Source organism: Lycium ferocissimum, chromosome 9 (assembly GCF_029784015.1).
Source record: "Lycium ferocissimum isolate CSIRO_LF1 chromosome 9, AGI_CSIRO_Lferr_CH_V1, whole genome shotgun sequence".
NCBI classification, from domain to species: Eukaryota; Viridiplantae; Streptophyta; class Magnoliopsida; order Solanales; family Solanaceae; genus Lycium; species Lycium ferocissimum.
Window position 1 is genome coordinate 45,629,524 of NC_081350.1, and position 72,089 is coordinate 45,701,612.

At 34.6% G+C, this 72,089-nt stretch overlaps 4 protein-coding genes, 2 long non-coding RNA genes and 2 pseudogenes across 7 annotated transcripts in view; 1 reads left to right on the plus strand and 7 right to left on the minus strand.

The window, feature by feature from the left end:
• Positions 1–1,044: 1,044 nt before the first annotated feature.
• LOC132029273 (uncharacterized) lies at positions 1,045–3,278 on the minus strand. Of its 2 annotated transcripts, none has more exons than XR_009407761.1 (3): positions 3,164–3,278; positions 2,886–2,999; positions 1,045–1,151 (listed from the first exon to the last, which is right to left on the minus strand). It is a non-coding gene; the product is annotated as an uncharacterized LOC132029273 (long non-coding RNA). The 2 variants fall into 2 exon arrangements; XR_009407760.1 differs by having other exon boundaries at positions 1,049–1,093.
• An 8,097-nt stretch (positions 3,279–11,375) lies between these two features.
• LOC132031063 (VQ motif-containing protein 22-like) lies at positions 11,376–12,922 on the minus strand. Its single transcript, XM_059420913.1, has one exon. It carries the CDS (start codon positions 12,734–12,736, stop codon positions 12,152–12,154), a length of 585 nt encoding a protein of 194 aa, XP_059276896.1. The 5' UTR covers positions 12,737–12,922; the 3' UTR covers positions 11,376–12,151.
• A 17,275-nt stretch (positions 12,923–30,197) lies between these two features.
• On the minus strand, positions 30,198–33,110 carry LOC132031065 (UDP-glucose flavonoid 3-O-glucosyltransferase 6-like). The gene is made up of 3 exons (XM_059420915.1): positions 32,692–33,110; positions 31,358–32,052; positions 30,198–30,726 (listed from the first exon to the last, which is right to left on the minus strand). The coding sequence occupies exons 1-3, from the start codon at positions 33,032–33,034 to the stop codon at positions 30,316–30,318; spliced, it is 1,449 nt and encodes a 482-aa protein (XP_059276898.1). The 5' UTR covers positions 33,035–33,110; the 3' UTR covers positions 30,198–30,315.
• A 4,819-nt stretch (positions 33,111–37,929) lies between these two features.
• Positions 37,930–38,974, minus strand: LOC132031955 (UDP-glucose flavonoid 3-O-glucosyltransferase 6-like; annotated as a pseudogene).
• A 1,384-nt stretch (positions 38,975–40,358) lies between these two features.
• On the minus strand, positions 40,359–43,534 carry LOC132031064 (UDP-glucose flavonoid 3-O-glucosyltransferase 6-like). The gene is made up of 3 exons (XM_059420914.1): positions 43,053–43,534; positions 41,647–42,338; positions 40,359–40,991 (listed from the first exon to the last, which is right to left on the minus strand). Exons 1-3 carry the CDS (start codon positions 43,393–43,395, stop codon positions 40,578–40,580), a joined length of 1,449 nt encoding a protein of 482 aa, XP_059276897.1. The 5' UTR covers positions 43,396–43,534; the 3' UTR covers positions 40,359–40,577.
• Positions 43,535–49,870: 6,336 nt separating this feature from the next.
• On the plus strand, positions 49,871–50,553 carry LOC132029274 (uncharacterized). Its single transcript, XR_009407762.1, has 2 exons — positions 49,871–50,034; positions 50,243–50,553. It is a non-coding gene; the product is annotated as an uncharacterized LOC132029274 (long non-coding RNA).
• Positions 50,554–60,520: 9,967 nt separating this feature from the next.
• LOC132031066 (UDP-glucose flavonoid 3-O-glucosyltransferase 6-like) lies at positions 60,521–66,899 on the minus strand (annotated as a pseudogene).
• Positions 66,900–70,652: 3,753 nt separating this feature from the next.
• The window catches only part of LOC132031068 (vanillin aminotransferase), an 8,215-nt gene continuing 6,778 nt past the window's right edge, over positions 70,653–72,089 (minus strand). Inside the window, exons 14-17 of the mRNA XM_059420916.1 lie at positions 71,885–71,975; positions 71,352–71,430; positions 71,112–71,227; positions 70,653–71,025 (exon numbers count right to left, since the gene is read on the minus strand). Coding sequence (XP_059276899.1) covers positions 70,906–71,025; positions 71,112–71,227; positions 71,352–71,430; positions 71,885–71,975 — 406 coding nt within the window. The 3' untranslated portion in view covers positions 70,653–70,905. The remainder of the gene's footprint in view (positions 71,026–71,111; positions 71,228–71,351; positions 71,431–71,884; positions 71,976–72,089) is intronic.

Sequence of the window (72,089 nt, forward strand, 5' to 3'; positions counted from 1 at the left end):
GAAGTGCAGATTTCTCATTATTCTGTTCTTCAGTGGGTGTATTCACCACTGCAGTTTCGACCTGTTCTTCCTCAGACAAAGGAATTTATGGACTTTCATCTGGCATCTCTTGAACATGATCTTCGATAAAATTTGGTGCATTGGCTTCACATAGGACATTTAATATTTACGGTAAGGAACATCTCATCTAAACTCAAGGAGGAGGGTAGAATAATGGAAGTCAAAAGTGTTTCTTTCATCATTGACAACTGCTTATCCTTGAAAGGAAATAAATGCTCCTTAAAGACCACTTCCCTACTCACAAAGAAGGTCCTCAATAAGAATTTTTCTCCCCTTAAATTGTTCATGATGAAGAAAACTCATATTTTTTCTCAGGCAAATTAGCAATGAAAAAGGGGTGACTTCACCCAAAGTGGTGGAATTGGAAAAATCCATAGAGGAGTTGAAAAGAACTGATCTAGCAAAAAGTTAGAAAAAGAAGCAGAAACTTACCTTGGCCCCCAATTATACTTGCATAAGTTTAAAAAAAAAAAAAAAAGGTCCTTTGGCAAAAAGTTCGGTGGCACCTGACTAAGATGATAAACAATACCTGCAAGTGAACCTCCCTCGACACACAATTAGTTAGTAACACCATCAACAACAACCCATAAGTTAAAGAAAAAGAAGAATAAAGAAATAAGATGCACCATAGAACCAAATTCATTAATACACGTACAAAAGCAGAAACTTAGCTTGATGAGAAGAACACTCTAAGAATGTGTTTTTCTTATCAGTAGCAGTTGACAAGAGCCAGACCAACAAACCAGGCAAGTAGGTTCGATGAGCGATGAGCGCGTAATGAGAGAAGGGGAGTTCTTCTTTTAACACGGTATGTGTTTTGTGATTTGCAAAATAAATTCCCAACTTTAAACAATCTACTCATTTTCCTCCTAAATATATACCAATTAACAAAAGAAGATTCGAAATGAAACATACTATTATACGACGTGACTAAACTCATAACACCTTAAACCGGCCTTCGGCACTAAAGCGGCTAAAGCGAAGGGCGGCGGTTGGCAGCAGCAACTAAGGCAACAACAGTCTTTGATCATATCTGTTTGGGATGTGACCTTTAAACAACATCTAATATTGAGTTTCAGATGTCTCTTTGCCTGGTATTTTCACAAGACATTGTACGGTAAATTAAAGGAGAATTCACCAACAGGTGGGGAGAAGGAGAAAAGCAACAGGTAGTTAAAAGTACATATTTAAGTCATTTATGAAAAGCTAGTTAGTTCCAAAGATGAGAGCACGTCAAGGCTTTGAATTATAGAGAACATTACGTGCTCAAACTATATTTTACTCAGAAGAATCAAGCGTGGGAGGAAATATTTATTTTTGAGAAAAAAACAGGTATATACGGCATGCTGCTAAGTTGAATTTCTCGTTAACTTAACAGCAAATGTAAAAGAGGAATATCATCGAACCCTTAACAGTTATCAAGGATCATTGTTCATGCAAAAGATCACACATACACATTATTTTATCAATACTTTGATCATATGCTAATGTAGGCAAGTTGCAGCAGCTGTAAGCACTAAGCAGAAGCTATCAAGCTAAGGCAACAATACAAGTTACAACAGTCCAGCAACTAAGGCAAGAATTAGCAGCTGTAAGCGCTATGCAACAGATAAGGCTAATTGCAGTCCATATAGAGAGATCATCTATTTTTTGGAGATGTAAGAATATAATCCTGTAAATGTTTTCAACTCATTTAGCTCTCTGGCCATGATAAACGTGATTTTGTATTGCAAATGTAGAGAAAATCTATCTAAGTATATTCCTAAAAGACAAGTCAAATCTTTATAAGTAAACATAGGATGGAAAAAGTAAAAATAATTCTATCAAAATACTGCAGCAGCTGCAGACATTAAGTTTATTAAGTTTCCTTTCTTCTTCTTTCTTCTTTTTTTTTTTTTTTTTGGTGCTCACCTAATATTTTCTTCATTAAGCTATCAAACAGTATTTTGGATTCATCTTGATTGTTCGATTGATATTCTCTTATTAGTGCAACAACTTAAATTTGTCGTGACCTGAACAACAAGAAAAGAAATAGGAAAAGCAGGAATGAGGAAATGTTAAATGATGCAGTTCACACCAACATATTCGTATCATATTATAAGGTAGAATTACACTCTTGAAGGAGGACGGAGATTTTGTCCTTTTCAGCACATGCTACGACAAACTAAAACTACGAAAAAGATGATTTTAAAAACCTTGGAGAGGCAGCGCTCAGCTGGACCTTAATCTGATGAAAATAATTCAAACCAATAGGAAATTTGTAGCATTGAACTTGGTTCAAGAGGAGTACTCAATATTGACCCAAAAATAAAGTCACAAAAGGTATGTCTCGATATATTTGACAAACAGGGAGATCATTGGAATAACTAAAACAACTCAATTCCACAATTAGTCGTTGGGGATGGAGATCATTGATAACCTTAGAAATTATCAGATTAACAAATTTACTCAATAATAATCATCATATCCCCTCCTTTGATATTGAAGACCAAAGGAGGATTTGTTTTACTAACAACCCGTGTATGCTAACAGGTTTTGACTTTAACAATATTTACTCTAACTGAAAAATCACAAAGTAAAGTGGCATATGCGTAATCACCTTGCTAAAAAGGAAAAAAATACTACGGAGAAAAACAAGTAAAGGGAAAGTGGAAAAATAATACTGAAATGAAACTGATACTGTCATGATTTTCTATTTTGAGTTAAAGAACATAAGAAAGGGAAATATACCCAACTGCAATAGGAAAAGAGAAAAAAATCTAAGATATTCTAGCACAAATACAAGAATTTAAACAACAAAAGCACTAAAACTAAAAAAGGATTACCTGATCCTTTGCAGAGAGCTGGGCGTTGAGGGGTTTGAAGATCACCTTCAATACTTATCAAACATACGATTCAATTCCACTCCGTTCAGTAGAATTGTACGAAACGGAAAAAAACTGAGAAAAGAGTTAGACTCGGCATAAATTGACTCGAATCCAAACAAAGGGCGCAGATGAAAAGAAAAGGAAAAAGAAACCTAGATGGAATCATAATAAATTCGGAATTGGGCAAAATCAGGCATTTCACAAAGAAATTCATAGTTAAAACATCAGAAACTTACCTTGACGAGAAGGAAGCTCCAAGAAACCTAGAGAGACCACGCTAAGTGTATCTCTGGTTGTTGATTTTTCTCTAACTGGAAATAGAAGAGAAGCACGCTGAGTGTATCTCTGGTTGTTGATTTTTCTCTAACTGGAAATAGAAGAGAAGCACGCTGAGTGTATCTCCGTTTACGGAGGGGTGAGGAAATGGGTGGGTGGAGAGACGTGGGTGTGAAAGTAAAGAGGGAAACATATAGCGCCTTTTTTTCTAATTATTATTTTAACGACTGGATATTAATATTTCTTACGTTCGGATATTATTCCGTCGTGAATAGTAAACTGAAAATTGACTTTTAACTACTGGAAAAAAATTGTGTCGTTAAAAATACATTTTAACGACCGGATTCATATCCCTTCGTTAAGAATTGGTCGTTAAAAGTTAATTTTCTTGTAGTGTGGATTCATTAACGGATTAAAGAAGTTAGATTATATGTATAATTCAAAATCTAATTAACCGTGCACATTTGAGAGGATTAATTCCTTTGCAATTGGTTTTTGTTGCTCCTTTTAATCATGTTCAATGAATTTCCTGTATGCTTTTATTGTTACAAGCTATGTTTTTTCTGTTAGACTAACGTTTTGTTTATAAAATTAAGCAAACATATTTATTAGGTTATCGCAAGGTGCTATTTTCAAAAAAAAAAAATGTTAAAGCAAAATAGTGAACTACTATAGCGAAGTAGACTTAGAGAAACTTTGCAGTATAGCTCTTCTTGTACCTTACTCTGATTTTGCCAATAGTATGCTTTCACTTTGGTTAAGACTTCTAAATAATTTGGGAGCAAGATTTTTTTTCCTTCTAAGCGTATTTAAGAATTTACATTTGAATTTGTTATCCTGTACTACAATTCATCAAGTTCGATGGGGAAATTGGTACTCTCTTAGCTTTGCAAATCGGATTGATTGTTTCTGACATAAATGCAAATGAGTTTATCCGTCTATGAGTTCAATCTTTAAGCTTTTTAGTATTGACCATCATAACTTAAAAGTTTTGGGTTCATATCTACCATTTGTTGCAATATTGATAAGTTTTTATATAGTATACATTTATGCTATGTGTCGAAAGCAGTGAGTTTAAGAGGGTGTTTGACTAAGTTTATAAGCTGGTCAAACTAGCTTATAAATACTTTTTGGCTTATCAGCGTGCTTGGTAAAAATAAAAGTGATTATAAGTCAAGTGTTTATAAGCTAAAATAAGCAATAAGCCATAAGTTGGTCTCCCCCAACTTATTATTTTTTAGCTTATAAGGACTTTTAATTTGATCAAGACTTTTACTATTCTATTCCTAATATTATTTTATAATCTCTAAAATATCCTTAGCTTATAAATACTTTTAGTTTGACCAAGACTTTAACTACTCTATCCCTAATATTATTGTGTAATCCCCGAAATATCGTCACACTAACAAAACCCCTAACCCTGTTCATCACGTCACTTCCTCACCCTACGTCTTTAAAAATTAAAATCCAGCAGCTCGTGATTTGATTGCTCAAAATTTTTATCACATTTGAATATTTTAATTTACGTAGCAACAAATAAAATTTCATTAATTGCATATGCGTTTCTTCTATTCAAATATTTTGTGCACTATTTGAGAATGTTATACAAACGAATTTTAGTATAATTATTAACTATTTTATTAAAGCTTATGACTGTAATTTAGCTTATAATTATATTCATAAGAAATAATTTCCTCTAATCAATTTTACATTAAAAATAAATGAGGCATAAATTATTTTGTATTTGAATTAATTTGGAATTTACGTTCTTATTAGTATAAACAACTTTAAATGCATTTAAGTCATTCAAACAGAAAAAATGCTTATCAGCGCTTTTGCCACATACTTCAACAACTTATTGTCAGTTTCAGCACTTTTATCCAAACGCGTAATTGCCTATTTATTAAATCAGCTGCTTTAAATCAGTTAAGCCAAACAGGCTCTAAATAATGAGGATATAACAATGTAAAAGAGTGCATATGTTAGCCCCGATAATGTGCATAGAACAACATAAAAGAGTACATACGTTAAGGAGGCAAATTGCAAATTACTCGAGTGAAACAAATGGAGTAAATTTGTCAAGGATCTAAGATTAGTAGTTCGTAATTGGCCTTAACCCCACAAGCATTTGTGTATTTCCTTTTGCCTTTCAATCACATATTATTTACGTCCAAGGCTACATATATATGCTGAAAAAAACACTCGAAGATAGAAGCAAACAATTATATGCTATGTGTGTAGAATCTATCTATAAGTTCAAGACAATATTCACTAGAAAAAATTACTCATTTATTTCTCTTAAACATTCTTAACCATAAAGAGGTCAAGGCCAGTGGCAAAGGATTTCCAATAAGGAGATACTAAACATATAGAAATAAATATACGCAGAAGTCATAGTGATAAAAAATAATTTTGACATTATTGTACCCTAGCTCCGCCCCTGGCTGAGGCTCCTTAACCATCGAACCGTAGTAGAAATCATTTCAAGGACCAAACATTCTCCACAAGATTTAGCAGGACACCAATCCGAGTCTGATCGCTATATTCTCGTTCATGAATTTCATATATCTCAACTCTTCTCCATTCTTCCATTCCAACGTCATATACGAACATGGACGGATTAATCCCAAGAGTCGAAACTGATACAATCTCTCCCTTAAGGTTAGCGGTAAATAAAGCGCTAAAAGATCTATCTAATAGTAATTCTGGTAGCTTAATCGTGTGCTTCACCCATGTTTCAGTTTCACCACTACCATTTAGAAGAACATATAAACGTATTCTTCTATCGCCTCGAAAATTCGAGCGATCCACAAGTGCGACTTGCCCCTTTATTTCTACTATTCTATGCGTGTATTTGACCTTATCAATGAGTACCTGTGCTCCATCAGGGTACAAGACAGATCGAATTAACTTCTCCTCTTCAACACTGAATACAACTATGTCACCTTTTCGGAATAAATTTTGACAATACATTAGCCCGTCGATACGGATACATTCTTGCGGGTAAAAATCGGGAATATTTACCTCCCTCCACGATTTGTCCAGCCCGATGGTGAAAATCGAGTTACTCACTTTATATGTATGATCCCCTGATTCATATTTAAATTCAAAATCTGCCTTCAATGCTTTGTATTTCTTGGTGGTGGGATCAAAACCTATGGAGCAACAAGTAGCTAATGAAGCTATATTTTTTTCCAAGGATTGATTAGGAAGAAAAACATGTTCTCTTGTGAAAGGATTATTGAGAATCGTCGGGCACAATAGTCGGGCACAACTTGAATTTTATTATTTCAAAGTAGGGACCACTTCGGTCTTACAATTTCTTACACTAATTTTTTTCTTGCACTCACTCTAAAGAACTCTCTTTGTTTCTCTCTACTATTTCTTACTAGCTCTCACACTTCTCACTTCTCACTTATCACTTGTAACTTTCTCGCTTACTTACAACTCAAAATGACCACCTCTATTTATAGGTGGAGATGGAATGATCTAGTGAGAGAGATATTTACAACTTTCTCTAGAATATTCCTAAATATCTTTTTCTAGAATCACTCTAGAATTCTCATTCTAGAGTGCTCTTCCCTATTCTCTACAACTCCTTAATTATTCTAGATTCTTCATGAAATATCTTAGATATTAATTAAGTTGGTGATGAATTCTTAACAAGGATTGCAAACAGCAACATCTTGAGTTTTGTTCCACATACAAACTATGCCATTGATAGATTCCGCATAATGAAGATTTCGAAAACATGGCTCATCCAAGTACTTGACGGGACAAGTAACACAAGATAAGTGATCTTGATGATTTATTTCTTTCTGGCCGAAATTGTAGTATATGACATCTTTGTTACTCGAACCTATGCAATTCACAAGGACGAGCCACACACTCGTTTGATGTTCTACAATGAATAAGGGTTCGGATATAAGGGAGCCAAAGGATTTCGAAACGCGCCTAAAACGCGTTAAAGACTTGGCAGGAAGCCTTTTCAGAATTTCAAAGACGAGCTCGTCCGGAATGCAAGAATTACCCCTGGCGACAGTAATTAATCTTCTTTTTCTTCCTGCACGCTTGGTTGTGGCAGACGGCCATAGTATTATGTGAAACGTGAGAGCAAAGAACAAAAAGTACTATATATGGTATATATACATATATTAGGTGGTATAAAAGGGGATTTCGAGTTGGACTAGGTTTTGCCGCAATATATACTAACAGGCCTAAAGGGTAACGGATAGAAGCCATTTATAGAGTATATTTTTAGATTTTTTGGTGTTGGACTAGTAGCCTGTTTGGTCAAGCTTTTTTTTTTTTTTTTTTTTTTTTTTTAAATGTTTTTATTACATAGGGGGTAGGGGAAGGGGATTACAATGTGGGGATTCGAATCCTCACCAACAAGATGAGAGTTCAGGTAGCCAACCAACTGAGCTACTAGATCCCTACGTGTTTGGCCAAGCTTATTTTTCCCCCAAAAGCACTTTTTTTTTTTGAATAAGTACTTATTTTTAAAAAAGTGAAGTGTTTGGCCAAGCTTTTTGAGAGAAAATAAGTGCTTTTGGGGAGAAAGCGACAGTTTTCGAAAAAAAAAAAATAGCTTTTGCCCAAAAACACTTTTTTGAAAAGTACTTTTGAGAAAAATACACTTTAGAGCCTGTTTGGCCTAGCGGTTTTGAGGCCAAAAGCACTTTTTTCCGAGAAAAAGCACTTATTTTGGATATTTGAGATGTTTAGCTAATTAGTAAAACTGCTTTTATGTAAAAGCAGAAGCAGTTTTCTGCGGTTGGAGAGAAGCAAAAAATTTATGCTTCTTGAAAAAAGCAGAAGCAGAAAATTAATTTTTTTCAAGACAACAATATCCCTGCCATAAATACATATTTACCGAGTATATCCCTCATTAATCCATTAATTTCTAATCAATAATTCTCTGTGTTAAATTTTAATTTGTGGAATGATTTTGAATTTTGTTTTGGTTGTAGTTTTTTAGTATATTTAAATCATCGTGTTGATATTATATCAATATTTAATATTTGTTTTTTATTTATCTATGTATTATATTAATTGAAAATTTTAATATGCATTATTAAATTTTAATTAAATAAAAGTAAAAATTTAATTGAAGTCTTCCATAATAGATATTTAAAATAATTTCTCTTTGTAAAACAATCTTAATGGTAAATGTCTTGTCCTTATTCGTAATTTGACACTCAAAAGCACTTTTTTAAGAAGATTAGCCAAACACAATCTGCTTATTAAAAGCCGTCATAAGCACTTTTCAAATGAATTGGCCAAATGCAAACTGCTTCTCACGAAAAGTACTTTTTTTAAAAGCGCTTTTAAAAAAGCACTTATCAAAATAAGCAGTTTTTCACCGCTAGGCCAAACGGGCTCTTAGAATCACTTTTTAAAAGCTTGGTCAAACCCTAATTGCTGCTCAAAAGTACTTTTTAAGTTAATTGGCCAAACACAAACTGCTTTTGACCAAAAGTACTTTCATAAAAATAAGATGATTTTTACGAAACAGATAGGTGTGAGTAAAGGACCAAAATAGTACATGATTTTTTGGTTTGGACCTCAAACCATATATATATGTTCTTTTACATGGAGCATTAATAGTCCATCATGTTTGTATAAGTGGTGCACTTTTAGTCAACCTCCAAATATTCTATAAAAATTTAATGGAAAAGGGCAAAAATGCTCCTGAACTATTAGAAAAGGTCTAAAAATACCCTTCATCCATCTATTTTGCTAAAAATACCAGTCAATTCAACTTTTTGGCTCATTCATGCTCTTTGACTAACGGTCAACACTAAATTTAAATTAGACATGGCATTTTATTACTAGTCCGCTTTTCTAAATCTGAAAAAAATTGATTTTTATAAAATCTGGAAAACTATTTTTTTTTTAAAATGTGGTAAGCCCTTTTTTAAAAAAAAAATCAGGATTGGATTTTTATTAACAAATGTGGAATTTTATTAAATATGGAAAACTGATTTTTTTAAGCAAAAAAAAAAAAAAAAAAGTTTTCTGGATTTTACAAAAATCCAATTTTTAAGCAAATTGAACTTTTTAAGCAAAATGTGCAAAACTAATGCTCCATAATTTTCTTCTAGATTTAAAAAAAAAATAGTTTTCTGGATTTTTTTTAAACACGGTTTTTCCAATCATTTTTCTAGATTTTTATAAAAATCGAGTTTTTCAGATTTTGAAAAAAGTCCACTTTTTCCTTCTTCTTTTTTTAAAGTGTCCTAAAAATAAAATCATGAAAATCTGAAATTTTTAGGACAAAAAAAATTCAATTTTCCTGATTTAAAAAAAAAAAATCAATTTCAAGTAATAAAATGCCATGTGTAATTTAAAGAATTTTTGGTGTTGACCGTTAGTCAAGAGCGTAGATGGGCCAAAAAGTTTAATTGAGGGGTATTTTTAGCTAAATAGATGAATGAAGGGTATTTTTAGACCTTTTCTAATAGTTCGGGGACATTTTTTCCCTTTTTCCTTAAATTTTTAACAAAATATTTGGGGGTTGACTAAAAGTGCACCACTTATGCAAACATAATGGACTATTAATGCTCCATGTAAAAAAAAAAAAAACATTTATGGTTTTAGGTCCAAACCCAAAGATAATCGTTATTTTGGTCTTTTCTCGACTAGGTTTTGCCGCTATATATATATATATATATATATATTAACAGGCCTAAAGGGTAACGGATAGAAGCCATTTATCGAGTATATTTTTAGATATGATTTGATTTTATAGAATATATTAGTGAATTAAATTTATGAAATAATCTTCTTCTTTTTTTTTAATATATGAATCTAATAAATACGTTAAAAATTCTTTTTAAACATCAACACAGGTTAATTTTTAAATCTGAACCCGTTTTATTATTAACAAAGTCTTATAATTTTTTGTTACTTGTTACACAAATGAAACTATATTTTTTTTATTTTCTTAGAAAACTATTTAAAGAATGTAAAGGATTCCAAAAAATCAATCTTTTTATGTGCCTATGTTGAACAAATTTTACCTGCTTTTTTACGTGTACATAAATATCTAGCTTATCCTTTTCTTTCATTAGGGTCTAGGGAGTTTAAATTTAGTGTATTCATAATTTTCTTCTTGTTTTATTTATACAACTGAGATAAGCTTAAATAGAGAGACATGGACATTGAGAATTTACATAATCAATTGTAGTGGGACCGGTTTTCCACTTGGCAGATTTTAAAAAGCTTCGTACAAGTAGTGTTTGTTATGTGACTCATAAAGTAAAATAGGGTGTTTTCCGAGTTGAATTAGGTTTTGCTGCAATATATAATAACAGGCCTAAAGGGTATTAATGTAGAGAAGCCATTTAAAGAGTATAGTTTTAGATACGATTTGATTTTATAGAATATATATTTGAGGAACTTTTTATGGGTTTGGCTGGATGGTTTTTAATGTTTTACTCCGTTAAAAATGCCGTACAAATATTTTTTGACACAAATTTGTTGATCACTCGTTGCCTCTTTTTCAAAAGTTTCCACCCTAATTATCTGAGTATGTTTAACCAATTTATTGCTTGGAACTAATTATTTTTAGATTATCAATTTTAATTATTTTCCTCTTGTTTAGCTACTATATTTTCTAACATGCACGTGCTGAGTATTTAATGCCATCCCAATACTAGTCCTAGTTTAAAATGCAATAGCCGACATGCATGCTCGCTTTAATTCGGCAAATAAATAAAAACGATAATGGTCAAAAACACACAGAATTGTAATTTTTTTATAAATTTCACACCTTAATTATTAATTGTTCTCTTTTTTCTACATGAACTATCACCATCTATGTATTAAAACACACCTAACTGAGTAGATATAGAGTGATAGTTCATGTAGAAAAAGGAAACAAGTGGTAGTTGGTCTAGTCAGCTTTAAGGTGTGTTTTAATACATAAATGAGGATAGTGCAGGTAGCAAAGGGAACAACTGAAAGTGAGGGTGTGAAACTCGCGGAAAAATGATAGGTCATGTGTGTTTTTGATCGTTAACTCATAAACAAATCAAGGAAAAGGGGTTATTAAAAAAAAAAAAAAAAAGAATAATATGCTGGGATAGTATTACTAGAAGATAACTATTAAAACTCCTGAAAACAGACTATAAAAATGAGGTGAAAAAAAAAAAAAAAAAAAGGACAAGCAATAAGAGAACCCATTAAAGAAAACCATAAAAGTTATAGTGTCAAAAACGCAATAAAGAAATCGAAGAATTACATGTAGAGAAAGAGCAAAAAAAAATTAAAATTACACTCCTACTCAAAAGAAAAGAAGGTTAAAAATAGGAAGAGCAGATCCTACGTCTTGTTCTGGAGAGGATTATATCTACAAGAGATCAGATTTTCTTACCTGGTGAAAACTAAGAATATGTAATGCTCACCTCTCCTATCGTATATATCAGAAAGTTCATGCATGGTCCCAAATTAACTGTTACACCAAGATAATGCTATCTACTGGCTTGACTAATTTCAATTCGCGTCATACGCCTGATCAGAACAAGCTTCTAATTTGTTGGGTTAATGGTCAAAAACACATCCGAACAATCACTTTCTTGTAAGTTTCACACCCCATGCAACTATCAGTTGTTTGTTTCCCTTTCTTACTTGAACTATCACAATTTATTATTAAAACACACCTCGAAGCTGAATAAGCCAACTATCAGCGGTTCTTGTTTTCTAGCTGACTATCTCCATCTACTCAACTAGGTGTGTGAGATGGTAATTGTTCATTTAGTAAAAAAGAACAACTTATTGTTGGAGTGTGAAACACACGAAAAATGATGGTCCAAGTGTGTTTTAATTTGACCATTATCTCTTCGTTATTCCAAAGTCTCAAACTCGAACTATCTCTGTTTCAAGACAGATGAATCTTTATCGATCCATTCCACTACACTCTTTGATGGTGTGTAAAGTTATTTTCAGTCCCGTCCCCGTTGATGCTGACGTGGCAACGGATTATTGATCCTATCATCCATGGCCAAATTCTCAAAAACCTCCATATTAGATCTAGAAGAACTAGTATTCCCTAGTCCATGAAAAAAATTAGTTTCACCAATTTGACCTTGAGGGGGAGGAATACTTGTGTAGGGCAAATTTTGTTGTACTTGCTGCTGATTTTGTTGTACTTGCTGCTGAAACTGTATATTGTATAAACTAGGATTAATATTCCTGGGCCCGAAAAACTGAATGGGCCCTTGTGATTGATCAAACGGCCCAGTTTGATTTCCAGTGAATTGTTGAACCATGGCCCGAAAATTTCTTGTATCCGTGTTGAATACTGTTGTTGGGTTTCGTCGCGAAGCTCGAGACCTTCTCCTAATGGGCCTAGAACCACGGCCCAATGGGCCGTGAGATGGACTAGTAGAGAAGGAAGTAGTTGGTGTGGTGGTTCCGCCACCGGAGACGGTGGTTGACGGCGGCGGAGGAGGTGGTGGTGGTGATCTAGAGAGGGTGTGTTGATAGATATGTACCCAGTCAGTGGGATTTGGCATGTTGTCACTCATGGATATACAGAATGTATTAATTAGTTGAAGAAAGAATTAAAGTGAGCTAATATATAGCCTTCGAACTTAGAGACTTTGGTTTTAAAAACCAATAATAAGTAAGAGAGTAAAAGATTAGAAAAATCATCATGAGTTTATAGATAGGATTATCCAGTCAAACTAAATGACTTGTATTGTGGGGCGTAGCACAATCAACTCCGCACCAACACTATATTCTCTTGAAGAGAAGACTTATAAACTATGTTTTTCTTTTTCTCAATCGGTGTCTGATGTTCATATTGAGATCCCGATCAACTTGAATTTTTGTCACATAAGTTTCATTAAAGAAAAATGTTCACTATTTAGTAGAATTTTTTCAGTATCTAAGGCTCGAACTCGAAGCATCTGGTTAAAGAGAAGTAGAAATATTTTTATAGAAGTATTCTTTATAGTGACTATTCTTATATTGTTGATTTTGGTTTTTAAGAATATATAAATTGTTAGAGAAGAAAAAATATTTTTTATGCAAGTTAACCATTTTATCGGTTACTCGGTGCTTCCCATAATTACAAATATGTATCAGGTAAATCTTATATATATATATATATATATCGAATATCATACTTCCGCACACATGTCTTCATATACTAGAAAAAAAAATTAGTACCTGTAAAATTAACAAAAAACAGTCCAGCGATCAAAGAATCACAATTATAGTTGTCATGGTTGTATGATTAACTCATATTATTTTGTTTGAATCTCACTATCGTATGAAAATAATAAAATAGAAAACCCCACTGTTTTGACTATTCAAGAATGGGATGCGAATGTGATAGGCTGCCAAGCAAGTAAGGCTTCTGGAAGTACTACTCTGATCTGCCAGCTTATTAGTCAAAGCATTTGCATGTATTGTGATAAATATAATAAAGAATTAATGATCAAAAGCACATGAACTATTACCATTAAAATATATTTTGAGTTTAGGTATGTACTAAAATATAGCTTGATATTTCCTATCTGAACTATCATAATCTACTCAGCTAGATATGTTTTAATATATAAATAGTGATAATTCAAATAGGAAAAGAGAACAGTTGATAATGAAAGTGTAAAATTTACGAAAAAATGATCATTCAGATGTATTTATGACTATTATCTTTATAATAAAAAAATAATAATGTTATTCTTGGAGGGACCTGGTTCCAGGAAACAACATGTCCGATAAGGTGAAGATGAAAGCAATGACGACATAAGTAACTTGAAACAGAACATTGGCATAAATGGGAATCCAAATTCTAGTAGTACTATGTTTTACTTCCCCTATCCCAATCAAGGCTGTTCAATAAACTCAAATTGACAACTTAAAGCAAATTTATTTTTGGTTTCTCATTCGATATTTATATTGGGGTCTAACTAAATTTGAATTCATGTGAAAAGTAAAGTGCTTTCTAACAAAAACGACTTCATATTCAAAACTCGAACTCAATCGAGATCTTTGGTAAAGGATGAAAGAATACTTATCACTCCACTACAACCTTTGTTAGTAAACTCAAATTTTAGAGGCCTTGCGTCTTTTTAAAAAACTTTGAAAAATGTGAAGTTCATATTTCTAAATTTTTGAGATGCAAAATTGTTACGTAATATAATTATGGGTAAAGGTGTAAATATACCTCTCAATTTTGCAATTTAGAGCAGATATATCTCTTGTTAAGAAAATGACGCATATAGATCCTTCCCTTACACAAATGGTGCAAACGTACCCTTGTCGTTACACAAATGGTACAAATATATCATTTCTTCTGCCAGAGATTTTGGAAAAGTCATTTAGTTAATCTTTTAATTAAGAAAATGTCATGTGACTTTAAACAAATAAGTCTACCCATTTTTTTTAGTAGACTTTTTTTTTAAAACCACGAGGCAATCTTTTTTCCAGTGGGTTGTCTCATTTGTTTAAGAAATATATCTCATTGGCTTAAAAAAAAATAAGTCTACTTATTTTTTTAAATGAACTAGATCCGATCCACTAGAAAAAAAGCTATCACGTGACTTTAAAAAATAAGTCTACTAAAAAAAAAAAGTTAGACTTATTTTTTAAAACCACATGACAATTTTTTAATAAAAAACAAGCTAAATGATGTTTTTCAAAAATGTTGTCAGCGAAAAGGGTATATTTGTATAACAACAGAGATATATATGAACCACTTTTTAAACAATGGGTATATCTACTCTAAATCACAAAATTGAGAGATATATATGCACCTTTTTCCTATAATTTTATATTAAAACTTGGGAGCCTAAAGCTTTCGCTTTAGTAGCTTGCTCCTTCAGCCGACGTTGATCCCAATTTATACGATGACCCTTTTTTTAATTTTTCATTTTATCTTTAATAAAATAATTATAAATATTTATAATTTGTTTTCAAAAGTCTTAGAGGGAATATTTTTTAGTTCCTCGTCGTTGTCAATCACTACGAGTGCGTGGTTGGTGGTTCCAAAGATGACTTTTAACTTGGTCCTCATGACTTTTGTGGTCCTCATGACTTAATATTTTTGTTTTGGTATCCAAACGAAAACCGATAGGAAGCAGCCTTGTTTGGCATGTTTAGTTTGAATATGATCGGGAAAAATAATGATTTTAAAACTTTTCTGCAAACCTAAAAGCAAGTTTGACTCTTCTCATATTTCAAAGCTATTACTTACTACTGTTTAAAACTATTTAAACATAAATGATATATCGAGAATTATAAATACAAAAACAATTTCTAAAAGAAAAAAAAAACAGCAATCATTGACTCGTTAAGTGAAGTTAAAGAGAAGCTGAATCAAGACTCAATGATTCGCCTATCGGCTAAGAAACAAATAAAAATTTAATCCAAGTCTCATCAATCTTAAAAGTACATCGCATGCATCAAAAGAATTAAGGACGTAACTAATTATATTATTACAATGATATTGTTTGATGACAGTTATATGTTTTGATGATTGATAAAGTGAATGAATCAGGTCTATGAACATGTTCCATCTCAGATTCAAATGCAAGACAAAATGAATGAACCAGGTGAATGAACATATTCCATCTCAGAGTCTTGCTATGAGTAGAACTCTTGAATTAAAAGATTCCGAGATAAGGACTTGGCGGACAAGATATTGGAGTCTTTGGAAGAATTATTTGAGATAAGCTTCAGACTACTAAGGGGCATATATGAAGCTGTGTGACAAGAGGTTCAAATCAACTCAAACACTATCTCTCATCTTGGCCCTTATCAAGTTGGTGTTTTTGTTTAGCCGAATTACTACTCATCCAAGCTAAGGCTATATATATGCAAGTTCTCTTTGGAAGAAAGTCACGCACTTATAGAAAGAGAAGCAGAATTCGAGCAAATAAAGTAAAAACAATATTTGTGAGTTCTGATTCCTGAAGTGCGACCTGATAAGGAGAACAAGATTGAAGATCATGTTTCATTGAGTAATGTGTTACAATATTTAAGTCTAGAATTTTGTTATTAGGATTGTTTAAAGAGTTATACCTTTCCAGCTTTCCTAGAAGCATTTGTTATAGGTATAAACACTTGTCAAATTCAGCTTTAAGTTGAGGGCAACTTGAAGAAATCTCAATAGGCTGGGGAGATTATTGAGATAAGAATTAGAGTTAGTTCCTAACTTGCAGAGTTTACAATCTGAATTCCTAACTTGCAGAGTTTATAATCTGAATTTGCGAAGACTCACAGTTGTAGTGGAGTTTTGAGACAAGCTTGAAGAGGTGTAGTTCGTGATTTTTTCACCCTTGTGAGCTTGGTGGATTCCAAGTAGAAATATTGTGTCCTCATTTTTGTTCTTTATTATTCCGCAGATGTAACTTGGAACACACAGAGTAACCTGATCTATTCTCTAGGTGAAAATCAGACGTAATGGAGGATAGATATTTGGTCATGCAAAATATCATTGTTAAATCACAACTGAATTTGGATCATAATCGTATGTGTAGCCATCTATGCCTATTAGAGCACGAATATATATTAGAGTATTCATCCCATTTAGGGATATAGTAGTGGCACGGATGGAGCTAAAGCGTTGGCTATCAGTTCGATCAAATTTAGTAGCTTTAGTTCAAATTCGGTATTTATCTTAAAAATTAATTGAATATGTACATATTATTAATTTAGAATAGTAACTTAAAAAGATTAGAATCTAGAACTCATAAGCTTCGAATCTTGACTCCGCCTTTGAGTAACAGGCTGGAATTGAAAGCTACTTTTTCTGAGAAGAGAATGCTTGTTGTTTGCAAGAACTCTACTGTCTTGCTTTTTCTTTTTAAACTTTGTGTCCAATCAAAAGTGCATTATACAAATTGGGTTAGGAAAGTATAAACTATAGTTATAGTGGCAAAAATTACGTAATTACTATATTTTACAATATATATATATATATATATAATTTTAAATTCTAATCACGAAAAGAAGGTCCACTAGCTCCATGACAACATTTTTTTTGTATCTCGTCACCCTGCATGCACTACTTAGCATACTTTATAAAAGTGAAAATCAAAATCTTTTACAGAGGTACTTTTAAAACAAGGCACTGATTTTTTTGTTCTTATTTTCACTGTTCTAATTTATTCGATACTCTGTTCGTATCTCTATGAAAAAAACATATTCCTATTTTTAGTAACAATTTAATTTTAAAATATATATTTTATCCTTAAATAGATGATATCTAGCCACATAAATATAACTAATTTTAAACCACAAATTATAAAAATCTTTCTTTCTTTCTTCATTGTCGTGCTTAGTAAATCACCATTGAAAAGAGTTATCTTTTTGAAAGGAAGTTTTTTTACTAAAAAGCAAAGGCTAGTACCGATTGGCAAATTAGGCACAAATTTAGACGAGTCAAAGAAAGTGGCAGAAGTAAACAAATACTAGCAAACTTCTTTGGTTTAGCAGCAGTATTTATGATACGGAAAAGGGCCAAATATGCCCTGTACTATTGAAAAAGGATCAAATATACCATTTGTTATACTTCTGGTTTAAATATATCCCTCCACAGTTAACGTTAACCCCAATTCTACATAGCATTATTATTTTATTAAAAGAAATATTATGTGGCATGCCACCTCACTTACAAACTCAATTTTATCTCTCCCTTCCCTATCTTCTTCCAGCCCACCTCCACTCTACGACTACCGTCCTTATGCGCCCTGTTAATTAAATACTAAATAATGACGATCAGAGTAATCAAATCAAAAGTCCATATTACCTTTAAAAATAGTACTATAATAAAAGGAAGTCATAAATATACTAATATTAAGATTTTTTTTATAATCGTGTCAAGCTTTGTCCTTAATAAAATCAATCGAAAAAGATTGGCTCTCTATGAATAGATTGAGATAAAACATATGCTGTGGGTTAAAATTTAGCAGCACAAAGGTGAGTTTTTTGAGATCTTGAGTACCACTTTTTTGTAATTATTGGCAGTTAAAGTGAAAAATTGGATGGGGGATTTTAAGTTTTCACACATCTGTATTCACAGGAAGTGTAATTTTGTGCTTTTGGCCATTCAAGAACTGAAAAGATTGCGTTTTTTGCCCTGTAGATGGTGGGTTTTTTACATTTCTGGTAATTTTTACTTTTTTGAGGTGTTTCTGTTTCTGAAAAAGATTGAATCTTTTCCCCTGTACACATCCTTCATCATGCCAAAAAAATAATAAACAATCGCAATGAAAAAGATGCCAAATGCATTATAAATTGATAGAGGGACAACTAAGTCAAAATCCAATTGATTCAAAGCCAAGACTTTAGCATTAATGTTGTGCATTTGAATTTTCAATGACTTAAGAATGGAAGGTCTTCTTCAGTCCTTGGTATATTTAATTAATGGTGGTGGGTATAAGGAGGGTGGTCGTAGAGGAGGAGGTGGTGGTGGAAGAAGATAGGGAGGGGAGGGGTAAAATCGGGTTTGTAAGTGAGGTGGTGTGCCACATAATATTTATTTTATTAAAATAATAATGCCATGCAGGAGTGGGTCAACTTTAACTGTGAAAGGGTATATTTGAACCCAAAGTATAATGACACGGGTATATTTGGACCCAAAGTATAACGAAGGGTATATTTGGTTCTTTTTCGATAGTATAGGGGTATATTTGGCCCTTTTCTGTTTATGATAACTAAAGTAGTACTCTACTGTCCCAAATGAACTAACATTTTAGCATATGAAAATTCTTCCAAAAAATTATTATCACTTTAGAAATTCAAGACCAAAGTTAATAACTATTCTCAACTATATCCTTAATATTAATACTTTTCAATTCTAAAAAAAGAAATTTGATAGTCAAGTTTTCAAATAGAAAAAATTTAATTTGTTTTATTAAACAGGAAAAACTTAATAAACAATATATATTATATTTATTGTTTTCTTAATTGTGAAAAGAGCTAAAACAACAGCTAAAATAGAAAGGAGGAAGTACTATATAACAGTAACTGCACCATGGTATACCCTCTTCTCCAATTTACATAGACACAGTTGGCACAAGAGCTTTAAACAAATGAAGAATTTTTTAACTTGCGGTCTTAAACATATCGTAACATGCGTAGCTATAAATTTTTTGAAATTTGTGGCCTCAAATATGTCATAATATTTGTGTGGTTATAAAAAAATTTAATTATAAATAAAGTAAAAAGTACAGATTTATTTGTTTTTATATATAGAAACTAATCTATCATTTAATAAAGAAATAAAATCATATAAATTGAAATAAATGGAGTAGTATCTTTTGAATTTAGAAGGTAGTCTGTCTCACATTTCTTGGCCCCAATATCGGGTAATCTCTCTATATAATAAGGCTGGGAATAGCACAGGCTGAGTTGGCACCTTTCTAAGGCCTGGATTCCTATTTATCTTTTTTGTAGTTTTTTTTTTCTTTTCATTTTTCCTTAATTATTCCATTTTACTTAATATACATAAAATGCCAAAAGTCACGACTAATTAAAGCCAGCTAACAGCCGTGTCAGTCCCCTAATCGCTCAATTGGAAAACCCAAAGGGGTTGTTTGGTGCATGGTATAAGCTGGGATATCCCTTCTTATCCCATTTATCCTGAATTATTTTATGGGGTTTAAAATTTATCATAGCTACATTTTTAATGTTTACATGGCAGAGCTTTTTTTTTTTTTTTGCCGTATTCATTTTTTTTTCCGCTGTACACATTTTTTTTTTTGCTGTATTCATGAATACAGCTAATTTTTTTCGTTTTTCACTGTATTCATGAAATGATTATCTGTATTCATAAACGGGCTCATTGTATTCATGAATATGGGGAGTAGAACTGAATACATAACAACATAGATACTCCAAAAATTAATAAATACACACTAAAAAAAAAAAATACAATCTAAAATATTAACAAAAAAAGCTCAAAAAAGTGAATACAATCGTCTTAATCGTGAATACAAGAACACCAACCACTACTTCCGGCCAGATCTGTTGACAATGTCTGGTCAGGTCTTCCGGAAATTTCACAACAACAACAACAACCGCCCTTATGCGCCGCCGTGGTTGGCAGATGATGATTTCCGGCTAGATCTGCCGGAAATTTCATAACAACAATTTTGCTATTCTCTTGGCTTGTTATCTGTTTCGCTGTTTTTGAAATGGATTATCTTAATTGTTCTCCCATTAGGTTGATGGGGATGGCAGTGGAAATGCAAAATCTTTAATGGATAAAATAGCAGATATGAAAGTGAGGCTCAGAAGTCATTTATGCACCGGTGAGCAGATCTCTTTTTTGGCTTCCATCTTGAATTTGAGGCTCTTTGCTTCAGATCTAGTGGATTCAGTGGAAGCAGCCGGCGTTAGATCTGGTGGTGGTCGGGGTCAGACCTGGAGCTCCGGCGTCATTATGGCAGCGTGGTTGTTGGCCGGCGCTCCGGCGGTTGTCCATCACCTGAGCAGAAAAAGCACAAAAAAATTATAAATAATAAAAATAAAATATTCTACTTTAAATATATATGTAACTATTAATTGTATTTAACATATTATTCTTAGCTATAGGATGTAATTAATCTAAACTATAGTTACTAAATATAAATATGTATTAGTAGTTAGTTATGCTATGTAATTTTTCCTTATTTTATCCCATCTAATCCCAAATAAATTAGTCCCGAAATTATAATCTCGGGATAATTTTAGCGAACTACCAAACGACCACAAAGACCTCATTAACCTGCCTGCGCCTGCCTGCCTCATTAACCTGCCTGCCTTTCCAACACAATGACGAAGAATAAAATCAATGGTCCTACAAGAGTTTTTTCCATTCTCACTCGGTTGAAGCCGCTGTAAGAGTTTTCTCTCCACCGGTACGCAACTACTTTCATCCCCGTCTCCTAATCTAATAGAATGGAAGTTTCTTCTCTTTAACCTTCTTTCTTCATCTTCTTTGTATAGTTATACTCCATTGGTTGCGCAAATAAGTGACTAATTTAGATCCACTTAGTTGATCTTGAATTTGGTAACTTCTGATTTTATTTCAAACAAGAACTAACACGTGCATTTCTTGAAAATCTTGGAATCTGATATTCTCACTCTGTGTTCTCTCTTTTTGTGTAGGGAAAATGTCTTTGAAAAGTGGTAAATTTATGGGAATACTTGCAGGTATTATAGGCATCTTTTGAATTTCGCTGGAAGTTTTTACTCTTGAATATTGGAGTTTACTTCCTCTCTCCGATTGTTATATTATTAGCCTCTAAATTACATTCATACGATACAATGCAAGGTTCTGTAAATACCTTCCTATTTTTCTTTTAGTCTTTTATCCTTCTTTCTGCTCTTTTTTTCTTTGCATAATGTCAGTTTATACTTTTGTATTGTTCAAAAGTTCTTATTTCTTTTTCTAGACATAAGGAAATAAAAATGTAATGAAATTTTATTTGAATTTAGAGTTGGATCTGCACGAGAAACCACTATAAGATTTGGGAGTTAGATTTCAAACTCCCAAAAAATAGGAGGAAACACAATGTTAACGGGCAATTATTACACAACTTAATAATTCGAGGTTTATTGGTAGAACCTTTCCAGTTCTTAATATTATTCAGCCTATTTGAACTATTTTAGGGTAATTATAGTTTGTTGGGCTATTATGTTCGTTCTTTTATAGTATGAGCGAATAAAAGTAGGAGTTACAGTGATCCACATAAATACATAGATGAATATGGTCCTCTTTAATTCAGTAATGCGTCTGTATTTTAGCCTCTATATGCACACTTAGGTGCCTCGCTGATAAATTATGAGTTCACTTTTTTTTTTCTTGTGTCAAGTTTAGATATTTTTTAAGATTTGGTTAGCATGATCTGATGCTCCTTTCTCAAAATACCCTCCAATGAAGGTTACATTAATTAGGATAGCTGCAGCTACAATTTCGTTTCTTGTGGAGCCACTTTAAAGTTTAATCATACTTACATGGCATATTTTATACTTCTCAGTTGTTGCTAATGATATTGCAAGATGCAACCCACAGCCTTGATTAGTATAGATTATGAGAGAAACAAAGCATTCTCTAAGGCACATTTTGAAATACTTGACACTTAGCTGATAATGTTGTTGACGTTAGTGTTTTCATTACTCTTACTCCTTGCTTTAATTTTGAAAGAAATCTTTAATTTGTCACTTGTGGAAATCCTAGCATTTAACGGAGAGTGTAATTAGTATCGGCTACTACTCAACGGTTCACCTAATAGAAACATTTTGCATTTGGTTATGTGTTGCTTTCTGATGCTTTTGTTGAATACTTCGGCAAAAGAAGGCATAGGATGACCACAAGGTTATGAGATGCAGTTAAACAGAAGTTATTTTCATACTTCTTAAATTTCTTTACATTGTGCTTATGGAGTTGTAATACAGCAATCCTCCAAGAAGTAAATTGCCAGATTTATGGCTACCTATGAGGTTTCATGGCCCTGTGAAGAGCAAAATTAGTAGCTAATCAAGAATTTGGATTTCGTCAGAACCCATCCAACTAGTAAGTCACTTTATTTCCTTTCATTCCTACAGAATGCATCCATTGAGCCCTGCATGGCTGCATCTGCTGATTATTGTTTGCTATCCAGGCAAATTTGATTCAACTAGTAAGTCACTTTATTTCCTTTCATTCCTACAGAATGCATCCATTGAGCCCTGCATGGCTGCATCTGCTGATTATTGTTTGCTATCCAGGCAAATTTGATTTGTGTATATTTTTTTATACATACAAGTTTGGAATCGCAGGATAGAGATTGAAGGTACATTCTCTTTCAAATTGAAGGGGGAAAAAGCATGAAGTTGGGGTTCATTGGAAGAGTTTACCTTAAAATATGATCTTACATTAATTCTCCAACAGTGATCGCTGGCTGAGTAACGTTTCAAATAGCCAATGGTTTCCCTAAGAAAAGGCCAAACCACGTTGCCTGGGGGAAGATTTAGGATCTTCCGTTGAATAAGTACAACGAAGATCGGGAAGACAAGAATAGCAAAAAGAGAGTCAGACATGGAGACCGGCTAATGACTTCACTGGCTCGAACAAGAATCTTTGTTCCTCTCTTTATTGCTGGAGCAGATCGGGAATAAGATAATAGTTATAGCAGGTTAATATGTAAACCGACAAAAGAATCAAACCGATAAACCGGTCAAACCGAGAAAAAAACCCGACAAGAATTTGGTTTGAGCAAATGTTGGAAAAAAATGCAAGTACGGTTTGGTTTGGTTTTAACTAAAAAAAGTCAAACCAAACCAAACCAACCCGACATTACATGTATTCAATTTTTAAAATATTTTATACATAAAAATATTTATTTGTAAAGTAATTTATAAATATTTCTTAAATTTTTTCGTAATTTTTTATCTATTATCATATTATTCAAAGAACTTTTAATTTTGAATGTCAATAAGTTTTATATCCTATGGATGTTAGTAACTCAAATAAAGTCCAAACCAAAACTAACTCAACACTAATCCTAACAAAAGAAATTCAATTTACCACTAGAAATGACAATAATGTTGGATATCTATTCTTTAGTTTTGCATAATTGATTTAGAGAGTAAAAATACATAACTTAAGTTTTTTTTTTCTTTGTCATATAATTAATACTTATTTTAGCATGACTTAGTATTTTTATTATGGTCATTTTCTTTTATGGCTTGTTAATTAGCAATATTTATTTTAACCGATTATATTAGCTTTTGTTGAATATTTTAATACAATGTCATCACTCTTTTCACATTTTGTGTTATTTTCTTAAGAAACACCTTAATTATATAATTGTATCTTACTAGGACTAAAGAAATATTTAAAGTAAAAGTTATATGTTTTGTATCAAGACTATTTTAAAAAAAACCCGAAAAATCCGAACAACCCGAGAAAACCCGAACAAGGTTGAAAAAAAAGAATTTTATTGGTTTGGTTTGGTGTATAAATTTTAAAACCCGACGCAATTGGTTTGGTTTGGTGTTTAAAAATCCGAAACCTTCCATAACACTTAGTTATAGCAGGTTAATATGTAGTTTAAGAATCTTCCTATTGTGGTCAATTTGAAACTAAACTTGGACAAGAATTATGTTAGAGCAAATCACAAACATGCAAGTACGGTTTTAAAACATCAAACATAGGATGCCAAATTTCGAAACAGTATCGTGTTAGATTTGTTATCCAAATTGCTACTTATTTTTTTTATTAGGATTAGCCAAGTTATTTTAAGTTAAAACATCTTATAATATGACATGGAAAGTTCTGTATACTATTTATGTGAAATTACTACATTGAGAATTTTGGAGCTAATTATTGGAACAACAGACTGAAGATCATACTTAACCTGCTGATCCATTCAAATATTCCTTGATGTTTAGTTTTATGATCGCGCGCGCGAGCGAATTTACTAGTTTAGGAATAAAAAGGCAAAAAAAAAACTTAAGAGGGTATCTGTATCCTCAACTTTATTATACATATTTTTTCATAAATCATATTCTATTTATAGCCTGTCCATACTTTTAGAATGTCAAAATCTTGTTTTAAAAAAAAAAAAAAAAAAAAAGAAAACACTTATTTTTTTGAGTTTAGGTGTTTGGTAAGCTTTTAGAAAGAAAAAAAACTAAATTATTTTGAATAGTAGAAGTTTCTTTTCAAAAGCTAAAAAGTATTTTTTTGTTAGAAGCACTTTTGAAACCTTAGTGAAGCACAAGTTACTATTCTAATATTATCAAAAGTGTTTTTAAATTGATTAGCCAAATACAAACTGCTACTTACCAAAAATATCCAACAACAAGAAGAAGGAAAAGGATTCAATAAAGGAATTATCGAGCACTTGGCGATCTCATGGTGACTCATTGTTTCGATCAGATGTGTCGATATCAATGGTGACTCATTACTTTGATAAATCATTTCTTCGGAGAGAAGAAGATTATGCGAACTCTTACTCTAAATCTCACTTATCAGATTCTATTATGGAAGACACAATTTTTCTGAAGAACTCGCCATGATATACCTAATCCATGAATAGTATCAGGAAAAATAGATACAAATTTTTGACTGCTACTTAGTATTGGCAATAGCTCTATAAAAGTATCTAAAAATTTCACATTTAGATATTTATACCCCGTCGAGGTAAGGAACCATGAGATATATGTTTGGCATAGATTACATTTTGAGAGAGTTCATGAAAAGGCGTTGTCTCTGCAGCAGGATCCCGATTTGAAATCAAAATAAGAGGCTCGAACCATTTCTTCTGACTATTTTTTAAATCCGATTATTGGTTGATCGTATATTTCATAATAGTGCTATGATTCAGAGTATTCTTTCCTATTTGATCCTTTTGAATCCATATTCGAAGTTGTGATCAGATCTATTCATGGAAAAGAATCGATTCAATACATTTCTTATGTACCCATGTGTACTATATTAGATTTGAATCAGATAGCGGATCAATCTTTATTGTGTGACTTACTCCATTATGTTGTTGCTAGCAAATACCACTCTTTTTTATTTTTATTTTGGATCTTTCAAATCATTCCCGCAGGAGATCCGGACACATTTTTTTCTGATCCTTCAAGAAAAAGATTCATTCTATTCATTAAAAAAAAGAAAAAAAAAAAGGGGGAGACAGAACCAATAAATATTTCTTTTTCGATTCATCCCTAGCCTCATTCTAGACCTCTATTTGATCCAATCCGCATGAATCAGTAGAAAAGGTAAATTTGTTATGATATACCAGATTCGGCTTAACTATTGAAAGAGTGAATAGATTTTCCATTTCTTGAAGTCTCTTTACTTTTCGAAAAATACTTCAGAAAAACAGAAGTAAGTCCTTAGCATCAAAGACGTAAAAGTATTTAAAAACAGTGCCATAACATGCAAAGCCGTAATATTCACAAGAATTTAATAAGAGTTAGAAATAAATTTATATTTATTTTATTTTAAGTCACCAGCCCAAGTTTTATTATCAAAATGGGCCATGTATTTTAGCCCTTGTCCGGATTAACCCGTATTATACATTGAAATTAGGTCACTTTCTTATCCTTTTTTTGCGCGGATTGTCCTTCATTTGGGGTGGTCTTTAATTTTTACCCTTCAAATTGGTGGTCTTTAAGTTTTGCCCTTCTCCTAATTTCCCGAGGTTATGGGTTCGAACCTAGGCAGAGTCTTGAAGGCACAAATCTGCCTTGTGAATTCAAACTCTACCTTGTGATTTTTTAAAATTTTTGACAGAGCGGGAGTTCGAACCCAAAACCAAGGAATTTTTAGCGAAGGGTACAAGTTAAAGACCACCAATTTGGGGACAAAAATTAAAGACCACCACAGCGAAGTGCAATCCTACAAATTGCCCCATTCTTATTTCTTTTATTCAACTCAGTTGCCTCTTGATTGTTAGTTGACAAATTAGATTTGTTGTTGTGTTTAGATATCTGATTTTGTAATATTTAAGTGGTGAAGATCATATTAGAAAGGTAACCCACCATTGTTGCAGGCTTGACGAAATGAAGTCTGAATTTCAAATCTAATTTTGGTAAGAATCTTGAATTAGTTTGTCTAGACTGTTTGAAAATGGTCTAATGAGATTGTCTACAAAATTTGAAGTTGTTTGGTGGAGATTTGTAACAGTTTTGAACAAGAATTGTAGCTGAAAAATCGCCAAAAAAAAAAAAAGTCTATGTAGCTAGATACGTGTTATACACTGTTATTCAGTACTTTATACAAGGAAGAAGATTTTTCATACATTACTACACACTCTTATTAGTTTATACAAGGTATATACATTATTTATATAAGTGTATCAATACAATATAATAATGTATAATGATGTATAAACATTGTAGCAAAAAAAAAATTAAAAAAAAATGGTTGACTATGCAGGTGTTAATTAAAAACATGGCTATGTGGTGCGAAGTGTTGCATTGAGCGGTATATTCTACCATTACCAAAATATATTGCATGAATTACACATATAGGATCTTCGAGTGCCACCATTTAATTTTTTTTTTTTTTAAACAAACAGTGCAACAATGATTGTTTCACCAGAACATGGGGCAAATTCTTGGTGGGTTGCCACGAGTTCTTATTTGATATTGGGCAAGATTTATCTTAACAAAGTGATGGTGATCGTTAGGATTTTGGCCACAAATCCCGACAAATCGCCAGTAATTCATTACCAATACCTGCCTTTCCAGCAAGTTTGATAATTTCAGAATTTCGTCACATATTCTAATGGATCACAAGGATCTTTTCAGTATTTGTGGTTGAAATCCTGGCGATTCGTTAGGATTTGTGGCCAAAATCCTGAAGAACACTATAACTTCTTGTTTAAAAATTTCAACAACACATTTTTGCTTCAAAATTGATTCGATCCAACTCTAAGTTTGAAATATGAACAACTACGCTAGTATATATATATTTATATAACTTTTGCTAACAGGACAAAAAATTAAACACCAGTCTTTCAAAAGCCCTCCTGTTAAAGTTCCTCAAGTATCTGTGTAATTTTCCCTTCTATAAAATCAAATCGTATAAATGACCTCTCTCCATTACCCTTTAGGCCTGTTATTATTTATTGCAGGCCCTGCGGCTAAACCTAGTCCAACTCCTTTAATACCACACTTCCTATATATACATACATATATATACACTTTTTATTCTTTGCTCTCGCTTTTCACATAAAGATACTATGGTTGTCTGCCACAACCAAGTATACATGGGAAGAAGAAGAATATTATTCTTGCCTTCTGGCAATTCCGCCCGAGCTTGTCTTTGAAACTCTGAAACCGGTTCCTGCCAACACTACAACAAAATATGCTTTTAGCGGCAATTAATTCGCGCAATAACTTAATAATTATATTCTAGAATCAGGGAATACCAAACTTTAGCCCTAACAATAAATGCAGCTAATTAAAGGCTTTAACGACCTTGGATCTAATGGCATTACCCAATTGCTGGTAAATGTTTTTGTGGCAATAAATATTGCTGCTAAAAGGAAAATATATTGCCACTAAAAGCCTCTTTTGGTGTAGTGCAAGTCTTTAATGCATTTTAAGTGCGTTTCAAGATCCTTTGGCTCCGTTATAGCAGAACCCTTATTGGTTGAAGCACATCAAAGAAGTTCTGAGGCTCAATTCCTTGTGAGTTGCATAGGTTTGGGTCACAACGATGTCATATACCATCTAGGCCTGCAAAGAGAAAAAAAATCATCAAGATCGCTTAGCTTGTGTTACTTGTTCCATCAAGAACTTGGATGAGCCATGTTTTCGAAATCTTGATTCTTTGCAATCTATCAATGGCCTAGTTTGTATGCGGAACAATGGTCAAAATGTTGCTATTTGCAATCCTTTCACAAGAACATGTCTTTCTTCCCAAACAATCCGCGAAAAAAAATTATAAGTTCAATTACTCATTGCTGCTTATTAGGTTTTGATCCCACCACCAAGAAACACAAAGTATTGAAGGCAGATTTGCAATTTAATTATGAAACTAGGGATGATACATATAAAAGTGAGTAACTGGATTTTCACCATTCGGCTGGACAAATCGTGGAGAGAGGTAAATATTCCCAATTTTTGCTTTATAAGCCAAAATTGTGTTTGTATTGACGGGGTCATTTATTGTGTCACAGTCAAATTAAACAATGTGACATAGTCGTATTCAGTGTTGGAGAAGAAAAACTAATTCGATCCATCTACTACCCCGATGGGGTACAAGGATACTCACCAAAAATAGTAGAAATAAAGGGGCAAGTCGCACTTTTGGATCACTCAAATTTTCGAGGCGATGGAAACATACGTTTATATGTTCTTCTAAATAGTACTGGCGAAACTGAAACATGGGTGAAGCACACGATTGAGCTACTATCAGAGTTACTAATAAACACATACCCCTTATCCCAAGGGAGAGATTGTATCATTTTTGACTCGTGGGGTTCCGCCCATGTTCTTATATGACATTGAAAGGAAAGAATGGAGAATAGTTGAGATACAAGAAATTTATGAACGAGAATATAGCCATGACAGTAAGATTTGTGTTGCGCTAAATCTTTTTGGAGAATATTTGGTCCTTGAGATAATTTCTACTACGGTTGGATGGTTGAGGAGAATCAGCCGGGGCAGAGCTAGGGGTGCATTAGGTTGTCGGAAAATTAAAACAAGTCAAAATTATTGTTTATGTATATATAGAAGACTTTGAATTCTCTTGGCTTCTTCGTGTGTTTACTTCTTTATTATATTTTGAATTTCCTGAGTGAAAATCTTGCTTCGTCACTAGCCTCGGTCCTCTTTATGGTTCAGAATATTTAAGAGAAATAAATAAAGAGTAATTTATTTTTACTGAAAAAATATTTTGTTGAACTTATAGATAGATTCTACACACAACGCATACAATTTTTTAGACTAGTATCATGTTAGACATCTTCAAAAGAATACACAAGGTTACATGGATAACTGTATATCAAACATTACTTGGTTTCCTTTAACTTCAGAATGACATTGTATAACTTCCGCAAGAACGTCTATATGCTGCATGGGAGTGCGTACGTTCTGAACAAAATTAGTTGCATGCAAATTTGACTCACTTTAACTAGGGGCAACCCAATAAAATATGTGGTGTAAAGTCAAAACTCAAAAGAAACCTTAATGTCAATTATTGTAAATTATAATAAAAAAATTGAAGCATGTGAGGTGTGACGAAAGAAAATTTAGAAAAAATGTTACGAGTTTCTCGTGTGTTATAGTTTATTGGAGAAGTAATAGGAGCCTCTAGGTAATAAAGTTTGTTAGTGTCGCCTTATTTGCCATCCTGGAAAAAACCTTCTTCACTTACTGGCCTGAAATATGTGTATGTCATGTGAAACAAATTGAGATCAGTAAAGATATTACAACCACCAAAAAAAAAAAAAAAATTGGGCTTGTGCACAGCATGAGCAACCTTCACTAGAAAAAGAAAAAAAGAAAAAAAAAAAAAAAAAAAAAAAAGCAACCTTCACTGGTAACTTAATAAACGAGGGTACATAACCAACTAAATCGATCAAATTACAAAATACACGTATATTGTATTTTTGTAATGTCGTAAATCCAATGCTATTAGCCAGAATCATATGGCTAATTATCAAGTATTCTCCATGATACACCGGATGAAATCTCCAATACAGGCGTAAGAAGAGCCACCTTCCATTGTTGTCGCTCTGCTCTTGTCCTTCATCTCTTTCACTTTCATCCGGATTTTATTCTCCGGGTCTACAAGTCCCCTCATCGCTTTTTCAATCTCCTCTGCTTTCACTATAATCTCTTGGCCCATCACTTTTGGATCCTTCCTGTAATCCATGCTAATCTCGACTGACATTCCCAAATCCTTAACCAATTGAAATGCATTCGCTTGCTGCTCTGCGTACATTGGCCAAGTAGCCATTGGCACTCCGAAATAAATGCTTTCCAAAGTCGAATTCCATCCACAGTGCGACACAAAGCCTCCCACTGCTTTATGAGACAAAATTGCCAATTGAGGTGCCCATCCTATCACCTGTTAGGAAATGGTAGAGATGGAAATAAGAACTCTTGATAAATAAATTAATAAGATGCAATGATTAGTACTTAATAAAAGATAAAATACTTAAGGAAAAATGTATTTGAGGTACAGTATTGAAGGTGACGTCTTCAGAGTAGATTTTTGTTACTATCTAGATAACAAAATGAAGTCCTACTTGCAAAATACAATGCACCGTCAAAGAACTTTGAAATGTACACTCAAATAGAAGTTCCAAAAAACTCTTAAATCTTTCACCTATTTTTATAGGAATTTGGAGTGACGAAAGAAAGAAAAGAAGCTTTGAGAAGAGCCAAATGATAAAATTATGAAACATTAGATACTTCTTTTAAAATCAATGTTGTGCTTTTAAGCACGCTAAGTTTTAAACCACTTAAAATAAATCTACAACCAGCAAAGGCTGTGGTGTGGTAGTAAATACCCTCCGTCCTTAGCCAAATATACCGGATTCAAGCCTTGAAAATGAAGTCACCTTTGATTGGGTGCAGTTTTACCCCTTAAAGTGAAACTTCCTGAGGCGTATCTGGATAAGTCAGTTAGTAGAGACACGAACACCGTGTGAAAAAACGAAAAATAGAAAAGAAAGGAAAAAAATTAGAAACGTCACCTTTCCAATCCCTTGTGTTCTTTGCAAGAACCCTTCTGGCAAGACTTCTTCAAAATTTTCATAGTCACTTGGAAACCTTGCATCTTTCTCTGGTGGTTGCCTCAATGACCACAAAAACCGACACCCACTATTTTCTAGAGCATAGGCTATTTCCTTAACTTGCTCTTTTTTAAAACTTCCACCACTACCAAAACAGAGGAACACTACAGATGCAGGGGATTGATCATCTAGCCACTTCATAATATTCTTATCTGATTCACCCAAGTTGTCATTTTCAACATTATTAAGGTTCAACACCGGTCCGACAGGGTATACAGGCGGTATATTCTTGTCTCGTAAGAGCGAGTTGATCGCATGGGGCTCGATTTCAACAAATGTGTTTATCATAATACCTTTGGTTTCTCGAATCCTTCTCGTAAGATCGAGATACATGGTGGAACCTCCTCCTTCCTTGTCTAAGGCTACAGAGGGCAAACATTTTGCTGGAAATGGATTGGCATATGTTGATATAGAAAGTTCTGCTTCAGAGTCAAGTTTGTAATTGGTAATATCTATGTTAAGTTCATCACTAAGGATCTGTAAATGAAACTGCAGACCAAGATTGGCTGCATTAGGGGTGTAGAAAACATAGGTTGGTAGCTCAAATTCATTAGCCACATCTATCATAGAGGTGCAGAACAAGTCGATGACGATACCTGCTAGTTAATTTTAGTATCATCAGTTAACTTTATCCACTATAACAATAAAGTCACAAAACTAAATCTTATAACGTTAAAGTAAGTAAAAATCACTAAACTTTACCCACTATAATAGTAAAATCATTACAATTTTCTTTTGGTTGCATTAAAGTTGCTCGGTGTTATCCATTATGACAACAAAGCACTAAATATTGCCCACCATAACGATAAAATTTACCCATCAAGGTGACTTTACTTTTGTAGTGGGTAAAGTTCAATTATATTTATGTAACAAAACGTAATTTATTAACTCCGCTATTTTAGTAGATAAAGTTCACCATCAACCTAAATAACAATTTTTTTGTCTGCAGCAGTTAGGGGCGGTCTACACCTTAAGTTACGAGTTCGACAGCACCCACTAACTTATGCCCAAATTTATGTGTTTGCATTAAGAAATCGCGTATATGTCATGAACCCAACTGTTAATCTTGTCCTAACTTTAGAACTCAGAAATTTAAAATTCTGAATCAGCCTCTGTAGCAAAGTTCGAGCCCGCTATATGTGTGTAACTCACACATCACGGGTTATGATCTTACCACTAGACCAAAACCTGGGCAACTAAAGTTCAGTAATCATACGTGAAATTAATCTGAATACCTGCTAGTGTAATATTTGATTGGGACTTGAGAATTTCAGCAATAACATCTCTAACTGCAGACTTAAGACCAGGAATAAAAGAGGTGAAAATATTCCCTTTGAGTAGCTGCAAAACAGATTCATCTTGACGGAGTTGAATGAATTTCAAATTTGTGCTGAAATTGGAAACTGATTTGATATAAGAACTAAGCTTGTTGTCATTAGGTAATTGAATAATTAGGACTGTAATGAACATGTGCTTTTCTCTAGTTATGAGTAGCTTTGCCATTTCTACTGTGGATACTAAATGACCAATTCCTGGACAAGGAATGAAGATCAACTCTATGTTCTTGGTTCCTTTCATTTTTTTTAAGTTTTTTTTTTTGGCTCAAAGGTTTATGCCAACTTGAAGTTTGATATTGGTAGAAACTTGAAGGAAAATGGACTTTTGTTATGTTTGACGATGACTCTTGTAATTAGGTATTTATAAGATGAAGATGTAACATGTTACTTGGAGTGAAGACAAGAGTGATTTGTCTCGTCACTAAGAATGACAATAACCTCACATCTAAGCAGGACTGCAGGAGCTAATCTAGAATTTAATTTTTATAGATTCAATTTTCAAGTTTTTTAGCATTGAACTCATTATATTTGAAGTTATGAATGCATATTTATTACTCCGTTACAAGTCAAACTAAAAATGTCTTTAAGTTTTTTAGCATTGAACTCATTTATTAAACTTTGTGACTAGTTAAATTAAGACAATCTTTTTGGAACAGAGGGAGTATAGTTTTACTAGAGTTTTATACACAATTTTATCATCTGCGCAAAAGATACTAAGTTCAGATGAACTTTATATCGTAACTTTGGATCCGCCTTGCATACAAGGGTGTGGCCTATATATGTTAATTAAATGCATGTAAATATTACAGATCAGGATTTAAATTTTGGTAGAAACGAAAAAAAACTAGGCGATTTCTTCTTATTTATCTAACTTTTGATAATTAGAGTTACGCACTTGTGCTAGTAAAAGTAAATAGATACTCGACGAAATTGTTAAAAGGCGCTCAAGTTGATCCAGATATGAGTGTTATCTTACAAAAATAAGGGATGACAATGATGTGGCGTAGGTGGAAAATATTTTATATGGAAATATCTGACTAGATATGAGTGTTATCTTACAAAAATAAGGGATGACAATGATGTGGCGTAGGTGGAAAATATTTTATATGGAAATATCTGACTAAAGAGGAGTAAGTGCTGAAAAAGAAATAGATTTGTCTTGGTGATCAAGAATGGCAATGATGTCATGGCATTGCTGGTTTGTCTTTTAATACTTTGAAATCAATTCATGTTTTGGTGTAAAGGGAGCTGAGGGTGTTGACCAAATCCTTATTAGAGTTAGTGATTTCCTTGATAAGATTTAACAAAAAAAAAAAAAATTGTAACTTCGGAAATATTGCATATTACCTGCTAATCTCCTATATTAGATTAGAGCCACCTGTATGAGCTTGATTCACTGGGCCAGTCCAGATCAGCCCGTGATTTGACGAGGCTACGAATTTTTTTCATTTTTTTGCGCGGATTGCCCTTCTTTTGGGGTGGTCTGTAAACTTTGCCCCTCATATTTGTGATCTTTAAATTATGCCCCTCATATTGCTGGTCTTTAATTTTTGCCCTTCGCATTGCAACTCTGAGCCTTCACGCAGAAAAAGCATGAGGTTCTGAGTTCGAACCCTGCTCAAGTATAAATTAAAAAAAAAAATTGCAAGGCAAGATTTGGGTGGCGTGTATGTCGACCGATACACTGTTAAGGAATTACTAAATTTATGCCGGATCCGGCATACTCATGCCTTATGGGCAGACTTGGCATAAGTATGCCGGATCCGACATAACTTTGGTAATTCCTTAACAAGTTTATGCCCGTGGGGGCATACTTATGGGCAAACTTTTAATGGGCAAACTTTATGCGACCCGACATAAACTTGTGAAGGAATTACCAAAGTTAAGCCGGACCCGGCATACTTATGCCAAGTCTGCCCATAAGGCATAAGTATGTCGGGTTCGGCATAACTTTGGTAATTCCTTCACAAGTTTATGCCGGTGGGGCATACTTATGGGCAAACTTTTAATGGATAAAGCTTATGCCGGATCCGGCATAAACTTGTGAAGGAATTACTAAAGTTATGCCGGACCCAGCATACTTATGCCAAGTCTGCCCATAAGGCATAAGTATGCCGGGTCCGACATAACTTTGATAATTCATTCACAAGTGTATGCTGGTGGGGGCATAGCGAAATTTAAACTCTGCCTTATGATTTTTTTTTTAAATTTTGACTGTGTGGGGGTTCGAACCTGAAACCCATGGGTTTTAGCCGAAAGGCAAAATTTAAAGATTTCAAATATGAGGGGCAAAATTTAAAAACCACCCTAAAAGAAGGGCCCAATTTTTTTTATCCATTTAAGAAAGATGCTTTTTAGCCCAGCCTATGTAATTCCGTCGGTCCATGAGTCTTGAGCGAGGTTGGGTTGTCTTAATAATAAATTATGGTGATCGTTAGAATTTTGGCCACAAATTCTAAAAAAATTGCCAGTAATTCATTACCAATACTTGCCTTACCAAAGAAGTTATGGTAATTTCATAATTTTGGCCACACATTCTAATGGATCACCCGGATCTTTTCAGTATTTGTGGTTGAAATCCTGGCGCTTCGTTAGGATTTGTGGCCAAAATCCTAAAGATCACTATAGCTTCTTGTGTAGAAATTTCAAAGAAAAACTTTTTGCTTCAAAATTGATTCGATTCAACTCTAAATATGAAGCGCGGACAACTAGTGTGTGTATATATAGCTTTTGCTAACAGGATAAAAAGATAAACACCAGTCTTTCAAAAGCCCTTCGGTAATTTTCCCTTCTATAAAATCAAATCAGGTAAATGACCTCTCTCCATTACCCTTTAGGCCTGCTTAGAGCTGTCAAAACGGACTAGCCCAGCCCATCCGGGCTAGCCCACATAGGCTTTGAAATTTGACAGGCCAGACCGGGCTGACCCACAATTTTGATGGGCCTTTAAACAGCAAGCCCAACCCATCACTATGTGTGGGCTGCGGGCCTAGCTGGGCTAGCCCACCTTTTTTAAGAAAATAGTTTCTATAATTCTTTAATTTAAAATCTAATATAAAAATGCTAACATAAATATTTACAAGACAATATTTACATGGTGTTGCTACTTGCTAACCAAGTCTCAATCCACAAATAAAATGATTCTAATAGTGCTTATTAAGCTTGGCTTCAAGTAAAGATTGATATGGCTTCGGTATGAATGCAAATATTTTGGGTACAACTGAACAAAATAACGATCTTGTAGGACCAAACCTTCTGCAAACTGAATAACTTTTGACATTGTTAACGCTTAACATGTTAATAATTAATATCACTCGAACCAAATAGAGATATTAATAGCAAACTAAACAGTTAATGAGTAGCAATACAACTAGCTAAATAGAAATATTAACCTACCTTTGTTCCAATAGATGTCAATAAAATGCAAAAGAAAATGACAATATTTTATCCATAAAGTAAAAATAAACTTCTCAAAGAAACTTTCATGGCTCTTATGGCATATCCAACAACAGCACATCATCTTCGTCAAGCACGTATGAATATGCTCGTGACAAGGTTGTCTTAACATATTCACTTTCTTTATATTTCTTTTATATTTAATTAATGTTTTTTATTTGGCCCACGGGCCGACCCAACCCACGGCGCGCTCAAGCCCACAGGCCAGTGGGCTTATTCGGGCTGGACTAAAAAGCCTCATTCTTAAATGGGCTCCAAAAATTCAAGCCCAACCTTATCAAATCAAGGGCTGGGTTGGGTCGGCCCATGGGCCATAGCCCACTAGTAGATATGGTCGAGATGTTGCTATTTGCAGTCCTTTCATAGAACATGTCTTTCTTCCTTTTTTTTTTTTTTTTTTGGCACGGATTGCCCTTCATTTGGGTGGTCTTTAATTTTTGTCCTCTGCCTTAGCAAACAAAAAAAAAAAAAAGGCAAAGGCAGAAGGCAAAAATTAAAGCAGAATTTGCATGGACAGATTTGCAAAATTCTGCCTTAAGGGCCAAGGCAGAATTTGCAAAGGCAGAGGACAAAAATTAAAGCCACCAATTTGAGGGACCAAAATTAAAGACGACCCCGAGTGAAGGGCAATTTTGCAAATTGCCCTCTTTCTTCCAAATCAATCCAAGGAAATAATTATAGGTTCAATTACTCGGTGCTCCTTATTAGGTTTTGATCCCACCACCAAGAAACACAAAGCATTGAAGGCGGATAGGATTACTTTTGAACCTTTGAATCGTACATATAAAGTGAGTAACTGGATTTTCACTACTGAGCTGGACAAATCGTGCAGGAAGCTAAATATTCCTCCCAATTTTTACCCTATGAAGCACAATTGTGTTTGTGTTTGTATCGACGGGGTCATTTATTGTGTTAATTCATTCGGATGACAACGTGACATAGTTGAATTCAGTGTTGGAGAGGAGAAGTTAATTAGATCTATCTTGTTCCCTGATGGGGCACGGGTATGCATTGATAATTTCAAATACTCACCAAGAATAGTAGAAATAAAGGGACAAGTCGCACTTGTGGATCACTCAAATTGTCGAGGCCATGGAAACATACGTTTATATGTTCTTCTAAATGGTACCTGTGAAACTGAGACATGGGTGAAGCAAACGATTGAGCTACCATCAGAGTTACTATTAAACACATCTTTTAACGCTTTATTTACCCCTAATCCTAAGGGAGAGATACTATCAGTTCCAACTCGTGGTGTTTCGCCCGTGTTCATATGACATTGGAAGGAAAGAATAGAGAATAGTTGAGATACATGAAATTTACGAACGAGCATATAGCCATGACAGTAAGATTTGTGTTGCGTTAAATCTTGTGGAGAGTATTTGGTCCTTGAGATAATTTCTACTACGGTTAGATGGTTGAAGAGACTCAGCCGGCGCGGAGCTAGGGGCACATTAGGTTGTCGGAAAATTAAACCATTACAAAGTCAAAATTATTGTTTATATATATATACGAGACAGTTTAATAAAAAATTAAAGTTTTTTTTTTTTTTTTAGTTTTTTACACCATCCAATCCTCGTGCCCCCCCCCCCCCCACACCCCCACCCCAATCCCAACTATACTCCCCACCACCAAAAGTTGCACTCCGAATTCAATAGTGATTTTGCTTTGAGTATATTCAAATGCTCTTAAAATGACATTTTCCTACTTCCGTACCAAACACAAGAAAATGAGTAGGAAAACCACATATTTTCCGAGAAAATATTTTCGTGGAAAACATTTTCCTTGATACCAAACACACCGTAAATTAAGGTTGTGGTGAGGTGGCAAGTACCTCTCCATCCTTAATCAAAAATTTCAAGTTTAAGTTTCTGAAAATGAAGTCACTTTGATAGAGAGCGCTTTATTCCATAAAGTGAAAATTTCTAAAGTGAATTCAGATTAGTCAGGTCCAGTGACAGAGACGTGTGTAAAATGCAAAAAAAAAAAAAAAAAAAAAAAAAAGAAGGAAAAAAAGAAACATCACCTTTCCAATCCCTGGTGTTCCTTGCAAGAACCCTTCTGGCAAAGACATCTTCAAAATTTTCATAGTCACTTGGAAACCTTGCTCATTCTCTGGTGGTTGCCTCAATGACCACAAAAACAGACACCCACTATTCTCCAAAGCATAGGCTATTTCCCTAACTTGCTCTTTTTTAAAACTTCCTCCACTACCAAAACAGAGGAACACTATAGATGCAGGGGATTTATCATCTAGCCACTTCATAACATTCTCGTCTGATGAACCTAAGTTGTCACTTTCAACATTATTAAGGTTCAACACCAGTCCAACAGGGTATATGGGCGGTATATTCTTGTCTTGTGAGGGTGAGTTGATCGCGTGGGGCTCGATTTCAACAAATGTGTTTATCATAATACCTTTGGTTTCTCGAATCCTTCTCGTAAGATCAAGAAACATGGTGGAACCTCCTTCCTTGTCTAAGGCTATGGAGGGCAAACATTTTGCTGGAAATGGATTGAGATATGTTGATATAGAAAGTTCTGCTTCAGGGTTATTTTTGTAATTGGCAACATCTATATTAAATTTATCACTAAGGCTCTGCATATGGAATTGAAGACCAAGAGAGGCTGCATTAGAGGTGTAGAGAACATAGGTTGGTAGCTCAAGTTCATTGGCCACATCAATTATAGAGGTGCAAAACAAGTCGATGAGAATACCTGCCAGTTAATTTTAGTATCGTTAGTCAACTGAATCTACTGTAACACTGAAGTCACAAAACTATAAGTGAATTTTAACTATAACTGTACAAGTTACTAGACTTTAAGCACCATAATAGTGAGTAAATATCTCAAAAGGTCACCCTGTATGAAAAATTATGTAACAAAGTCATTGAACCTTATTTTGTATCAATAAAGTCATTATACTAAGAGATTTTCTCTTATAAAATCACTCAACCAAATTTGTCATTAAAAAACTCCACTTTGCCCGTTTAACATTTTGGGTTTGTGAAATAATACCCCCTTCACATTTTGAATGGGATAATAATCTCCTTGATCTTAAATCAAAGGCTAGAAATGAGTTAAATTATTGCAAAATCCTCAAATTGTATATGGGATAATAATCTCCCACCCCAAATATATATTTTTAACCCTCAACTTTTCATTTCCCAATTCACACCAACAAAAACTCAACACAATGCGAATAATAAGAACACATCTTTTAGCCCTTTATTTACCGTTAATCCTAAGGTAGAGATTGTATCATTTTTGACTCGTGGGGTTCCGCCCATGTTCTTATATGACATTGAAAGGAAAGAATGGAGAATAGTTGAGATACATGAAACTTACAAACGAGAATATAGCCATGACAGTAAGATTTGTGTTGCGCTAAATCTTGTGGAGAGTATTTGGTCCTTGAGATAAGTTCTACTACGGTTGGATGGTTAAGGAGCCTCAGCCGGGGCGGAGCTAGGGGCGCATTAGGTTGTCAGAAAATTACACCATTACAAAGTCAAAATTATTTTTTATATACGTATAGTAGACTTTTTGAATTCCCTTGACTTCTTCGTGTGTTTACTTTTTTATTATATTTTGAATTTTCTGAGTGAAAATCCTGGCTTTGTCACTAGCCTCGGTCCTCTTTATGGTTCTGAATGTTTAAGAACAATAAATAAGTAATTTTTTTTTGTTTTGAGTGAATATTTTGTTGAACTTATAGATTAGAATATACACACAACGCATGAAATAGACAACTTCAAAAGAATGCACAAGTTAACATGGATAACTGTATATCAAACATTACTAGGTTTCTTTTAAATACAGAATGAAATTTTATTACTTAGTGCATGGGAGTACATAAGTTCTGTACAAATTAGTTGCATGCAGATTTGACTTACTTTAACTATGGGGGTCCAATAAAATATGTGGTGTAAAGTCAAAACTCAAAAGAAACCTTAAGGTCGATTGTTTTAAATTATAACAAAATTTAAAGCATGTGACCAAAGAAAATTCAGAAAAAATCGTTACAAGTTCGTCTTGTGTTATAGTTTATTGGAGAACTAATAGGAGCCTCTAGGTAATAAAGTTTGTCAGTGTCACCTTATTTGTCATCTTGGAAACATGTGTATGTCTGAAACAAACAGAGATCACCAAAGATATTACGACAACCAACAAAAAATTTGGGCTTGTGGTCAGCACGGGCAACCTTCACTAGTAACTTAATAAACGAGGGTACAAACCAACTAAATCGATCAAATTACAAAACACACGTATATTGTATTTTTGTACTGTTGTAAATCCAATGCTATTAGCTAGAATCAAATGGCAAATTACCGAGTATTCTCCATGATACTCTGGATGAAACCTCCAATACAATTATAAGAAGAGCCACCTTCCATTGTTGCCGCTCTGCCCTTCTCCTTCATATCTTTCACTTTCATCCGAATTTCATTCTCCGGGTCCATAAGTTCCCTTATCGCTTTCTCAATCTTCTCTGCTTTCACTATAATTTCTTGGCCCATCACTTTCGGATCCTTCCTGTAATCCATCTTAATCTCGACTGCCATTCCCAAATCCTTAACCAATTGAAACGCATTCCCTTGTTGCTCTGCGTACATTGGCCAAGTAGCCATTGGCACTCCGAAATAAATGCTTTCCAAAGTCGAATTCCACCCACAGTGCGACACAAAGCCTCCCACAGCTTTATGAGACAAAATTGCCAATTGAGGTGCCCATCCCATCACCTGTTAGGAAATGTTAGAGATGGAAATAAGAACTCTTGATAAATGAATTTAATAAGATGCAATGATTAGTAATAAAATATAAAATAGAGTTAGGATGTGAAAATATCTATTTGATGTATAGTATAGAAGGTGATGTCCTCAGAATAAATTTTCGTTATTATCTAGATAACAAAATGACGTCCTACTTGCAAAATAAAATGCATGGTCAAAGAATTTTGTAATGTATACTCAAATAGAAGTTCCAGATAACTCTTATATTTTCAACTATTTTAATAGGAATTTGGAGTGAAACAGGAAATAAAAGCAACTTTGAGAGTGAAAAAGATGAAGAGCCAAAAGAAAATTATGAAAAATTAGATACTACTTCTTTTTTCAAAAATGTTGTGCTTTTTAGCCCACTAAGTTTAAGCCACTTAAAATCAAATCTACAACCAGTAAAGGTTGTGGTGTGGTGGTAAGTACCCATCCTTAATCAAATATTCCAGATTCAAGCCTTGAAAATGAAGCCAGGTTTGATAGGGAGCGTTTTATCCCATAAAGTGAAACTTCATGACGCAAATCTGAATTAGTCAGGTCCAACGCGGAGACACAAACGCCATGTGAAAAACACGCGCACAAAAAAAAAAAAAAAAAAAAGGGAAAAAGGAAACATCACCTTTCCAATCCCTTGTGTTCTTTGCAAGAACCCTTCTGGCAAGACTTCTTCAAAATTTTCATAGTCACTTGGAAACCTTGCATCTTTCTCTGGTGGTTGCCTCAGTGACCACAAAAACCGACACCCACTATTTTCTAGAGCGGAGGCTATTTCCTTAACTTGATCTTTTTTAAAACTTCCACCACTACCAAAACAGAGGAACACTACAGATGCAGGGGATTGATCATCTAGCCACTTCATAATATTCTTATCAGATTCACTCAATTTGTCACTTTCAACATTATTAAGGTTCAACACCGGTCCAACAGGGTATGCAGGCGGTATATTCTTGTCTCGTAAGAGCGAGTTGATCGCATGGGGCTCGATTTCAACAAACGTGTTTATCATAATACCTTTCGTTTCTCGAATCCTTCTCGTAAGATCAAGAAACATGGTGGAACCTCCTTCGTTGTCTAAGGCTATGGAGGGCAAACATTTTGCTGGAAATGGATTGAGATATGTTGATATAGAAAGTTCTGCTTCAGGGTTATTTTTGTAATTGGTAATATCTATATTAAATTCATCCCTAAGGCTCTGCATATGGAATTGAAGACCAAGAGCGGCTGCATTAGAGGTGTAGAAGACATAGGTTGGTAGCTCAAGTTCATTGGCCACATCAATCATAGAGGTGCAGAACAAGTCAATGACAATACCTGCCAGTTAATTTTAGTATCGTAAGTCAATTGAATCTACTATAACACTAAATTCAAAAAACTGTAAGTGAATTTTAAATATAACTGTACAAGTTACTAGATGTCTAACCACTATAATAGTAAAGTCATTACAATATTCGTTTGGTTGCATTAAAGTTGCTCAGTGTTATCCATTATAAAAGTAAAGCACAAAATACTGCCCACTATAAGGATAAAATATCAAGGTGACTTTACTATTATTGTGGATAAATTTTAATTACTTTAATGTAACAAAAAGTAAGTTATTAACTCGACTGTTATAGTAGGTAAGTCCAATACTTTTTTCTTGATAAAGAGAAATTCCCGAGGGCCGGTGGTGCAAGTGTTGAAACTTGGTAGATAACGGGTCTGCCCCTCCAAACTTTAACCTAAATACTTTTTTTGTTCCGCAACAGATAGAGGCAGGTCTATGCCATATGTTACGGATTTTGAGAAAACCCGGTAACTTTGACCCAAATTCTATCTTAGTATTAAGAGATCACTAATATGTGTAAATAATCCAGCATGGACTCAATTGTTGTCCTGACCTAAATTTTAGAACTCACAAATTTAAAATCTTGAATCCGCCTCTGGCAGTAGAATTCAAACCCGCGAAATGCGCGTTATGTTCTTACCGCTAGACCATAACCCAAGCTAGTAATATTCAATAATCATATGTGAAATTAATTTGAATACCTGCTAGTGTGATATCTGATTCTGACTTGAGAATTTTAGCCACAGCATCTCTAACTGCAGGCTTATGACCAGGAATAAAAGAGGTGAAAATATTCCCTTTGAGTAGCTGCAAAACAGATTCATCTTGAGGGAGTTGAATGAACTTCAAATTTGAGCTGAAATTGGAAACTGATTTGATATAAGAACTAAGCTTGTTATCATTAGGCAATTGGATAATGAGGACTGTTATGGACATGTGTTTTTCTCTAGTTATGAGAAGTTTTGCCATTTCTACTGTGGATACTAAATGACCAATTCCTGGACAGGGAATGAAGATCAACTCTATGTTCTTGGTTTCTTTCATTATTTTTCTTTTTTTGGGCTCAAAGGTTTATGCCAACTTGAAGTTTGTTATTGTTTGGAATTTGAAGAGGAAACTGGAACTTTTGTTATGTTTGATGATGACTCTTGTAATTAGGTATTTATAAGATGAAGATGTAGAAAGTTACTTGAGTAATGAAACACCCATGAAGCGGAGAGTTGGGATGAAAACAAGATTAATGACCTCACATCCAACAAGGGGATGATCTAAGATTTAATTTTTATTTGTTCAATATTTTAGGTTCTTAGTAGTAAATATTTATATATTAATTTATCTTCCGCATTGAAAGTATTAGAATTCAGAAAAATTCAATATCGTACCCCTACATACAAGAGTGTGGCCTATATATGTTATTGAAATGAATGTACGTATTGCAAATCAGGGTTCAAATTTCTATAGAAACAAAAATGAATTAAGCGATTTCTCCTTATTTATCTAGATTTTGATAGATAATAATAGTAGTACTAGCAAAAGTGAATACGTACTAGATAAAATTGTTAAAAGACGTTCAAGTTGATCTGAACATCAGTCTTATCAGATAAAAAGGATGACAATGATGTCATGGCATAGGTAAAAAAAATATTTTATATGGGAATATCTAACTAAGCGGAGCAAGTGCCGAAAAAGAAATAGATTTGTCTTGGTGATCAAGAATGGGAATGATGTCATGGCATTGTTGGTTTGTCTTTTATAATAATTAAAATCTCATCATGTTTTTGTGGTTGAGGTGGCTGACAGCGCTGATCGAATCCTTGGAATTAGTAATTTCCTCTGCTATGCATATTTTATAGGGAAAATAACACTTTATATCTATTTGGAGAAAATATTTATTCAAAATGACCCATATTTCAAAGATTATCCGAAATGATCCTTTTATACATTATTACTTTTATATGAGGTTGATATTTTGTCAATTGTAAGTGTATAATATTATATATCGCATATATAAATACTGTTGCAAAAAAAAAATGTTGGCTATGCAGATGTAAATTATAAATATGATTACGTGGATATAATATTTTATGTTGGATTATATATTATTAAAATTATCCCTTTTTCATACTCCCTCCGTCACTTTAGGTAGCACTTTTCGGATCTCGAGATTCAAACAAATCTTTTTTTGACTGTCATTTTTTTTATATCTTTTAAATATCTTAAATCAATTATTGTAACTTATTAGTACTTTTTACATAATTTCCAAATATATATATATTTTATTTCAAAAAACTTAAAAATTTCATGCCCGAATTCATTATCAAAATTAAAATATTTGAATCTCGAAATTCAAACTGTACCACATAAATTGGGACAGAGAAATAGTAATCATTAAGATTTTGTGCATCCTCAAATCAAGGGCGTATTTATAGGTTGGGTCATGTTCACCTGAATTCATGTTCTTTTTCCTAAATTACTTATAAAAATGTCATTATTTTAAAAACGGAAAAGGCTGAAATATGCCATTAAACTATTGTAAATGGCTTATTTATGCCACTCATTAATAGTTTGGCTCATTTATGCCATTGCCGTTATCAAAATGGCTCATCCATGCCATTTTTCATTAACGCCGGGTTTACAATACCATATATGATACTTGTCATCCAATTAGAGGTTCACGTCATTTAATTAAACCAGCACAAATTAAATTCAAAATTAAACTAAAACCCAATTCATACAGTTGACCCACCCAATTCCCCAAATCTCAATAGCCCTCACTCCCAGATTCCTCAAGTCTCAACACATAGCTTTGGTAATCTGTTTTTATAAATTTGTTGGTTAGATTGTTTAATAATAATAATTATATCTCATTCTCAAATAAGTTGATCTCGGCTATATTGCTTCAGGGGTAATTAGAAAGAAAATAATCAGGAAGATAAAATCAAAGAAAAGTTGGGTCTTCCGTTACTAGTACTAGTTTTAATTTCCGGAAACTTAATTGGTCGGGTGTATGGGTCGGGTTTTAGTTTAATTTAAGATTTAATTTGTGATGGTTTAATTAAATGACGTGGACCTCTAATTGGAGGTCACGTGTCATATCTGGTATTGTAAAATCGACGTCAATGAAAAATTATATGGATGAGCCATTTTGGTAACGGCGATGGCATAAATGAGCCAAACTATTGACGAGTGGCATAAATGAGTCATTTCCGATAGTTCGATGGCATATTTGAGCTTTTTCCGTTTTAACAATTATTAAACGGCAAAGGCTCAAATATGCCTCTAACCTTTGCGAAATTGTACACATTTGCCCGTCGTTAAAAGGTTGGTGCAAAGATGCCCCTAACGTTTTTTTTTTGCCATACATGCCCTTGAGTTAACGGAAAATATTGGAGGGCATATTTGTTCGCCTTTAAAACGTTAGGGGCATATTTGAGCCTTTGAAATTCTTGAATATTATGGCACAAAATATCATTGCATTCCAAAACATAAAAAAATATTTGCAATTACAATCCATCCACCATTGCATTACATCAAAAGTATACAACTAAAAGAGCAGATGCAAATACAACCATCTTTTAAAGACTGTTTTCACAAACAAGAGCACCATTTTCCCTTTTCAAAAGATTTTTTTTTTCTTACTGATGATAATACCATTTTTATTTTTCAATTTGTTGATGAACTGGATAGTTCTTTATGGATATTTTTTTTGTCTTTTCAGTCCCAATATCTACACAATAATGGATGCAACAATTACCGCAATAAAACATAAACATAAAAAAGGAGATAACTTACATTAGACTTATGACACATGAAAAAATTTCTCCTGCAGTGCTCAAAATTTTGATAATAATAATAGAAAGAGTATCACATTTTAAGCATTTATACGGTTTCTCACATAACATTCAATGTGGTTTGGCCCTTTCATAAATTTCACGCATGACCGAAATTTAGTAGAATTATTTGAAGTCCATAAGTGAGATGGAGTGCAGTAACTCCACGTCCACAAACCCTTCCACAACTCCACATCCACAAACCCTTCCGCAGCCATTTGAAGAACTCGAAGCTTCCGACATTTCATAAACAAGTGAAAGAATAAGAGAGAAAAGTGAGGGGTTGTACAATAAGTGTGAAGTTTCAAAATGCAGTTACAATAAATCATTGGCTAGCATAAAGTGCACTACAAAAAAATCTGAGAATTATTTGTGCCATAATATTCAGGAATTTCAAAGGCTCAAATATGCCCCTAATGTTTGCGAAATCGAACAAATATGCCCTCCAATATTTTAGTTAACTCAAGGGCATGTATGGACAAAAAAAAAACGTTAGGGGCATCTTTGCACCAACCTTTTAACAACAGGCAAATGTGTACAATTTCGCAAAGGTTAAGGGCATATTTGGACTTTAACCGATTATTAAATATACATATATATACAGTCAAGCTTAAAAATTTTATGGTGCAATATTTATTGGATGTACCTTTATAAATAAAAAAATTGGGAGTTTTAAATCTCACATTTATCTTATTATTTTTTCTTGAATTGATCACGGTCTTGTTATTTTTTTCCCTATTTTTCATAAAATTGATCCCAAGGTTCAAATCATCTTGTTGTTATTGTTTTTTTCTAGAATTGGGTCCACCCATGGGAATGGGCATATCTTGTCTCCACTCTTGCATTTTAATTAGGCCAAAGTCATAGACAACTCAGACTTGTACCTATTTAACACTTATATTATTCTGAATTTGAACTAATTAGACACTTTTTTAATAATCTGCCAAAAATGTAAAGTGTGTGAGTTACATTCGCCAGTGATTTGGCAAGTGACAAATTAACTGTGGACATGTCACGACCCAATTCACGAGTCGTGGTGGCACCTGCACTATACCCCCGAGTAGGCGAACCACATTCCCAATAACAAGTTAAATAAGCGAAAAATTAAAGAAAAAGAAGCTATCAAGTCTTAAATACTTATCATCACTAGAAATGTCACGACATCCCCCAAAAATCTGGTCAAAGGATACAAGAGCGCTAAACATAGTCCGAAATACAAGTTTGAAAAATACCCGAAGGCTACATATTGTCTGTCGAATATAAAAACAGAAATAAATAAAGGAGGTCCTTCAGGGGCCACGGATGACCAAGTAGCTCACCCCGAATGAGTGAAAGATGTCACCTCGCGTATCGACCACGGGGCGTAGACTGGAGCTCGGATCGTGCTCGCACTCAACAAAAGTGCGAAGAGTATATCGATGCAACACTAGTACCGGTAAGCATCATAGGCCGACAATGATTAGATAACGCATGAAGAAGTGGAAACTAACAAGTAGCACATAAAGCAAACAAGTATGGTCACGTATCATGTACAAGTAAAGTGTAAAGAAATCATGAAATCAACTAAGATAGATATAGTTCACCAAATGACCATTCAATATATGAGTGGATGAATGCAATGCAATGCAACAGTCTTCTCTCTTACTCCACTATCGTACACACATGCTAAGGGCAGTGCCTCAAAGCCATGACCCATGGGGGACCCGCGCAGTCCATGTACCACTCGTGCTCTCTGGCAGAAACTTCGGAGGCTTTCAATCACTCTCAATCTCCGGCAAGGACCGCGGAGTCTCTCTCTGTCACTCTCAATCTCAGGCAAAAACCTCGAGTCTCTCAATCACTTATCTCACCATCATCACAAGAATAATATGGAAGACATGTCATGCATGATATCAGTCTCAATAATATCACCAATATACAATCAACAAATACAAGTCATATTAATGTTATCATTCTTTCTCATATGATGAGGGAGCTAGTATATGACAGAGATACAAACAGGTGATAATCACAGAAAATAACACATATGGCGACAAGCCCACATAACAGCTGACAGAGCCAATCTAATTGGAATCCACCTCCGCTTCATGCCGAAGGCCTATATGCTATCCCCATCACTTTCTACAACTACATACGATTCTCTAATCAGAGTCTAACTAAGGTAGACCGTAACCTACCTCAATGCCGAGCGGGTGCCACGAACAATCAAACTAATGCCTTCCCTTCGCGTAGAGCCTCTGAACGATCAAAATCTATAAAATATGCGATCTACGTTAGAATACGAATCTAAGGACACCCATATTGCTATATTTATATTCGAAACCCAAAAACGCACCCCAAAAAGTGGCCTTGGGCCCACAAGGGCAGATTTGGAATTTTATTGAAAAATAATTTCACCCATTATCTAAGGATCATATATTTTTAAAATTGGTCAATTTCATTCATAAATGGACTCTCAAATCATTAATTCTCCTTTCTTAGGACTAGGACTCGAAACCTTTAATTACTCCAATATCTTCACTTCGGACAAAAATCTAACTTTCCACAATTCAAATACCATGATTTTAAAGGTGTTCATATAATCCCATACACCTTACATTCAATTACATAGACTCAATATATAAAGCTTGAAACTGGAACATGATAAACAAAAAAAGAAATTCAAAACTAGAAGCAAAAATTCGGACAGTGACTTTCAATGAAAAAGAAAACGTACAGGATCATATAACCCTACGTCAATTCTATCGTTATTGCCCAACACTGATTTGTTAATCATTAATCTATCTTTAATCCTCAATCATTTTGTCATCATTATCTAATCATCATAACTCAGCCAATATGGTAATAAGAACGGTCATTAAGGACTATTGAAATGTTCCTACAGTACACGTAATTTACAATGGAAATTCAACACTTGCGACATAAATACGATACTACTCCTTGGATGAATAGTTACTCCAATCACAATGGCCCACCATTTAGTATTAATTATTACTATCCAATTATTAGCCAACCCATTATTCAATGAATGTCAACATAAATAGTAAAACATCACACCAACTCTCTGCAATAAAGGTTACAATAGTACCTGATGCCTTGTGAAGTTTGATAATTTGATACTCCCTGACTTTTTGTGCGCAGTTGAGACGTAAACTGCCCTACAATTATTTCTCTTTTCAGATCACGTACTGATTTGAGGACTAGATATAACCCTTATGGCACTTGCACGTAAGGAATACAAGGTGGGCTTGGCCCAATAGCTTATTACAATATTGATCCACTTCACTTATTCACTTGGCCACTTTAAAATTTACATACTCCGTCAAATCTTTGTATTTACTAAATTATACCTTATATGTGTGAAACTCATATTCCTATAAATAAACTATTCACACACATTAAATAAATATATTTACAAAAATTATCCGCCAATTAAATTACAGTGCCACCAATTCCCGCAAGTCAAGAATACCATTTAAAACTACGGAAAGGGTATTTTAGCGAAAAAGAGTCCAAAAGTGCTAAACAACCAAACGGGTCGTTACAGGACACATGGCATTTAAGTTCTATAATTATTAAAAAAAATTATGAGTGAATGAAAATAATTATTTTATGCAAAAAAGAAAAGGACCCTACTCCCCCGGACCCACAACACGCTTCCCTGCTACAGAACCCCGTCCCCTGCCACCCCCATTTCTTCTTTTCTTTCAATATGTTTTCTCTTCTTTTATCCATCTAAAAGAAGACTCCACTGATACAAAAACTTGCTTCCTCGACTAATTTCTCACTGATATAAGGAGTAAGAAAAGGAGGATGTGATACAAGTTAATGGATACAATCTTTCGATCTTCTGGTAATTCAAGAACGTAATTTTTTGAGTTTTTATTGATTTTTTTTGGGTTCTTTTCCTTCTTGTGTTGTGGATTCTTTATAGATTTGAGTTTTTTTATAATCTCAGAGAATTTTTTTTCGGAATCATTTCTACTTGTCGGAAAAAATGGAGATTCGCGGGAAAAGTTTTGAGACCCAAATCTGATATCTTTTCTTGATGGCCAACTCAGATTTGAAAAAGAAAAAGAAATGAAATTGAAATGGTGGTAGCATTTTTAAATCTGAAGAAAGAAAAACAACGAGGCGGTGGCTGTAGTGGCAGAGATGGTGGTCATCATCCAAAAGAGGACGAAAAAATGACGAGGTGGCAGCGGTGATGGAAATTAAAAATGACGATGGTGAAGTGACTGGAGAAAAAAGAGGAAGGAGAAGAGTGGACGGCGGCAGCGGCGGGGTTGGTGGTCGATAGTGGCAAAGTAAGATGAAGAAGAAGATAAAATAAAAATTAAAAAGGAAATGCTTAATTAGATGACCTTCCTCAGGCGCTTCAATTAAGTACAGCACAAACACTATGCCAACTCAGCAAAAAGTGTTCAATAGGTATACGTTTTGAAGAGTTCGGGTGTCAAATTGGAACAAGCTTAGGTTTAGGTGGCCATGAGAAATTTGTGGACAAGTTTAGGGGGCTGTCTATGACTTTGGCCTTTTAATTAAGTAGTTTTCTTTCTTTGGTTTATGCTTTCGAAATTTCCAAGTCTCACACGTTGAAATCTCCATTCTTCTTCTGTTATAATCGTTAAATTATGTATAATTAAATAAAATATTTATATTAATTATCAGCAGTGAAGGATTTATCATATGTCAGTGGGTTCAACTGATACCAATATTTTTTTTTACGAAATATAGAACATATGTGAAAAATTACTAAAGTTATAAAAAATATTAAGACGGAATTTCAAAAGTGTAATGTCCATGCTAAGAAAGCTAGAAGTTGAACTAAGTCTGTTTAATGGGTAGAGACAGTCTGTGTCCGGCCCGATAATAAACTCAAACCAGCAAGGCCCGCGTAAACCCTGGGGTGGTTTTGGCTAGTTTGGTTTGGGGGGGGGGTGACCAGGGAGGGGGCTGGATGAGGTCGTGAACCTAGTAGACCGGCACATGTTGCAACACGAATCACGGCCCATCGGTGCACTGGCCCAGTTATTAAATTTTAGATTTTTCTAAAAAAAAAACTGGCCATACTAGGTTGCAAAAATAACCATTTGGCCAACGCCCAAAAGGTACAAAAACATCCCCCTAAACACCCTCCCCCCTCCTCCTACCCCAAATATATACTTTTAACCCTCAAATTTTTCATTTCCCAATTCACACCAACAAAAACTCAACACAATGTGAATAATAAAAACACATCTTTTAGCCCTTTATTTACCATTAATCCTAAGGGAGAGATTGTAATGATCTCAACTCAAATGACGCAATTAATCAATCAGAAATGAAGAACAATAATTTTTTTGGGACAATTTTCTCTTATATAAAAAAACTGGAAAAATGGAACTTAAACAATAGATCTGAAATTGCTTAATAAAACTATACTAAAGGATAACATCAATTCGCCATTGATGAGGATAGATCTGCAGAAGAAGAATTAGAAGAAGAAGAAGAGAGGGTTGGAGAAGAAGAAGGAGTCGAGAAGAAGAAATTGCACCTGATTTTTCATGTCTTCTATTTTCTCTCTCCTCTGACACTTATAACAAACTTCTGATAACGTGACAATATCCTGGCCCTTGCAGTTCATTAATTCTTTTCTAATCTCAGCCATCCGTCTTAAAAGTTAGTTAATAATGCTCCTTGCTTACTCAATATCAAACCCGGCTAGCAACAACAATTATCCCTTACTAATCCTTCATTATTTCTACTAACTCTACTAATTTAATTAGCTAATATAGTGAGATCAAGACATACCCTCCTCCATCTAAACATCCTTGACCTCAAGGATGGGAATCAAAACCTGAAAATTTAGCTTGAAAAAACTGATAGTCTTCCCAAGTGGCATCCTCAGGTGGTAAATTGGACCATTGCACCAGCACCTTAACCATAGCCACATTATTCTTCTTCACCAACTGCCTTTGGAGAATGGCTACTGGATGAACAAGAAATTGACCATCATCACCAGTAGCAGGTAACTCAGACTGCACCACCACTCTAGTGCCCACCTTCTTTTTGAGCAAGGAAACATGAAAAACTGGATGCACCTTAGAACTTGGAGGTAATGCCAGCTTGTAAGCAACCTTCCCAATCCTTTCTAATACCTGGTAAGGCCCATAGTACTTAAAACTGAGTTTGAGATTCCTTCTTAATGCATTGGAAGTCTGTATATAAGGTTGCAACTTCAAGTAAACCATATCACCAACTGCAAACTCCCTGTCCTCCTTTGATCAGCGTAATACTTCATTCTTTCTTGAGCTTTACTCAAATGATCCTTAAGTAGTTATTGCATTTGTTGCCTCAACATGATAGCATCCTCAGCTGCTGGAATTATGGTTTCAAGCAAAGGTCCCAAGATAGTTGAGATGGAGAGTAACCATTTAAGGCTTCAAAGGGGGTGCGTTGCAGACTAGTATGAAAATTAGTGTTATACCACCATTCAACAGCTCACAACCACTGCTTCCACTTAGTTGGTCTATTAGAAGTCATACATCTCAAGTAATTTTCTAAGCATTTGTTTACTCTCTCAGTTTGACCATCACTTTGTGGGTGGTAAGCTGTGATGTAGTGAAGCGAAGTACCCCAATAGTTTGAACATTGCTTGCCAAAAGTTGCTAAGAAATATCTTGTCTCTATCAGTGATAATTAACTCAGGTGTTCCATGTAAGCTATGCACTTTTTTCTAAAAAAATTCAGCCACAGTAACAACAGTAAAGGGATAGGATAAGGCTATAAAATGTGCATACTTAGTCATTCTATCTACTACCACTAAGATTACCTCTTTGTTCTTGGATTTAGGCAACCCTTCAATGAAGTCCATGCTGATGTGACTCTAAGCTTGATTGGGAATAGGAAGGGGTTGCAGCAGTCCTGGATAAGCTGCATTGTCATCCTTGCTCCTCACACACACATCACATCTTGCTACAAATTCAATCACCATCTGCTTTATTTTAGGCCAATAAAATAGTTGAGACAGTCTTTGAGAGTTCCTAGCTAACCAGAATGACCACCTAATGGAGAGTTATGAAATGTGTAGATCAGCTGTTGCTTAAGATTTTCAATATCACCAATATAAATCTTGCCCTTTCTCTTAAGAACACCAGATGTGTAATGCCATAAACTGGGTCCTTGTAAGTCCACAGTAAGTTGAGCAATCGATTCTCTAGCTTGTAGATCATTTGCATAACTTTCAGTAATCTCTCGCATCCAGGTTGGAGTTGAAACACTAATAACCAACATTTGCCGTTGGTTCAAAAGAGGCTTGTTCATCTCATCTTCATGTTGCCTAGAAAGGGCATCTGCTACTCTATTCTCTGCCCTTTTCTTGTATTGGACTTCATAGTCTAGTCCAAGCATTTTTGTAAGTCCCTTTTGTTGTATTGCTGAATTCACCTTCTGTTCCAACAAGTACTTCAAGCTGTAATGATCAGTCCTGACAATGAAGTGTTGGTACTGTAGATAGTGTCTCCATTTATCTACTGCACTGAGCAAATCCATGTATTCCTTCTCATAAATTGACTTACCCCTATGTTTTGGTGCCAAAACCTTGCTAAAGAATGCAACAGGTCTGTCTAGTTGCATTAGTACAGCCCCAATTCCTCCATTTCTAGCATCAGTCTCCATTATAAGCTCCTTAAAGTAGTCTGGTGCCAGACTAAAACTGGAGTAGTTGTCATTGCCTTTTTAAGAGCTGTGAAAGACAAGTCAGCTTCATCATTCCATCTAAAAGCATCCTTCTTCAAGAGATAAGTTAAGGGCCTACAGATGGTACCATAACTAGCAACATATTTTCTATAGTACCCAGTCAATCCCAAGAATCCCCTCAGACTCTTGATTGAAACTGGTTTAGGCCAATCAACCATAGCTTGTATCTTGGAAGGATTAGTAGAAACTCCTTCCTTGGTGATCACATGACCTAAATATTCAACTTGTTTCTGACCAAAGGAACACTTTGATTTCTTAGCTAAGAGTGAGTGAGCTCTTAGCAATTCAAATACAAAGAACTAGGTGAGCAACATGTTCTTCTAATGACACACTGTATATAAGTATATCATCAAAGAAAACCAGCACAAACTTTCTCAGATAAGGCTGAAAAATTTGATTCATCAAGGCTTGAAATGTTGCAGGAGCATTTGTTAACCCAAATGGCATTACTCAAAACTCATAATGCCCTATGGGAGTTCTGAAAGCTATTTTGTATACATCATCTTCCTTCATCCTGATCTAGTGGTAACCTGCCCTCAAGTCAACTTTAGAAAACATTGATGAACCATGGAGCTCATCTAATAAATCATCAACAATGGGTATAGGATATTTATCCTTGATAGTAATCTCATTTAGTCCCTTATAATCCACACAGAACCTCCATGTTCCATCCTTCTTCTTGACAAGGAGAGCTGGGGATGAGAATGGTGATTGACTCTATTGAATAATACCATTAGTGAGAATTTCTTTGACTTGCCTTTCTAACTCATCTTTCTGGTGGAAATTATATCTATATGGTCTCAAACTCACTGGCATAGCACCAGTTTTGAGTGGAATAGCATGGTCCAATGTCTTGATAGGTGGCAAGGACTTGGGTTCCATGAACACATCCTTGTAGTTTTCTAGGACTGTCTATATGTTTTCATCAACTAGATCATACTTCTCAGTCACTATTGCATTTTACCATGAACAGTTGTGCTATGAGGGCTTGACCTTTCTTCAATACTTTTCTCATGGTTTTGCTGGAGATCATATTCAGCTTGCCCTCTTCAGTAATACCATGCAGCACCAACTTATGTCCCTTTCTACCAATTATAACACAGTTTTTCTCATGATCAAACTTTGTGGGATTATGCTTCTTATCCAATCATTGCCTAGAATAATATCACATCCTCCAAGTGGTATGATAAGCAAATCTTCTTGGAAGGGCCTGCCCTGCATCTTCCATATGAACCCTTGACATTGAGTGGTGCACATGACATGGCTGCCATCTGCTACTGTCACCCTCACAAGAGGACAATAACTAGCTCGATAACCAGTTTCCTTAACAGTGTTCTCATCAATGAAGCTATGAGTGCTACCAGAGTCAATCAATAAGGCAAGGTTCCTATTTTTTACAGAACCACTTACTAATATGGTGTTGACACCTCTATTACTACCAGATAAAGCACTCATGCATATAGCTTCCTGTACCACCTGATCCATATCACCTTCAACGATCACATCTTCAACAGATGGATCTGCTACAATTCCCAGCTTCTCTGTAGCTTCTACTTCCCCTATCAAACAATTGAATTGCTTCTTTTGACACTGGTGGCCAGGTGAGTACTTTTCTCCACACCTAAAACACATATGGTTGCTCCTTTTGTACTCATATACTTCTGTTGTTAATCTAAACCCATTAGGCTTAGTTGCAGCTACAACAGGAGCCTTAGCAGGAACATGGTTATTGAACCTTGCTGAGAGTTTAGCTGCAGCTCTAGCTTTCCTCTCAGTAACTTCAATTGCTCTTTCTTGTAGCTTAGCCTGTTCAATAGCAAGCCTAAAGCACCCACCTGGATATCCTCTTTCAAGGCTCCTATGAAACTTGACAAAAAGTGTGACTCATCCAAATAAGGATTCCTCACTAACATCTGAGCTTTCTTCTTATCTTCAAACTTAGCTAGAAATTCATCAACAGTTCCAGTTTGGCTCTGTTTATTGAATTCCTCCATTATATCTTCCATCACTTATTCACTAAACCTTACTATTAACTCCTCCTTAAATTCAGTCCAAACAATAGTGCCTCTACTCAATACCAATGAATGATACCACATCTCAGCTATTCCATCCAAATAAAGTGCAGCAGCTTCTACTTTTTGATTATCAGGAGTTCTCTATGAATTGAAATACCTTTCACAGTTCCTAATCCATACCTTATTCATAACCTTCAAAAGTAGGCAAAATCCATTTGGGAATAGGAGCATGAGCTGCACCTTGTGGCCTGTTTTTTTTTCCTGAACCTGAGGCTTGTTTGTTCTCTTCTCTTGAGGAGGTATGGGCAATATTCCATCTCTTTGAGGTCCATTAGGCCTCTCCAATGTTTCTAACCTCTCAAGTATCAATTCCAATGTTCCTTGGACACGCCCCTGAGTCTGTTGCAAAACCTGTTGACCTGCAGTCAACTCAGTTAACATCTCCTGATGTTGAGTTAGTTTAGCATCCATTGTTTGCAATCTAGTACCCTCAGCCATTTCTCAACCCACGCTCTGTAGAATTGACTGACGATACCAAATGTAATGATCTCAGCTCCAATTACGCAATTAATCAATCAGAAATGAAGAACAACAATTTTTTTGGGACAATTTTCTCTTATATAAAAAACTGAAAAAATGGAACTTAAACAATAGATCTGAAATTGCTTAGTAAAACTATACTCAAGGATAACATCAATTCGCCATTGATGAGGATAGATCTGCAGAAGAAGAAGAGAAGAAGGATTAGAGGAAGAAGAGGAGATTGGAGAAGAAGAAGGAGTCGAGAAGAAGAAATTGCACCTGATTTTTCATGCCTTCCATTTTCTCTCTCCTCTGACACTTATAACAAACTTCTGATGATGTGGCAATATCCTGGCCCTTGCAGCTCGTTAATTCTCTTCTAATCTCAGTCGTCCCTTTTAAAAGTTAGTTAATAATGCTCCTTGCTTACTCAATATCGAACCCAGCTAGCAACAACAATTATCTCTTACTAATACTTCATTATTTATACTAACTCTACTAATTTAATTAGCTAATATAGTGAGATCATGACAGGGATTGTATCATTTTTGACTCGTGCGGTTCTGCCCATGTTCTTATATGACATTGAAAGGAAAGAATGGAGAATAGTTGAGATACATGAAATTTACGAATGAGAATATAGCCATGACAGTAAGATTTGTGTTGCGCTAAATCTTGTGGAGAGTATTTAGTCCTTGAGATAATTTCTACTACAGTTAGATGGTTAGGAGGGGCGGAGCTAAGGGCGCATTAGGTTGTCAGAAAATTATACCATTACAAAGTCAAAATTATTTTTTATGTATATATAATAGACTTTGAATTCCCTTGGCTTCTTCGTGTGTTTACTTCTTTATTATATTTTGAATTTCCTGAGTGGAAATCCTGGCTTCATCACTAGCCTCGGTCCTCTTTATGGTTCTGAATATTTAAGAGCAATAAATAAGTAATTTTTTTTTTGAGTGAATATTTTGTTGAACTTATAGATTAGATTATACACACAACGCATAGAATAGATATCTTCAAAAGAATAAACAAGTTTACATGGATAACTGTATATCAAACATTATTAAGTTTCCTTTAGTCTTAATGCATATGTGACCCCCTAAACTTGTCTCTTTTTTCCATTTTGACACCTCAACTAAGTATTGTTCCTATTGAACCCCTGAACTTGGCTTCAAGTGTGTCTATCAAATAAAATCCGACTTACGTAACATATATGACGAGTTTCATTTTTTTTTTACTCAAGTATGGTTGGCACAAGACCCTACAAATCTCAATAACTGAAATTAAGACTAAAAATAACTGAAAATCAAAACATATTTACAAAGAGAATCAAGAATTCATGTCACGACCCAACTAATGAGCCACGACGAGTGCCTGACCTCTATTGACCAAGCACCCATATACTTGTACCTGAACATCACTGAATAACTGGGTGGCCCATATGACTTATAACTGAACCATGCTGACTCATACAAAAACAACATCAAGAACTATCAACCGTCTGTGCATATATATGTATATATACTGAAAAGAACAGTGCAAGCCGACTAGGCCGCTAAGTATGTTGTACACAAAAGAATGGGAGCCGACAGGGCTACATCACATACCAGCTATCTACAACTGTCTACAGACCTCTAATGGAATAGAAAATTGTAGAAAGATGGGACAGGGCCCCGCCATACCCACATATGCATGTACATCTCAAAACGTCACACCAAAATAGACTGCAGCTTCAGGTCAAATAGAGCGCACCGACTATCGCTGAGTGGAAGTCCTACTGAGCTGGTTCGCCTATCTATCTACCTGAACCTACGGGCATGAATGCAGCCCCCCGAGCAATAGGGGAGTCAGTACTAATATGTACTGAGTATGTAAGGCATAAGAACATCAAGTACATCAGAATCATAAGAGACATCTGGAAAATGAAAGCTAATCTCAATATCTGAATGCATCTGTGGCTGAACATCTGTATAACTCTGTATAACATGAAAGTGCCTCGAAGGGCGTATGATATGAATAGGTCATAATATAACTATTAGTGTTGTGGAACGTACAGCCCGATCCATATACCGTTAGTGCTGAGGAATGTACGGCCTGATCCATATATCATATAATAGTGCCGAGAAACGTATGGCCCGATCCATATATCATCGTCATCATTACTGTGCATCAACTGATCAGGTGCTAATGCGTATATAATGCCTATCCCTTTATCTATACCCCATATACATATAATATACGCGTATATAACGCCTTCTGGTCAAGGGTCAATATGCATATGTATAATGAATGCAATGCATAAGTATAATGAGTAACTAGAACTCTCGGAGTGACATAAGGTCGCACTACCTCCGATAGACATCTTTTTAGCTAACATCATCAATATGTGAAATCTCAGGACCCAAAAACAGAAGGAACAATCATAAAAGGGGATATAGGAACATCAAAGACTAAGGTACTCTTACTACTTCTAATAGTAGAGTAATATGGAAGCTCGTTTACTTGTTTGTTCATTCATATCATAAGATCATGCCAAAATGAAAGAAAGGACAGCCTTAACATACCTTATTCGCTTTTCAAGCTAGCTATGGTACTATCCTGAGCTTGACAAATCTACACACAAGACTAAGTACCAATTATTAGACTAGAACGTACTCATATACCAACCTTAATCTAGTTTACAACTTTACGCAATTCGGGCAACATCTCCTTTGTAAACTTAATAATCCTCCAATTCCAATTCAACCAAACCATCAACAACCGTATCAACAATAACAGTATCAATTCCTACATATCAAAATATAATCAATTCTACTCCAAATCCTCTCCCAAAACAACCCCTTGCTCAACTTGACCCTTATTCAACTTACTACTTCATAACTATGTTTCCTTACTTAAAACCACTAAAATTCTTAATACTTAACTCAAACACAAAGGTAGGAATCATAAACATACCTTGAGGGGACTAGAATACCAAGAATCAACTTCAACTCCAACTTCCAAACTTCACAACTTCAATGAAACCCTAAGAACAGCCTTCTTCTTCACTAGCTCGGGTTTTACGAGGCTCGAATCTTGCTAGAATTCTGACAATTTGATGGAAAATGTTGAGGGTAAATAATTTAGGGTTTGCTCTGGTTTGAGACTGAGAAAATAAGAAATAAAGTCATGGGGTTACATATATATAGATGGATGAAGAAAGTTCCAGCGGTGCGGATCGACGGACGGGTCGACGGCTCGTCGACCTGCCACTTGAAACTTTAAAGGCAATGGAGCATCGACGGCGCACCACAACGGCTCGTCGACGTGTCGACAGTCCATCAAAGGTGACTGGTTTCTGTAGACTCTCTTGAGTCGCTCCGACTTGCGATGATTCGATTCGTTTAACTTCTAATCCTATCGTATTGCAAAGAACGCATACTTATACTTTGGTACACACGAGGTAAAGCACTTAGTATCTCAAATCTCGAGTACGGATCTACAAACTAAGGGTATAAACCATCCATAAGCCAAAGACTTCCTTGCGATAGAAACGGGGGGGGGGGGGGTTGTAACAATTCACATATGAATACATCATCTTACAGGCATAACATTATCTTTATCAACATAGTCAAATTCCATACATATATTATCTTAACTTTCAAGGATACATCATGTAAGATGCTACGTAAGTCGGATTGTGTTTGATAGATACACTTGAGGCCAAGTTAGGGGTTCAATAGGAACAACACTTAGTTGAGGTGCCAAAATGAAAAAATGATGCAAGTTTAGGGGGCCGCATATGCATCAATCCTTACCTTTAACTTCAGAATAAAATTGTATTACTTACTGCATGGGAGTACATAAGTTCTGTACAAATTAGTTGCATGCAGATTTGACTTACTTTAAGTAGGGGGGGCCCAACAAAATATGTGGTGTAAAGTCAAAACTCAAAAGAAACCTTAAGGTCGATAATTTTAAATTATAACAAAAAATTTAAAGCATGTGACCAAGGAAAATTCAGAAAAAATCGTTACAAGTTCGTCTTGTGTTATAGTTTATTGGAGAACTAATAGGAGCTTCTAGGTAATAAAGTTTGTCAGTGTCACCTTATTTGCCATCTCACGGAAATATGTGTATGTCAATGTGAAACAAATAGAGTTCACTAAAGATATTACAACAACCAACAAAAGCTCGTGCTCAGCACGGGCAACCTTCACTAGTAGCTTAATAAACGAGGGTACAAACGAACTAAATCGATCAAATTACAAAACACATGTATATCCAATGCTATTAGCACGAATCGAATGGCTAATTACCGAGTATTCTCCATGATAATCTGGATAAAACCTCCAATACAATTATAAGAAGAGCCACCTTCCATTGTTGTCGCTCTGCTCCTCTCCTTCATATCTTTCACTTTCATCCGAATTTCATTCTCCGGGTTCATAAGTTCCCTTATCACTTTCTCAATCTTCTCTGCTTTCACTATAATTTCTTGGCCCATCACTATCAGATCCTTCCTGTAATCCATCTTAATCTCGACTGCCATTCCCAAATCCTTAACCAATTGAAACGCATTACCTTGTTGCTCTGCGTACATTGGCCAAGTAGCCATTGGCACTCCGAAATAAATGATTTCCAAAGTCGAATTCCACCCACAGTGTGACACAAAGCCTCCCACTGCTTTATGTGACAAAATTGCCAATTGAGGTGCCCATCCTATCACCTGTTAGGAATTGATAGAGATGGAAATAAGAACCTCTTGATAAATGAATTTAATAAGATACAATGTTTAGTAATAAAATATAAAATAGAGATAGGATGTGAAAATATCTATTTGATGTATAGTATAGAAGGTGATGTCTTCAGAGTAAATTTTCGTTATTAGCTAGATAACAAAATGAAGTCCTACTTGCAAAATAAAATGCATCGTCCAAAATTTTGTAATGTATACTCAAATAGAAGTTCCAGATGACTCTTATATCTTTCAACTATTTTAATAGGAATTTGGAGTGAAACACAAAATAAAAGCAACTTTGAGAGTGAAAAGAAGAGCCAAAAGATAAAATTATGAAAAATTAGATACTACTTCTTTTTTTAAAAAAATGTTGTGCTTTTTAGCCCACTAAGTTTTAAACCACTTAAAATCAAATTTACAACCAGTAAAGGTTGTGGTGTGGTGGTAAGTACCCGTCCTTAATCAAATATTCAAGATTCAAGCCTTAAAAATGAAGTCAGGTTTGATAGGGAGCGTTTTACCCCATAAAGTGAAACTTCCTGATGCGAATCCGACTTAGTCAGGTCCAACGCGAAGACACAAGCGTGTTAAAATTGAAGATGAAGACACTGTATTTGGGAATTTTCTCTGTGTAAATTTTATTCATCAGTATGTACCTCTCTTTATACACAAAACTATCTAACAAAATGTAACAGAAAGAAGAGGAAATGGACAAAACTAATTACACCTGTCCTATTCTAATTTGTCCATTGTATAACAAATTTTATTCTTTCTCGTGTTGGTCATATGACCATATTTAAATCTGCCATGATTCTAATCTAAGGGTGGAAGATTGATCTATCATGTGTGTGTGTTATGGGTGAGATTAATCCACTGGCCGGACATTAATTCTCCTAAACGTCACATAAATTTTTCTTCTTTTCTCTCTCTCGTTTTCTTCTTTTCTCTCTCTCGTTTTCTTTGTACATCATTTTTCTCTCTCTCTCTCTCTCGTTTTCTTTTTCTCTCTCTGCGTTTTCTTTGTACATCATTCTTCTTCTTCTCTCTCTCGTTTTCTTCTTTTACTGTCTCTCGTTTTCTTTGTGTTTTCCAACATCCCCCCTCAAGTTGGAGGGGAGAGTCATGACCCCCAACTTGGACAAAATCGCTCTGTGAGAAACCCCAGAAAGGGGCTTAGTAAAGAGATCGAGATTTGTTTCTTCGATTTCCAAGAAATCGGAGCACCGCCAAGGGTAATGAAAAATCCACTAACCGATTTACGTGAATCTTTACACGATGCCCAGTCCGCATCGCAAAAGCCGATAAAGAAAAAGATGGATTGGAAGATAGTAATATGCCTTGACCGGATGCGAGCCGAGGTATCGTAAAACTCGTAAAGACCGAGAAATGTGACAAACATGGTCGTGCATGTATTGACTTAGAGCAAGAACGACAAAAGACAGATCTGGGCGAGTGTTGGTCAAATAATTCAACTTGCCGACCAAGTGACGATAAAGCGTGGGGTTATCCAAACGAGGACTATCATCCGCTCGAAGTTTGGAAGAGGGATCCAAAGGAGAACCAACCGCAGGCAAATGAGAAACATCGAACTCATGAAGCAGATCCGAGGTAAATTTTCGTTGGTAACAATAAAGCCATGCTCTTCTCGTAAAATTTCCATGCCAAGAAAATAGTGAATTTCTCCCAAGTTCTTAACTTTGAACTGCGTATTGAGAAAACATTTGATATTCTCGAGCTCACTCAAATCATCCCCTCGTGAGGAGAATATCGTCCACATAGACTGCTAGGATGGAAATTAGTGACCCGATGCAGCAAAAACGAGAGATAATCGTTTAAGGAAGATGAATAACCTTTGAAAGCTAATGCTCACTGCAAGGAGCATGCAGCTATGAAGCTTGCTTTAAACCGTATAAGGACTTTTTCGGAAAGCCACGACATGGTTAGGACTAGGAGGTGTCGGTCTGCGGGAAACTTCATAAAAACCTCTTCTTGGAGATCACCCGTACGAACGCATTGTTGACATCTAGTTGTGAAACGGACCACCGCTTCTTCTTAGCCGCAATGGTAAGTAGGCACTTGGATAGTGGTCATTTTCTGCATCGGTGAAAAAGTTTCTCCATAATCTATACCTTCTCTTTGGATATCCCCCCTCACCACTAGTCTTGCCTTTAGTCTTTCAATACTCCCATCTGAGAGATGCTTTATCTTGTATACCCATTTGCAAGGTAAGGCTCTTTTTCCTTTAGGTAACAAGACAACTTCCTGTGTTTGATTGTTTTCCAAAGCCTTAATTTCGAGTTCATGGCTTCTCTCCAACTTTGGATGTTGGGAAGCTTTGGTTATGTAGCCGAGCTCGGTGATGTTAGAAAGGGAATGAAGCAGGTGCCGATTGTTGAGAGATAATGCGGAAAGCATAACTCCTAGGCTTAGGAGAGTGATCAAAACAAGTTTTCCCTAGATCGGTGAATATCACACTATTGCAAATGTAGTCTTTTAGATAACCAGGTTCATGAGATATCCTGCTAGACCTTCTTGGTGGATTGGTTATAGGGACAGAAGTAGAAGTAGGAATAGAAGCTGTTGGTGTAGGAGAACTTGGATAAACAGGGTCAAGTTGGGGTAATATAGGCTGATCTGTAGAATTCATTTGGTGAGGGGAACTTAGTGGCAGATGAGAGAGTGTAGAATCAGAACTTCTCCAATGATCAGAAGTAGTATGGTGAGGTTCTGAGGGTGTAACTTGCTGAAAAAGATCATGGACTGGTGGTGTTGATTGTATTTGAAATGGACAATCAGAATGATCATCTAAGGAAGAAGGGGAATTGAGGAAAATAGGTGTGTGCGGGTTATCAGATGAGTTGAAAGGAAAGTGTGATTCATGAAATCTCACATCTCTGGATACAAACACTTTCTTTGTATCAAGGACAGCTTATATCCTTTACTGCCGAGTAAAGGATAGCCTAGGAAAACACAAGCGGTAGCTCTTTCATCAAACTTGTTCCTTCCTTGTCCTAGGGTGGAAGCATAGCACAAACATCCAAAATTCCTCAAATGATCATAAGTAGGCTTTTGTCTAAACAATACTTCATAAGGTGTTTGCCCGCTCGAGCACACTAGATGGCAGTCGATTAATGATGTGTGTAGCAGTCAGAATAGACTCTCCCCAGTAGGACATAGGCAATTTGGATTGGAGCATCAATCCTCTAGCAATCTCTAAGAGGTGTCTATGCTTCCTCTCAACAATTCCATTTTGTTGAGGGGTAGCTACACAAGACGATTGATGCGAGAATCCCTTGTGAGGCTAGGAAAGTCGATTCTTGTGTGCCTCTTCCCAACTCAAGGCATTATCGGACTTCGATCATTTTAACTTTCACATTGAATTGTCTCTCTACCATAGATAAAAAGCTCTTTAAGACGGAAAAGCATTACTCTTAGTGCTTAGTAAGAATGTCCATGTTCCTTCATCTTGAAATCATCTACTATGGTGAGAAAGAACCTGAATCCATTATAAGTATTACACTTGTAGGGTCCCCAAGTGTCTATATGGATGAGATCAAAAATGTGTGTGGACTTTATGCTACTAGTAGGAAAAGGTTGTCTAGTTTGTTTAGCTCTAGGACAGACATCACAAATAAAATCAGAATTGAAATCACAAGGAAGAAAACTTAAATGTTTCATTGCTGAAAATGGAAGGTGTCCCAACCTTACATGCCAAAGCTTTACATTAGGAACAGCATTAACATGTACTGAATTAGATGGGATAAAGGTATCAGAGCTGTCTTCTTCTTTTCTCTCTCTCGTTTTCTTCTTTTCTGTCTCTCGTTTTCTTTGTGTTTCCAACAAAGCAGTGTGAAAACCAAAAAAAAAAAAAAAAAAAAAAACATCACCTTTCCAATCCCTTGTGTTCTTTGCAAGAACCCTTCTGGCAAGAATTCTTCAAAATTTTCAGTCACTTGGAAACCTTGTATCTTTCTCTGGTGCTTCACCCACTATTTTCTTGAGCATACGCTATTTCCTTAACTTGCTCTTTTTTAAAACTTCCACCACTACCAAAACAGAGGAACACTAAAGATGCAGGGGATTGGTCATCTAGCCACTTCGTAATATTCTTATCTGATTCACCCAATTTGTCACTTTCAACATTAGTAAGGTTCAACACCGGTCCGACAGGGTATACAGGCGGTATATTCTTATCCCGTAGGAGCGAGTTGATCGCATGGGGCTCGATTTCAACACATGTGTTTATCATAATACCTTTGGTTTCTCGAATCCTTCTCGTAAGAATGAGACACATGTGGGAACCTCCTCCTTCCTTGTCTAAGGCTATAGAGGGCAAACATTTTGCTGGAAATGGATTGACGTATGTTGATATAGAAATTAGTGCTTCGGGATCATTTTTGTAATTGGTAATATCGATGTCAAATTCGTCACAAAGGCTCTGCATATGGAATTGAAGACCAAGATTGGCTGCACTAGTGGTGTAGAAAACATAGGTTGGTAGCTCAAATTCATTGGCCACATCTATCATAGAGGTGCAGAACACGTCGATGACAATACCTGCCATTTAATTTTAGTATCATCAGTCAACTTTATTCACTATAACAGTAAAGTCACAAAACTATCTCTCATAACAGTAAGTGAAAGTCTCTAGACTTTACCCACAAGAATAGTAAAGTCATTAAAATGGAATATTTTTTATTACATTAAAGTAGCTCAATATTGTCCATACTAACAGTAAAGCACTAACTGTTGCCCATTATAACGATAAAATTTACCCATCAGGGTGATTTTACTGTTACAATGGGTAATGTTCAATTAGTTTAATGTAACAAAAAGTAATTTATTAACTCTACTATTATAGTAGGTAAGCTCAATATTTTTCTTGATAACGAGAAACTCCTGAAGACTGGCGGCGCACGGGTCGAAATTTGGTAGATAACGTGCCCACCCCTCCACAGTTCAACCTAAATACCATTTTTTGTCTAACAGACAGAGGCAGGTCTACACCGTATGTTACGGATTCGACAGAACCTTGTGATTTTGTCTTAACTTCTATATTTGTATTAAGAGATCACTTATATGTAAAAGTAATCTAACATGAATCTAACCGTTAATCATGTCATAAATTTAGAATCCACAAACTCAAAATTCTAGATCTGCCTTCGTAGCAGAGTTCGCGCCCGCTATATGCGCTGATCTCACACATCATGAGTTATGCTCTTACCACTAGACCAAAACTTGAGTTAGCAAACTTCAGTGAAATTAATCTGAATACCTGCTAGTGTAATATTTGACTGGGACTTGAGAATTTCAGCAACAGCATGTCTTACTGCAGGCTTATGACCAGGAATAAAAGAGGTGAAAATATTCCCTTTGAGTAGCTGCAAAACAGAAACATCTTGAGGAAGTTGAATGAATTTCAAATTTGAGCTGAAATTTGAAACTGATTTGATATAAGAACTAAGCTTGTTGTCATTAGGTAATTGAATAATGAGGACTGTAATGGACATGTGTTTTTCTCTAGTTATAAGAAGTTTTGCCATTTCTACTGTGGAAACTAAATGACCAATCCCTCGACAAGTAATGAAGATCAACTCTATATTCTTGCTTCCTTTCATTCTTTTTTTTTTTTGGCTCAAAGGTTTATGCCAACTTGAAGTTTGATATTTTTTGAAACTTGAAAAGGAAACTGGACTTTTGTTATATTGTTTGATGATGAGTCTTTTAATTTATAGAGAGATGAAGATGTAAAAGTTACTTGGAGTCATGAAACACCTATTAAGTGGAGACTTGGAATAAAAAAAAAAGATTAATGCCCTCACATCCAAGAAGGGGCGGATCTAAGGTTTAATTTTTATTTGTTCAATCTTCAAGGTTCATAGTGTTGAACGCTATTATATTTTTAAAGTAATGTTATATATAAATTTGCGTTGAAAATATTAGAGTTCAGAAGAACCCAGTATCATAATGTTGGATTCGCCCCTGCATACAAGGGTGTGGCCTACATAGGTTAATGAAATGAATGTAAAATATTGGAGATCACGGTTCAAATTTCAGTAAAGAAGAAAAATTAAGCGATTTCTCCTTATTTATCTAAATTTTGTAGATAGAGTTACATAATATTAGTAAATTATATTAAAAGGTGCTCAAGTTGATCTGTATATCTGCTTTATCTAAAAAAAGTAAACGGATGATAATGATGTCATGGCATAGTTGGAAAATATTTTATATGGAAATATCTGACTAAGCGGAGTAATGCTGAAAAGAGAAATAGTCTTGTCTTAGTGATCAAGAATGGTAATATCTGTTTTATCTAGGCCAAAGTCATAGATGGACTCCTGAACTTATCCTGATTTTTTATTTAGACCCCTTAATTGAAACGTTGACCATCTGGACTCTCGAATATAAGATAAATTATGTCATTTGAACCCCTCGTGCCAGCTGGGCACACGCGTGCAGTCCACTTACAGTGACATGGAAAAATAGACCAGTGACATGAAAAAATAGACCAATAAAAATAAGCCATGTCAATAAAAAAAATTAATTTAAGAAAAATTAATTTTAAAATCTATTTAAATAATTTTTAAAAATCTGAAAAACCCAACCCATCCTCTCCGATAGCCCACATCATAGCCGCCACTGCCTCTGCCGCCCCCATCACCGCCGCCGTTTCAAAATCTATTTAAATAATTAAAAAAATGGTGCCCTTTTTTGTCGGAGATTTATTTAAATAGATTTTGAAGTGGAGTAGCGGCGGAGGCGGCGGCAGCAGTGGCGATGGCGGCGGCGAAGTGGGCTATCGTAGAGGGCGGTTTGAGTTTTTCAATTTTTTTTAATTATTTAAATAGATTTTGAAATAGAATTTTTGTTAAAATTAATTTTTAATGATTAAAAATTTGAAAAAAAGAAAAAATTTGGTAACTCACGCTCTGTTTAAAGCAGTGCACTGCACGCGTGTACCCAGCTGGCACGAGGGGTTCAAATGGCACATTTTATCTTATGTTCCAGGGTCCAGATGTTCAACGTTTCAGTTAAGGAGTTTAAATGAAAAATCAGAACAAGTTCAGGGTCCATCTATGATTTTGACCTTTTATCTAAAAAAGTAAACGGATGATAATGATGTTATGGCATAGATGGAAAATATTTTATATGGAAATATTGACTAAGCGGAGTCATGCTGAAAAGAGAAATAGTTTTGTCGTGGTGATCAAGATTGGTAATGATGTCATGGGCTTTGCTGGTTTGTATTTTAAAAACTTTGAAATCAATTCATCTTTTGGTATTGAGGGAGCTGTGTTGACCGAATCATTAGAGTTAGTGACTGCCTTAAAATATAATATAACTTTGGTTTTTAGGCTTTGTAATATGAATATATGATGGGTTATATAGACTTTGATTTTAATTTATATATGTTATTGTAAATAACAATTCTTAAATTCTAACCAAAGCAACAATCAAAATTTTACTTGAAACCGAAATTGAATTACAAATCATCAAATTTGTACTAAGACAAACAAAACAATAAAAAACATAATATGCAACTAAGATTGTATTGAAACCAACCAATACGGAATTCCCTATGTAATGGCCTAATGGGCAATGCCCATAATTGAAAGCATTGGATAATTCGTACTTAATAAATAGGAAAATTTACAGCCCATAACTATCTCTAAGACTTATTTATTAGTAATAGCTATCTTTTTTTGCTTAATTATTTATCAAATTACCATCTATAACTTGTTTTTGTAACTGTAGTATATTTCCCTAAAAATAAGGTACCTCTCTCCCACTTACCCACAATCTTTTTTTTTTTTCAAATATTTTACTCTCATATCTTCCATTCATTAAATCGTGTTTTACTCCCGTTATTCTTCACCATAATTAGCACGATTTCTTCTTCTTCCTTATCAGTTACCCAATCTCTACAGGTAACTAATTTTCATTATGTTATTTGTTGTATTTCTCTTCAATTGTTCATAAATTTCATCGTCTTTACCTTCACTTTTCATTCAATATTTTTTTAAAAAAAATTTCAACCATTGTTAGAATATCTTCAACAAGCTCTAACTCTCCATTTTAATGGCGGATATTGATACTCCAAGCAAAAATACACCAGTGGCAACAAAAAAAGCAGTGGAGGATCTCCAGCCAATGGCCGAAGCTCAACTATAACAATTCGTTTGCTAAATCTCCATAGATAGGCCGAAATAAGAGGAAAATCCTTCTTATGTTTTCAATCATGTGGTATTCTTTATCTTATGAGTGATGAAGAATAGTATTGATTATAGCAATATGATATTGTAGCATCATCTAGGAGCAAGAGAATAGGTTGTTGTTGTTGTAGAAACACCATTGATGAGAGTTGTAGAGCTTCATGCCCACCAAGTGTTTGATAAAATGTTTCAGTATATTTCTGTGTATCAACAAACAGTATATCTAATTTTTCAGTATATTTCAGTGTATTATTTCGCTGTATCTAAATGTATTTATCTTTTTTTTTTTTTTTTGGTGTAGAGCCTATTTTTACTCCAATTTGTTTCACGATTTTTGTATTTCACTGTATTTCAACGTATTTCTGCATTTTGTATTTCTAATTTATGAAATAGTTTCTGATATATTTCATTGTATTCCATTGTATATACGCATGCTACAACTTTATATTTCTTAAACAATCAATCATATTTCATTGTATTTCAGCATATATTTTTCTATATTTGGAAGTTTTCAGATTTTTAGTGGTTTTTGAATTCAAAAAGTTTTGATTGTGATAAAAGTTGAGATAGATTCATGAGCTGTTATGGAATGCGTGAAATATGATTGATTTAATTTAACTTACCATTTAAAAAGAAAAAGAAGAATCTATTAAAAAAATATAGCCTATTTTTACTCAACTCGATTTTGTATTTCCGTGTATTTCACTGTATTTCAAAAAATCTGTTCCATAAATAGCTCCTGATTTCACTGGAGCGTGTTTACTGTATTTCTCTATATTTCAAAAAAATAGAAATACACGTGTTTTTAAAGAAAAGTAGCTACCCTTGGTAATTTTGCATTTTATAGTTATATCTACTTAGAAGCCAATAAAAGGTAGCTATTTATGTAGGTTTCACTAATAAATATTAGTATGATAATTTAATTATAGTTTGAGACTTGATTAGCAACACTGCTAAAATTGTCTTGTAATTTTGAAGGTTAGAATTTTGGATAACAAAAAAATATGTTTTATGGGCCAAGTGGCCCAGCCCACGGCCCATGTAGGATTGAGCTGGGCTGACCATTTTAAGGCCTGTTTCTGGGGTGGGCCAGCCCAGCCCGGCCCATCAAATTTAAAAAAACTCAACAGAATGCGAAATAATAAAAATGCTTCTTGTTGCTTAAGCAATATATTCTTTTCTTTTTCTTTGATCTCCGCATTATATACTTGTTAACGTGAAAACTCTATGTAAATGCAGATTTTTGTATGAAACAAACTTGTTAACAAACCAAATCAATGTCCTTCAATAGAAAATTTCTAGTGCAAATTAAAATTGCAAGAAGCAATCACTTATTAGAAGCAAAATATCAACAATTAAAGAAGAAACGAAGTCTTTTTTTTTTTTTTTTGACAAATTTATACCACTAGATAGAGCACTAACTACCCTTTATTAAAAGTAAACAATCCCCAACAGGGACAAGACAAGCGAGGCAGGCAGACATTTTATTTAAACTAGATACATTATTCTTTTTATTTCTTTTCTTTTTTGGATTCATCAAGCTTTGCCACGAGCTTTTCCTTCTTCTGAGACTTGAGTTCTTCCACTTTCTTTTCAGTATCTTTCAGTGCTTTCCCATAAATGCTTATTAACTGCAATACCACTCATGGAAGTTCTAACAATTATTAACAGATGGTTGTTAAAATATTTCTAACAATTATATGTCAAGTGATATTACCTCATCAAGTTCTTCAAGAGTCAAGGTAAATGGAGGAGCCATATTTATGTAATCACCAGAAGAACTTACTAACATCCCATACTTAGCACATTGTGCTCCAAAATAGGCACCAACCTCTAAAGCAAAGAATGAACAATTTAATTAATTTGTAAAATTGAGCTTACAATTTAACTCTTACAATTTAACTTAATTAATCTCAAATTAATTAATTTTAATACAAAAGAGCAAAAAGAAACATACGCCATTGAAGAGGAAAAGGATCATTAGGATTTTTGTTATCCACAAACTCTGTGGAAAGTATCAAACCAGTTCCCCTTATCTGAAAAAAGCAGAACAAAAAGTAAGATGAATAAAACTAAAAGTTTAAAGTTTTATGTACTAACAGTATAAAAGATATTTATGCATGAGTTTAAGTTACGTCAATATAAGAAATTTTTACATTATCAGTTCATCTTTACCTGTTATAGTATATGATCGATCTTATTTTTAAGATTATAAATCCCACATTTTAAGGCGACTTATCTGAAGATATTTTTGAGTGACATGACAGTGTAAGAATAACTTTTTACTAGACAATGCATATAATTTGCATATAATTTGAACTCTAAATACAATCAGGTCACTTAAAAATTACTAACTGTAGATAATATACTATTTAATAGAATTAATTGATAACAACACAGAATAAATGATAAATAACTTGTTATAACATATTAAATAACATTTGATGGTATAATAAAATCATTACACTATCAATATATAAGTATTTGTACCTCCCCAATTATGGGACTGTCAGCAAATGCTTTCAAACCTTCTTGGAACTTTGGTGATATTTTGTTCACTAGCTCAACAACATTTCTTTCCCTGAAAAATAATTTGAATATTATGTTAACTACAACACCCAAGTTTGGAAACCACGAGGAGTATTTTGTTAAGATTTAAGCGCACGGACGGAGTAAAAGATATTTGTACAATTAC

Excerpts from the sequence above, each read along its gene's own strand:
- LOC132031063 (XM_059420913.1), bottom strand. The coding sequence starts at position 12,736 with ATGAGTGACAACATGCCAAATCCCACTGACTGGGTACATATCTATCAA.
- LOC132031065 (XM_059420915.1), bottom strand. The coding sequence starts at position 33,034 with ATGAAAGGAACCAAGAACATAGAGTTGATCTTCATTCCTTGTCCAGGA. Across the intron at positions 32,053-32,691 it reads ATCAAATATTACACTAGCAG|GTATCGTCATCGACTTGTTC; the intron begins GTATTCAGATTA and ends ATTAACTAGCAG. Across the intron at positions 30,727-31,357 it reads GAACACAAGGGATTGGAAAG|GTGATAGGATGGGCACCTCA; the intron begins GTGACGTTTCTA and ends ATTTCCTAACAG.
- LOC132031064 (XM_059420914.1), bottom strand. The coding sequence starts at position 43,395 with ATGAAAGAAACCAAGAACATAGAGTTGATCTTCATTCCCTGTCCAGGA. Across the intron at positions 42,339-43,052 it reads ATCAGATATCACACTAGCAG|GTATTGTCATTGACTTGTTC; the intron begins GTATTCAAATTA and ends ATTAACTGGCAG. Across the intron at positions 40,992-41,646 it reads GAACACAAGGGATTGGAAAG|GTGATGGGATGGGCACCTCA; the intron begins GTGATGTTTCCT and ends ATTTCCTAACAG.